Source organism: Callospermophilus lateralis, chromosome 2, assembly GCF_048772815.1.
Source record: "Callospermophilus lateralis isolate mCalLat2 chromosome 2, mCalLat2.hap1, whole genome shotgun sequence".
In the NCBI taxonomy this organism is placed as follows: Eukaryota; Metazoa; Chordata; class Mammalia; order Rodentia; family Sciuridae; genus Callospermophilus; species Callospermophilus lateralis.
Genome location: NC_135306.1, coordinates 181612517 through 181684605, shown reverse-complemented (window position 1 = coordinate 181684605; position 72089 = coordinate 181612517). Strand labels below are relative to the sequence as shown.

Genomic DNA, 72089 nt, shown 5'->3' with positions numbered 1-72089 from the left:
ATTTTAAGGAGAGCCTCAGTTTCCACCTCTGTGAAACAGCCCCATCTCACCTACTTGGTAGGGTTATTGGGAGAATTTGAGAGGCTTGAGATGGTGTCACCAAGGACATGTGGCACCTTTGTGACATGCAGTGGGTGCGGTGCGTGGTGAGCAGTAGCCCCTGGAAGGTCAGGGAGACCATTCCCTCACTGGTTCAGAAGTGCCACAGCTGTGTTGGGGCCAATGGCAGTGGATGTAGGATTGAAAGTGGAAACGCAGTAGCACTAATTTGCTGTGGAGTCTAACTCAGGGGACCCTTCCTGTCATCCACACAGCCTGAACCAGCCACCTCCCCTGTCGTCTGCTCTCTGCCTTCCCCCGTAGCCATCTCCTGCTCTCTAGCTCTGTCTGCCTCTCTTCCCATTGTCTGTCTCTTCTCTGTGCCCACCCTCTGAGGACCAGTATGATTGGATGGGGGTGGGGCAGGGAGTGACTTCCAAGTTCAGACTGGGATTCAGATCCCAGCTTTGCCACACGCTGCCCAGGGTATCTTATAACATTTCTCATTGACCCTGAAGTTCCTCATCTGTGGCCTCCTAGGAGACAGGGATAAACCTGCCTTAGCTACCACGTATTCCTAACACAGATTTTGTTGCATCACATAAAGTAGGGGCACAATGATAAAGTTAAGAATAGTATCGAAATTATCCAGACTCTGTCCTAAGTACTTTTAAGTATATTAACCCATCCAATCTGCAAAACAACCCTATAATATCGGTGCTATAATTATCCCATTACACCAATGAAGAAACTGAAGCTGTCATTTATTGAATGGATGAATGGGTAGATGGATGGATGATGGATGGATGGATGGATGGATGGATAATACCATAAGATTACAGGAATTATTTACATCAAAGTTAGACCTAATATCTGATACCTCACCTCTTACCCCTGTCTGCCACTCTCCATTTTTCATTGGGACACTAGGACAAGGATGCTGAATTTCTAGTTTCTGCCCTTGTGCCAGGTACTGCCATTTCCCAGTCTCCCAGACAAGATGGCACCCACAATTGCCTGGGTGTATATGCAGCTTATTTGGAGAGTGAGGGGCTCTGATCTCAGAATAGAAAATTCTCAAAACACCACCAAAAAACACAAGAACATCAACAACAAATTCTCCATGTCCTGCTTCCTCTAGAGACACTAGCTATCATGATCCAAGCTCTGTTAGACTCTAGGCAATGTCTAAACATCCCAAGCCCTTGGCAGGAGATGGCCAGAGACTGTACCAGCAGGTAGCCGTCATGGACTGCCAGTCCATGAGAATTGAAAGAATCAATCCAGCTTCAATGGATTGATGTGTTCAAATGTTCAAATGTGTCTGGCACACAGTAGGTGTTTAACAACTGTTGGATTGATTGGTCATGGTCTCTGCACCAGTCTACATACATTAATCTCAAACACCATTACTGTCCTGTGAGTCAATCATCTCGTCCTCATTTTACAGAGAAGGAGACAGAAACTTAAATGGCTACAGACTTTGCCCAAGTGAAAAGCAGCCAAATCAGGATCTGAACCCAGGCCTCTCGGGCTCCTGATCTTGCCCTCTTGATACCGCGTTGTGTGAAACCAAATAGCTGAGGAGCATTTTGGTTTTCCTCCTTCATTGGATCCCTCTTTCTAAATACCAGAATGAGGTCTGGTTATCTTCCTTCTCTGGCCCTAAAGTCCATCTGCAGGACTCAGTGCCTCTGGTTTTCTCTGCAAAGTAGGAGGTGGCCTGGGACCCTGCAGGACACCACAAGGCTGGAAGACCTTTCAACCCACTGAGTGAGGGATGGGGATGTTACAACTGGGGGCCTTGGAGATCCTTGTCCCTCACTTCTCTCTCCTCTGGTGCAGCCTGTGACTCTTACTGGACATCAGTCCCCCCTGAATACTGGACTAAGCGCCACGTCTGGGAATGGCTCCAGTTCTGCTGTGACCAGTACAAGTTGGATGCCAACTGCATCTCCTTCTGCCACTTCAACATCAGCGGCCTGCAGCTGTGCAGCATGACACAGGAGGAGTTTGTGGAGGCCGCTGGCATCTGTGGGGAGTACCTGTACTTCATCCTGCAGAACATCCGCACACAAGGTCAGGTCAGGGTCAGAGTGCTTGGGGTGGGGCCAGATGCCCTCTAGGGTCCTTCCCTCCCATGGGCCTTGCAATGCAAAAGTTAGCTGGAACTCTCAGACAAAACCTCTCAATAACTAGAAGCTCCGTTTGGGAATTTTAAGTAAAAGGGAGTAAGTTATAAGAAAGCAAGTCGAGCACATTTTTAGAAAGAAAAGCTAAAAACGCATTGCAGGATTGCCCAGGAATCAGACCAATGTTCATGAAGATGTAAAACTACTTGGGGTAGACAAAAAAAAGATATTTCTGCTTTACCTCACATTAGTCCTAAGGGGAAAATATCAAATAGACCCTTTTCTGTTTGAAGAGGAATCCAAATATTTGGCATTTCATTTTTATCACCTTTCTGATGGTCATGCACTGAATGGCCAGAAGGTGGCGCCATTAACACTATTTGACTTGAACACCCTCTGAGAGCAGGATGTTGCTGAGAACTTTTTTTCCAAACGTGAAAGGTTTTTTGAAAACATCTAATTCTGTGTAGCAATGTCACAGGTAATGGAACTGTTGTCCCGAGTAGTTAAGTGACCTCCCTAAAGTCGCACAGCAAACATGGCTGATTCACTGCACAGCCTTGATCTCCAGTCTCTTTACACACCTCCCGGGCTTCCTGCGAGGACTTAGTGAAATACCACCTGGCACAGCACACCAGGAAGCCAATGCAGGAGATGGAGCTATCTTCACCATCTTTCATATCACCAAGAGGCAGACATTTTAACAGCAAAGGAAGACCATCTCAGCTCAGTTTTAACAAAGCTCCTTCTATGAGTTGGCACCTTCTCTTGGAAAGGCTACATGGGGAGGTACAGGAGGAAGGAAGGTCCCGTCTCTGGGGATAATTAAACCGTCAAGCCCCTGTTGAAGGAGGTGCTCTGTCGAGGATTCCTATTTCCACAGAAAGACCACAGCAGACCTTCCAGCTCGGATTCTTTGATCTTTATTTGCTCCTCTCCAGTGCAAGGGCAAGAGGGCAGGAAAGCCAAGGAGGGCCCACTGGACCCTTGTGAGCCTGTGCCCTGAGCCGGGACAGTGGCCTGTATTAGAGTGTGCCTTCCCTGACTGGGGACGAGCATCTCTGGGAGAAGTTGTCCAGGGCTCCACTCAGGATCTCCTGAGGGAACCGCCTTCCATGAGAATCCCAGGACCATGGAGAGAGCATACTTCATCCTGGGAGAAGCAGCAGCCTGGCACTACCAGTTTGGTCAAATGCCAAGTGTGTCCAGGCCCCAAACAGTCCCTGGGCTGGGGCCACCTATCATTAACACCTCCAATCTCTGGCAATTGTTACATCCAAAAATACCTATTCCTGGTCCCATTAGCTCAGGGATCTGGGCGAGATGGATGAACTAAAAGTTGATTGCTTTTAATAAGTCATTGGTGGCTTATTTTTTTCTAAGGGACCTATGGTGACGTGTAAGGCATTCTCCAGGCCAGGGGGGCTTCTCATGGAGCAGTAGAAATCTATTCCACCAAGCTGCTCTTTTCTAAAGTCCTTCCTCCAGTGTTTTTCCAGAAGGTCTGTGTACATATGTATTGTGACCAAAGTTTACACAGTCCCAATTTTCCCAGGACATTGTTCTCATCTGTTGTCCTGAAATAATTATTATTAGTGATGCCTTTCATTCTCAAAAGCATTTCCATTTGGACAATAAATCCGAGGTCATTATTTAGTTTATGCCTTGTGTTACCACCATAAATTAGGGAATAGAACAGATGAGGGAGTTTGGGACAGGAGAGGAGCTAGAAGCGGGTCTAGGGCCCAGAGAACCACAGTAGGATTTAAGGACCCAGAACCATGAGGGTGTGGTCACTGGAAGGAGAGGTCAATGGGAAAGATGGAAGGCAAGAAAGCAAGTTGAGCATATTTTTAGAAAGAAAAGAAAAGCTTGAAAACACATTGCAAGGACTGCCCAGGAACCAGACCAATAACAACCAAATAATGCAGGATGTTCATGAAGACGTGTGGGAGAGAATGAGTCCTGTCCATTCCCCATCCTATTCTGGTCTGTGCTTTGGGTGGAGTCTTCTGAGGGGCCATGGCTAACCAAAACAAATGAGGACACAGCACCAGGAAAGAACAACCACACATGTGCCCTGTTCCCATCTCCTTCCTGAATAGAAATCAGTCTCTGGTTCAGACACAGGGTCAGGAAACAGTCAGTCCTCGTGTTGGGCACCAACTTGAAAACGTGATCTGAAACTCCCAACTCAAGCCCAGTCCACCCCAGGCTGCAGAGTAGGGAAGCAAGGCCCTGGTCTTCCAAATCCTGGGTAAACTTGGCTCTCAGGTAGGGTTTTATGCCTCTTTTGGCCTCTTTTTCCCATGCTCCCCTTTGATCACCACTTAACGCACATTTTAAACTCAGGGGATTATCATACCGCATCAGAGATCACAGACACAGAACCCAAGGGGAGCTGAGTGGGTGCTTTGTTTCAGGTGACCACTGACAACAACCAGTGATCCCAGACGCCACCTGACTGGCAAAGCCACACGGGGTTCAGTGGTCCAGACCCACTCAGAGCCCAGCCCTCTGAGTCCCCAGCCCCGGCTCCCTCCCAGTGCCCACTCAGAAGACCCACAGAGCCTGCTGGGACGCCTGGCTCTAGCTGCTCCTTCCAAGTGACCCTTGAGAAGGAGATTGTTACCTCTGAGAGGTGGCTTCAGGGTGTTCTATAAGGACCAGATGGCCCCAGAGCTTCCCTCTGAAATAAATCACTGTTTATAAATCAGCTGTTGCTCCCCTCCCCGCCACCGGTCCTCTCCTGCCAACCCAGATTGAAAGGTATGGTTTCCGTGTTTCTTTCCCTTTCCCAGGTTACTCCTTTTTCAACGACACTGAAGAGACCAAGGCCACCATCAAAGACTGTAAGTAATCAAGCTCAAGCTGCCCAGGGCTATGCCGTGGCTGTGTGGGGGCGCGGGGGCTTGATGGGGCTTTCACCACCACGCTAGAAGGTCGGTGACTGAAGCAAGACCTGGAGGAGACAGTGGGAAGGGGCGTGGCGGGGAGAGCGAGGACGTGGCTCTTGGGGCCACGGCTCAGGTCTGTGGAGGATCCATCCTCCCGGAGACTTTGTCTCCCTGTCTCAGGACGTCAGGACCCTGTGGGGCTGTGGTGAGTTCGACAAAAGTGGCTGGTGTGTGCCAGCAGTGTGGATGCTCCGAAAACTGGTGCCCACTAGCTGTCATTAGAGGCCCCGTGTCAACCCCATTTCAGAACACCCTGAGCTCACCGAGTAGGTTGAACTCCTGATTTATGAGATAATGAAGGATCTCAGGTGGGCTCACTCTCCCCGTTTCACTTTTTCAGATGGAGAAGGTTCTGGAAAGGGCACTTTTGGAGCTTCCATATTTTAAAGATGATGATGGTGATCATTGCTATGAGTTATTAAGTCTCACACACAAAGGCTCTGGCCCAGGGACCTGGAGGAGAGGTGGTTCTGGGGAGACCTCTCCCCGTGGACTCCAGCTCAGTCACCTGCAAAGAGGGCCAAACACCTGTGACTTCCAAGGCCCCTGAGAGGTGTGAGCCAGCAGGGCAACACACAGGGACCATTTCTTATGATTTATTTCTTCTTTCTCTAAGGTGCCTATCAGTTTGTTTAACTCCTGGTTAACAAAAATTTAGGGTGATTTTGTTGGTTAGTTCTTGGACCTTTAGTGCAAGAATAGCCACATCCAGGAGCTGTGCTGTGGCTTCAGCAGCCCTCCCCCTCCTCACTCTGCTCCACAGAACCTGCTCCCCTCCCAGGAGAGAGAAAAGAAAAGGTTACCGGGAATAAATGGCCAGTGCAGAGGCCCAGGGATAGGAAGAATCTTGATCCCTGAGAAACAACCCAAGAAGACCAGAGGTCTCGCATTAACTTGTCCAGTCTGGTAGTCACTCACCACATGTGGCTATTTAAATTAATTAAAACTAAATAATACCAAAATCCAATACCAAAATACTGCTACCAAGCTCCTTGGTAGCAGTAGCCATATTGTAAGTGCTCAGTAGCCACAGGTGGCCGCCATATTGGATTGCTCAGATTTCACCATCACCGGGTTCTCTCAGACAGTGTTGGTAGAGCATTGAGCCTCACCAGCACCAGCAGCAGGAAGGAAAAGACCTGGGGTGGAGAGTAGGGCAGGACACATTTATGGGAAGCAGAGTTTGGATTTCAATCTGAGCAGGTGGCCAAGCTGCTGAAGGGTTGTAAGCATGGAAATGGTAAGATCCCACCTGCATTTTAAGATCCCTCAGCTACTATGTCTGGGGCAGAAAGGAGTGTGACCAGGAGGCCTCAGTCCAGGACATAAACGGTGATGGCCCAGACCGGTGATGGGGAAGAGATGGAGAGAGGTTTCTGAAGGTAGAAGTGGTCGGCCGAGGGCTGGTGGTCAGCATCTCTAGAGCGCACACTCCTGGAGACAAGTCCTCCTCTCCTGGCGGCTGCCTTCAGCTCCGCCTAGTCTTTGGCCCAGACACCAAAGCCTTCCCAGGGACCTCTGAGGCCTAGGTCTGCACTTCCGCAGCCCTGACGACCATGCTCCCACAAAACAGAAGCCCCAAGGTATAGTTTGAAGGGTACAAGATAAGTATAAAGGCATCACTCTGGTAGCTTATACAGTGAGCCCATTCCAGAAATCCAGGGCATACGGCCACAGAACCTCTAGCCCAGGTGGCACTTCATGGTCTCCCACACCCCAGAAGTGAGAGGCTGCCTTTCAATGTTGATGTGCCAACCAGAGACCAACTCAGTACCCACCCAAGGTGCAACGGCCCAGCTGGCTCTCCCGCCACAGCTGGCTCTGCACCCACTGCTCCCTATGAAACCATCAGGACTGGCCAAAGCGAAGCCCCCAGCCCCTCTTGGCTTTGTCTTTTCTCTCCACCTGCCCCCACCCACCCATGCTGCCAAAACACCCCCGGGGGCTCCAGGCACCCAGGAGTAAGTCCTGCAGTCCCGGGTCCCCTGCTGGTACCTCCTTGCTCCTGATCCTCAGAGCGTCCCCACGTCATCCCAGCATGCAGTTCAGACTTCATGGCTAGACTGCTAGTACCATAGCATGGGATGGGCTTGATCTGGAAACCCCACCCCACGCCTCAGGACCCCAGCCCAGCTCCTGGAGAACACTTGACTGTGGTTTTAGTCAACAAATGAGAGGAAACCCTTCAGCCACATTTTACGTTTCCAGTCTCAAGGTCTCTCCAACTCACAGACAGCTGAGAGCCCGGGCCACGCCTCCACTCACCCCACACCAGGGACACAGCTGAGATTAACCAGCTGCGAGGCAGAGAGACCCGCACCCCCAAACACCACTGGCATTTGCAGAAAAATCTAGAGGGTTCGGGTGCCACTGAAGACGCACCAGCAGGGCTCGATGTGAGAACCTACCTCAATGCTGACACCACAGTAATGACGTCAGCCCCTCTGCCCCTGCCACCACCACCACTGTCACCATCAGCCAATTGAGGCCTGAATCTAGTCCACCCATGAGTAACTTCAGAGCCACCACCAAATCAGACAGAACAGGATGGCCTGGCCAGTCCAGCCACCCCATGACCCCCACCACCGGTCCCATCCCACTTCACCGAGACCGACATTGTCTTTATGCCATCAGGGCCGAATGCCCTTCTTCCAAAACACCAGGCGAAAGTTAGAAGGGTGACTTTTTCCCTCTCTTCTTGCCATTCTGGGTCTCAGTGAACGCTTGTTTTCTACTCATGATTAGTGATTCACCTTTGCCTATTGTTACGGGTCCATTTGTTTTCTTTCTCTCTAAAAGTTGAAGTCAAAACAAAAGTTGGGAATAGACAGGCATCGCCAGGGTCTCTGAGATGGAGTGAGAGTCAGGCAATCGCCCACGCTCAACAAATCCTAGCGGATAATTTGTCATTCGATTCTACTGAACCCCTACCATGAAAGGTGTGATAAAGGAGGAGTTGTGAGCACCAGCTCTGGAACTCTCTGGGTTTGCGTCTTGGCTTCACCATCTGGAGAAGATTCTTAAGACTCTGGGTTTCCAATGCCTTCTCAATAAAATGAAAATCACAATAATATTGCGCAGGGTTGTTGCCGGACCCAGTGAGATGCCATTTGGGAAGCACTTAACTGGACTTAGCATTGAGTACATGATCCCTACGTATCAGCCGTTAGAGGAGACAGGAGGAGATGGGTTTTTATAGTGGCGTGGAACCATTGCGGGATGCCAGGGGACTCACAGGTGCTGAGGACTCAGGCAGGATCTAACCCTGAGGGTAAGTTCGGGGAAGGCTTCCTGAAGAGCTGGGAACTTAATTCAGCTGGGTAAAGGTGCAGAGTAAGGAGCCCATGCAAAGGCCCTGAGGCAGAAGAAAGCCACACCCCGTTGGGACCATCTGTCCCAAGAGAAGGGAAAAATTGGGGGAGAAGAAAGAGATAAGTTTGAAGACTTGAGTGGTATCAGCTTATGAGAGGTCTTTGTGACGGCCTTCATCCTGGGGACAACAAGGAACCCCTGCAGGCCATTGCATTAGTGAGTGACATGACTCAGTGTCCCTGAGACAAGTCACCCTGGGCAACAGCGTGTGCACAGACGCCACGCTTCCCTTCTTCCTCCTTCAGTGCAGCATATTACTGGACCACAGTAGGCACAGTTAGGAGGGTGGAGCATAGAGGCTGCTCAGTGACACACAGCAGTGTGCCAGGTGCTGATGGGGTACATCTGGAAAGACGAATCTCTGCCCCCCAGTGGGCACAGACAGACAGTGACCTCCATAAATAAATGAACCAAATAATATACTCGGGTGGTTAATAAAGGGAAGCAGTTATGGAACACTGCCTGGGGTACCTGCATGTGACTGCAACATGGGGAGTCAGAGAAGGGCCCATGGGAAGGTGATTTTGAGCCAAGATTGTGTGAACCTACAGATATCCAAGGAAAGAGCACTCCAGGCATGGGGAAGAGCAAGTGCAAAGGCCCTGGGGTGGAATGTGTTTGCAGGTTTGAGAAGGAGTCAGTGGTGAGAGTGAGTAGAGCAAAGAGAGCTGGAGAAGCAGCAGAGGATATGGGACAGGAGAGACCAGATCTGGTGCTGCCATACACTACGGTGGGATGGTGTGTGTCCAGGTGTCTCCAACTGTCACTCACAGCATAGCTTATAGATCATGTAACCCAATGTCGACACCTCGCTTCCTCCCTTCATAAGCGCCGGTCTCTTTGCTTCAATGTGCCCCTCCCAATGTGTCCTCCACAGAGAGCCAGAGAGGTCTCCTTAAAATGTGAACCTTCGCTCTCCACTTTGGTATCAAATCCCAAACCTCCCTGTGGCCTCCAAGCAAGTCCCCCGCATGGCCTGCTGGCCACCCGCTCCCCCGCACCGTCGCTCCCGCCCTCCCCTGGCACAGGGCACCCTGCTCCTGCTCATTAGCATAAATTTAGTCTCCTTCTCAGGACGTGGGTGCGCCCCCGTCCTCGCCTCTCACCTCCTTCACTACATTTAAAGCATCAGGCAATCCGTCTGCTTTGCCTGGCCACGGAGTCCTTCCGTCCACACGTCCACATGAGTGGGGGCCCTCCCTGCTCTGCTCACTCTTGTATTCCAGCACTGAGCCCAGAACCCCCAGTGTGGCAGGTCCCCAGGATCCAGTGCAAACACTGTTCAAAGGCATCTGCTTTGCATTTGGCCCCTTTGTCCCTTACCTGGGCTGAGTGCCCTCAGGCGGTCGGTGAGCATCTGCTCCTGGGTGTGATCCAAGGGCTCAGTGCTGCCTCTGTCCTCCCGCTGCTACAAAGTCCTTCTCTTTCAGATGCTGATTCCAACTGCTTGAAAACAAGTGGCATCAAAAGCCAAGACTGTCACAGTCACAGTCGAACGAGTAAGTACAAAGACCCGGGTTTTCCAAGGTCCTCAAACCATGCCGAGGCCAGGGGGTCTGCCTGGATGAGCTCTGAGACCGAACTTCTGAGTGGGCCAGTTACTCCCCAAGGCAGGCAGCGCCATGGCTGATGGCTTTCGCTCATATCAGAATCAGGGTTGTCTCTTCTCCCTTGGAAAAGCAATTTTAAGAATTGAAGCGAGGAAGCAAGGACAGTTTCTAACCAGTTCGTATCTCTGAATGAGGATTTTGTTTTCCGGGTCCACCCTCGGGCTTCTCTTGGAAGTACTCAGGGGAAGTACTCAGGGGAAGTACTCAGGGGAAGTACTCAGGGGAAGTACTCCCAGCGTAAGAGAGCCACCCAGCACCCCGGAGGCTGAGGCAGAAATCGCAATTCAGAGCCCACCTCAGCAACTCAGCAAGGAAGGCCCTGAGCAATTTAGTGAGACCCTGTCTCTAAATAAAATATAAAAAGTGCTGGGGATGTTGTGACTCAGCGGTAAAGCGCCCTTGGGTTCAATCCCTGGTACCAAAAAAAGGGGGCGGGGGCCTAGAGGGAGAGAGCCACCCATGCAGAGTCAGGCAATCATTCTGTGGGAGGTGTGGTCCCAACCACTTACCGTGAATTGAGTCATTACATCGTCTCACTCATGGATGAGACATGGATGCTCTTATTCCACTTTACAGACAAGGTAAGTAGACAGATGGCAGTTACAGAGCTTGGAAGGGGGCAGCTTCAGGACCCAAACCCAAGTACCCAGTCTCAACTGCACTACCATGGGACAAGAGAAGTGCCAACTTTTTGTGAACAACAAAATTGCAGGTTTCTGCAGGCGACAGAATCATAGCACAACCACACCGTCTACCAGAAAGGAGACCCGTGGTTTCATTCCATGAGAATAGAACATCTGTGAGCCACAGCGCTGCCGGTCAATGTAAATTTGATGTCTCTCTGTGTTTTGCTTCTGCTTAATTGGAAGACAGATGTTTCACAGTTCAGGAAGGTTTCAAATACAGCATTCATTCATTCATTGAGAAATTTCCCCAGAAAGCAGCAACTCTCCAGGGTTATTGAGAAGTTGTACAATTCTTCCTTTATTTTTTTTTTTAATCATCTTTAATTGGGCACAGCGGCTCACAACTGTAATCCTAGCAACTCAGGAGGCTGAGGCTAGAGGTTGGGAAGTTGGAGACCAGCCTCAGCAACTTATCAAAGCCCTAAGCAACTTATCAAGACCCTGCCTCAAAATGAAAAATAAAAAGGGCTAGGGATGCAGCTCAGTGGTAAAGCATCCCTGGGTGGTTCAAAAAGACAAAAACCAAAATTTTTAAGTAACTAACTTTCTTCCCCTTCCCAAAAGGCCTCCAAAGTTCTCATCTCTGGGAATTTGTGCGAGACTTGCTGCTATCTCCTGAAGAAAACTGTGGCATTCTGGAATGGGAAGACAGGGAACAAGGTATTTTTCGGGTTGTTAAATCAGAAGCCCTGGCAAAGATGTGGGGACAGAGGAAGAAAAACGACAGAATGACATACGAAAAGTTGAGCAGAGCTCTGAGGTAAGTTAATAGCATCAAATGCCACCAAGCCTTCAAAGACCAGTTATATAAAATGGTCGGCCATAGAAAATTGCCCTGTGTTTTTTTTTTTTTTTCTTTTTTTTGCAGCTTTTATTTGATAATAGAAAGGTCATGAGACAAAACTCAGGTTCTTGGTTGCAGGTGGGATTGTGGTTTGTAAATTGACCCGCTGTCCTCCTCGTTCTTGGCAGAGTTCCCCGGGGATCACTCTGAATCCAGGCCATCACACACACACACACACACACACACACACACACACACACACACAGTGTTTTGAACCAAGTGTGGTAAAGGATGTCTGGGAAAGGTTTAAGTGTAAGCTGATAACAGGGTGTGAAAATACCAGAGTAACTGAAGACCAGCCTGTCACCGGAGAGGAATGGGGAGAGCAGTGGATGTCCTGTTGTTTTCCTGGGGTACAAACCCTCTCTGAATTTCTCTTGTGCTTTCTTTCACAGATACTACTATAAAACAGGGATTTTGGAGCGGGTTGACCGAAGGTTAGTGTACAAATTTGGAAAAAATGCACACGGGTGGCAAGAAGACAAACTATGATCTGCTCTGGGCATTAAGGTCATCGGATGGATTTCTCTTTTGAAACAATCAAGATTGCAATAGACATTTGAAAGTCTTTTTTTTTTTCTTTTTTAACCTGCAAATGTGCTGATGAAATTTCTCCACACCTCAGCTTACCCACTTGGGGTGTTGGCAGGAAGGGACGATGCCCTTTGGCGGTACCTTGTTCAAACACTATTTCCCTAATCAAGTGTCACAGAACCACAATAGCTAATGTCATTGGTGCTGCTCAGAGAGAAGGATCTAATTCTGCCATTTGAGACACACCCAATACTTTCATTCCAAAGCTTCCCGTGGTCTCCAGTGGTTAACTGTAGCAGCTCACAAAGGAAAAAAAAAAGAAATCATGTTTAGTTCTTTAGCTTATAGTAGGAGAGAATGAGCTGTAAGACATACGTACTTTAGATTTTAAATCATTAAAGTCAAATTCTGCAGAAAAGTATCTGAACAAAAGAGTTAACCCATTAAGCTGGAACATAATTGGATTTAGCGTCATAAATTTAGTCATAAATTTCTTAACCAGAGATCTTCTTGACCATTCAGCAAAACTCCATGGCCCACCTTCTGAAGTGATGACACTTCAAATTAGCCACAATATTCATTGTGACTGAGATCATCCCCCCTCTCATGCTGGCCAGTGGCTGGCATCAGATATGCAAAGAGTTAGTCAACAGACACTTGCATCAATTTCTAAATCACTGCTGTTTCTTGATTCAAGTGGTCAACTCAGTAAAATCATAGCTCATTGATTCTATCTGTGGTCAAGACATTATTCAACCTTTATAGAGCTGGATATGTCCCAAAACCTGTAATGGCCAATTAAGTGGTCTCTTTTGTTTCATCTTCTTACCTGGTATGTACTCAAGTACTAAAAAAATTTCCTTGAAAAAAAAAAAAATAGCAACAGTGAATTGACACCAATAAATGTTCACGGGTTAAAATCTGCACTGACATTTTCTCATCATTCACTGGTATGTCAGTCATGACCTACAACTAAGTGGACTGCACCTAGGACTTCCGCTTCACCACAACTGGAATCATCAAGCGATGAGGCACTGATCCATGACCCAGGCTGCAGACCTCCATGCTCGGTTTAACTTCAAAAGTAACTTGTTCTAAAAAAATGTGAATTACTGTAAGATAATCTATTTTTGGATTCATGTGTTTTCCAGGTGGATATAGTTTGTAAACAATGTGAATAAAATATTTAACATATGTGACTGTCTGCATTGTTCAATTCAGCAGAGGAGGTATATACAGCGAAGTATTGTCAACACCTCCGGACACAGTGCCCTCACCTGTCATTCCAGCTGCTCTGGAGACCGAGGCAAGAGGATCACAAGTTCAAGGCCAGTCTAGGCAACTTAGCAAGACCTTGTCTCAAAGTAAAAGATAAGAAGGACTGGGGACAAAGTGCAGTGGTAGAGTGTCCCTGGGTTCAATCCCAAGCATCACCAAGGAAAAAAAAAAAAAAAAAAGGCATCGAATTGACAACCTGTTAAAAACCCTGGTGATCCATTTCCTACAAAATGGATATTTTTAAAGAGCCCCAAAAGATTCAAGAAATATATGGAATGATCTAACCAACAACTTTAATATTATAAGAGAGGCCCACACACAAATGAGCTCATGAGCTAGCAGAGCAAACAGATGCATTTTTGTGATACACAGTGTGTGTTAAGTTGTTGAAGATCTGAGGTTGTGTTTGATTTCTTATTGGTAATCGTCTTCTTTAGAAATCAGGAGATTTACATAAAAATCTAGATTTCTAGATTCTTTTCAGATATCAGATCTGGCAATACTAGTTTCTTAGTCATTTTTGGCCTGAATTTTCTGGAGCTAAGCTGAAGCTGCACCTACGGGCACAGCATCTGGTCACTTTCTACTGCCCTCCATTTATAATGTCAGCTACCTTCCAGCTCTGCTCTGCCCTGTTGGTTTTGGGCTAGGTTTAATTTTGCGCACATTCAGAATGCCTTTACATTATGAGTTCAGGACCCCCACCCCAGCCACCTGTCAAGGTAAGTGCTCTGTTAAGTGACTGGAGCAAAGCCCAGGGTGAGGTTGAGAGAAGAGATGGTCCAGGAGTTTGGAAGTGAGCTTGGAGCTTGCAAGCAAAGAGCTGGGCCAAGAGGCTCCAGGAAGGGCGGGCCCTGAGGTGGGCACAACAGGCAGAAGTGGGCAGGACCCTGGAGTAAGAGGTGGCTCCTTTCCCTCCTGCCCCAGCACATCAAGGGATCCAGAGAAAGCCTGACCCTTCTGCAACTCAAGCTTGTATTTCACAAAACTGTTAAGTCAGCATCCTCTGGATGAGCTTCATAAGGCTGCCGGAGACAAATTACGAAAGTTGGTGGCGTAAAACTAAAGCGGTGCATTCTTCACAGCTCTGAAAGCACCAAGTCTGGGATTGAGGCATTGCCAGAGCTGGGCTCCCTCCATATGCTCTAGGGGGGCTCCTTCCTCACCTCTTCCAGCTTCTGGGGGTGCCTGGTGTTACTGGCTTTGTGGCTACAAAATTCCAAGGCACCACCATCTTCACATGGTCTGCTCCTCTTCTCCCCCTTGGTCTCTCAGAGGGACACCTATCCCTGGATTTAAGGCCCACCTGGATACTCAGGATCCCCTTGAGGTCTTTCATGACATCTGCAAAGGTTCTTTTCCCAATATGGTCACATTCACGGGTTCTGGGAGCTAGGACATGGGTACATCATTGGGAGAACATCATTCAACCTGCCACACTCTTTAAAGCAAGAGTTCTACTTAAGCATGTAGCTTAATTCATTGCAGAATGGAAATATAAGGGATTGTGGAAAGTGCTGCACTTTAAACATTACTCTGTAAGAAGCCAGTCACACAAGACCACATGTAAACAGAATGTGGACCCCGTTTAAACAGAATGTGCAGAGTAGGCAAATCTGTAGAGAAGAGCTTATATTTAGATGGCCCAGTGCTAGGGCCAAAGGGCGAATAAGGAATGACTGCTAACTGGTAAAGGGTTTCTTCAGGGTGTCATGGAAATGTTTAACATTGATTGTGGTGATGATTACAGGATTCTGTAACTATATTAAGAACCTTGATTTATACACTTGAAATGGGTGAATTTTGTGGCACGTGAATTGTACCAGCCCACTGGTACTTGGCACTTGGTTGCTTCCACAGTTCAGCTACTGTGCATAATGCTGCTATGAACTTGTTTGAGTCCCTGCTTTCAGTTCTTTTGGGTACACATCTAGAAGTGGAATCACTGGATCACTGGAGTTTAGCAGCAAGGGAACCATCGGTGGCCTGATTGAATGGAGTAGGTTCAAGAGAGGGCTGAAGATAGCAGGATGGCAAATACAGGTGACTGTAGAGGGGAGAGAAATAATGATAACAACAGGAGGCTATGAGGTCAAGAGAGGGTTTGATGAGAATCTTAACAGCAGGTTTGTATGCCAGGAGGAATGATGAGGAGAGGACAGAGGGGTGGGATGGGTGCTCCCATGGGGGCCCATCTGCCGTGTGAGCAGAGCTCATCTGTCAAGGTGGAGGAAGAAGAGCACAGAGACATCAATGCCAGCAAGTCAGAGGCTTTGGCTGGAGGAAATGATAATGGAGTTATCTCACATTCTAATGAAGAACTGAGGGATGGGGTGGCTGGAGAGGCGAGAGAGACAGATTTCCAGGCAGTGCTGAGGGCCCCTTGAAGCCTGTGGTCAGATCCAAGAGCACCCAGCCAGCTGTCTTGTTCTAGCCACAGCCATCTTCTCCAGTGCCAGAGCTGAACAGGTGAGAGGTGGGTTTTACCAAGGTAGGGTTTTAAAGCAGTTATCATTATCAACTATAAAAAATCTAAACAGACAGTAAAAAGGGACGACGAGCAAAAGGAGGGTGACAAACAGTGAAAAGGTGGCTTGGTTGGTGGACTGAAGGCTCCAGGAGTGCCCCAGAAGGATGGGAGGGGAAGCCCATTGCTCAGATATCCACCCACACATCGCCTCCATGTAGGGGACACTTACTTCCTCACCCTCTGCCTTGGGGCTCAGCCATGCGACTCGCCTTGACCGATGAGATGTGAGTACACATGATCAGAACAGAGGTTTGAAAAGCACTTGTGCAGTTGGGACTGCATTTCTGCACTTCTGCCATCATGGTGAATCCCAGGAGGATGAGACATGTGACACAGGGTGACAGAGGCACACCTGCCAAACCACCCGAGCTGAGCCCAGCCTACATACCCCAATCCCTAGCCAACTGGGAACAGAGGTGATGTGCGATTGCTATTCTGAACCACTGAGTTATAAAGTGGTTCGTTACAAAGCAAAAGCTAACCAAGACAGGGTGCTCAGAAGGCCGGTTAGACAGATGTGGAGGTCAAAGTCAAATACAATGAGTGATCATCACAACCCTCGGGAAATAACAATTTTGGGCCCCCTGGAGAGATGAGGGAATGAATACTCAGAAGAGCGAAGCCATTTGCCCCAGTCCCCACAGGTAGAAAATGGCAGAGCTGGAATCTGAACCTAGGTCTACCTGGTCCTTGGTCACAGTAAGTACTGCTTCTCCCCCATTTCATCCTTCCTATAAACTCAGCCCAGAAGCTCTTGGGAGATTTCTCAACATCACTTAAGAGGAACATAATCAGAGAGTTAACCTCATCAGTACTTAACTTTGAAAATCACAATAAGAGGCTTCCAGAGCAAAATCGGGGACACTTTCAAGTGTGGGGTATTTACATACAGGGAACATGTTAGATACGTGTGGTTTTAATCACTTATTTTTAGATTACGAAAAAAATCTGAAACTAAGAGCTCTATGTCTTGATGTATATAATCAATTTTCAAATAACCTCCCTCCTATTATTGAATGATATTTATTTGTATGGGCTTAAAGAGATGACAGTAGTGAAGCTGTGCTAACAATATCCACCATTTGGTGCAAATGGATGGATTTACTTTCTACATCTAGAAATAGAACAGTATCAAAGCATACTTAAATGCAGGAGGAGTTTAGACAGGAGAGTTTGACAGGAGAGAAAGAAGTTTGTGCTAAAACCTGAGTTTGTATCTATCTACTAGTGGTACAATGTTTTTCTGAAGTCAAAATCTCAAGAAGCTCCTAAGTACAAACTGGTTTTGAAGATGAAAGGAATGGGGATTTTCAAGAAAAATGGGTTTCATTTAGTATTTAGAATTCACCTTTAAAATCTTCCATGTGATTTAGAAGCATAAGGCAAATGTGAGTTTAAAGAAAAGGATAATTAAGAGTTCTGTGCCCCTATTTTTTAAACCTATAAAAAGTAAGTGAGCTAACAAAAGCAAGAGATCTAAGTATGATTGCAAAAGTCAGAATGTTTGCTATTTTCTTAGTGTCCCCGAAGGTTGCTTTAAGACTATGAATTTTTAAAAATAACACAGTGTCCTCAAGATATAGGTACTTTCATTTTTAAGGGTAAGCATCTGAAGATATATGATGTTCAAATTGTCTGGTGTCATTTTTCAAGTTATATATATAGTCAAAAGAAATCAAGGCGGGCATGGTGCTGCATTGCCTGTAACCCCAGCAGCTCAGGAGGCTGAGGCAGGAGGATAGAGAATTCAAAGACAGCCTCAGTAATAGTGAGGTACTTAGCAACTCAGTGAGACCCTGCTCTAAATTAAATACAAAATAGGGCTGGGGATGCAGCTTAGTGCGAGTTCAATCTCCAGTATCTCCCCCAAAAAAGAAAAAGAAATCAAATACCATTTCTTCTATTCTTAGAGATTATTTTATTGTAAAAATGTAAGCAATTACAAATCAGCTTGTTGCAAAATCAACGCTATATCAGCATAAACACAATCCAAGTGAAAACTGGAATCTGGTCAATTACAGGCATCACACATCAAGCTGCAATGGCACCACTATTCTCTGAAGACACTGATGCAGTAAGAGTAGTTTTCCTATGAGAACCTTAGAAAAATAAAAATTTGAGTGGATCATCTTTATATTTTCTTTTTATATAATTATAGCCCCGTTTTTATTAATAGGCCATAGGTGATATGTAAACATACTTATTTCACCAAGATTTTTCTTATCAAATAAAATCATATTTCTACCTAGAAATTTTCTTCTAGTCATTTTAAATGAATAATCCAACCAACTGTCGAATGCAAATACATGTTTCTTTTACGTGATTATTAAGCCTTAACTTTATTCTCTCCTAAGGAAGCAGCATTAAAAGTCACTGTTACATTATTTGCTATAGAAACCTGGATTTTCATTTTAAAGACATTAACTTTCATTCACACATTAGCACAGGAGAATCTTCACCCAGCGATGAGTGGGTTGCAGACGTGAACATCATGCTTCACTTCACAGATGCAGAGTTCCTTGCAGAAGGAGGAGGCCCTAAGTCTCACAGGTTAGCTTTCTCCCTTGCAGCCAAGTGAGACCCGGCCTGCACAAAGGTGTGGATCGCGTTCTGCTTTAAAAGAACAAGTGCATCAGGTTAATTAACACACAGGCAGCTACTGGTATCTTCTTTCACTTGTACCCGAATGAAAATAGTACTCCAGAATTCATTCATTTTAAACTTCCATTGTCTAGAGCTAAAAATGAAGAGTATGGTTTTGCAGGTAACTGCTTTATTTCTCAATTGAATTTCTGAAAAGCTGCTTGAGAAATCTATTAGTTGCAAGAAACAGGCCCTGGAGGGAATAATGTTCAGTGGAAACCAAGCTGTGTCAAACTAACCCATGCTCACATCCCATGAGAGCCGGGCTGCTCGCGCTCACCTTAGGCTTCTCAGTGTTGTATTTGTCCAAAAGAGCCTGGATGCGGGCCCCGTAGTCAGGGTGGACGTCACTGAAGTTCTTGACCTGAAACCAAATGAAAATAAGTGGAAGCAGCACCTACACCCTTACTATGCCCCCTGGTGTCTCTGTTTCCCAGTGTATTTTTAGTAGAGGAGGAAGAACATTCCAGCAGGAAGCAGCACCACAACTCAGGTCTGGGAGTGGGACTTGAGGGTCCAGGAACAACTCCGCCGTATACTGACTAAGCAATCTGTGTCAGTCACTTAACGTACCTGAGCTTCAGTGTCCCCCTCCCAAAATGCACAAAATAATTTCACCTATGTAACATCATAAAAATCAAGTATTTGGTCTTTGTCCTATGATCCTGGCACAGAGCTCCTGAAACCCTTGGAACTGTCTTCTGTGTGAGACTGAGATGACTCGTGGGGGGTCCTAGAGAGCTTCAGGATGGAGCTAGTGCCAGAAAGACCAAGTGTGTGATCAGAAGATCGCACCCCGTCCCTGAGCCTCCAGGAGGGGAGAGGAGCTAGGGATTGTGTTCAGTCTCCCGGGGCCAGCAGTTTCATCCCCTGAGCCTATGTAATGAACCTCCATAAAACCCTAAATGACAGGGGTCAGGAGCTTCCGGATGGGGGGACACAGTGAGGTGTAGGAAGGTAGCACCCCCAGAGAGGCCAGGGAGCTCCAGGCCCTGCCCACACACCCTGCCCACTGCATCACCTCCACTTGGCTGTTCCTGAGTTGTAGCCTTTGTACAAATAGGTAAGTAAAGTAAAGCTCTTTCCTGAGTTCTGTGAGTCATTCTAGCAAATTACCAAACCCAAAGAAGAACCATGAGAACCCCTGGATCTGCAGTCAGAATATGCAGAAGGCGGGTAGTGGGACACTGCACTGGGCAGTCTTATGGGGCCGACCCTCTTAAGCTGTGGGTTCTGACATTTACTCAGATACTGACAGGTGCTATTAGAATTGAACTGAGTTGTGGGACACCCAGTTACTGTCAGAGAAGTAGAAAGCTGCTTATCGTTGGGAGAAAAAACACACAGAACCAACCGCACAGAATATTATAAGAAGAACACACAAGAGATGAGTGGCATTTGCTACATGTAGAGAGCTGAACTCAAAGTTCTCAACAAGTTATTAGCAACTTGTGTGAAGCACTGCCTGAGTTCACAGTGAAGTGTACGGAGACACTGGCATCCACCAGGCAAGCCCACATACTTTGGGCAGGAATTCCTGACTGCAGGCTAAGCCCAGAATGTGGAAGGAGAAGGGGGGACATCAGGACATGTGACAAAAGACTGCAAAGGATGCAAGCCCAGTTCTGCTACTTATAAGTTATCTTATCCACTCTCACCAGAAAAATGAGATAAAACCTGCTCTTCCAGGTTCCAGAGCAACCATCTGGTTCTCTGCAGGTTCCTGAACCCAAGCCTTCAACATCCCACACAGCTGCCCTACGAACAGAAAAGCAGCAGCACAAGGAAATGGTAGGACTCCTAGATTTACAAAATGCTTGTCCCTGTGACAGGCCAGGAAACCAGAAGTAAGAGAGCTTCACAGAGCTCCGTGAGCAGCCAGCAGAAAGACACTCTCCCCAAGTCTAGAGGTCAGCCTTCCTTCAGGAAGTCTCCCAGTTCTCACCCCAGAAAACAGGCAAGTGTCTAGTTTACATCTGAAGGAGGGTCAAGGTGTCATGACATCAAGCCTTTAGGCAGGTGTCAAACCACAAATATGTAAGCTGTATTTCTTATCATCCAAATCCTAAGGAAATGGTAGCAGGAGTCATACTCTGACATCAGACATTGACTTGTATTTACTACCCTGCACAGAAGTTGGTAGCAGTTAAATTAAATAGCACAGGAAAGAATTCATCCTGAACTCAACTAAAATTATTACACACTGGAAAAAAGGTTAAGGATCAGCAGATATGTCATACCAGATAAAATGAGACTAGAAAATAATCAAAGATTCATTGAGGATTATTACTTTAAAAAATAAATATTATTACTTAGGCTCAAGTTAAGTAGGAGAGACATTCTCTTTCAGTATATTAGACAAAGGGAAATGAGGGGAAGGTGGGGGGGGCAGCAAAAGGAAAGTCAGTGGAATGAATCTGACATAATTTCCCTATGTACATATATGAATACACCACAGTGAATACCGCCATTGTGTACATCCACAAGAATAGGGTCCTAATTATAATGAGATATATTCCAGGGTTTTATATTATATCAAATGCATTCTACTTCATGTATAAACTAATAAACAATTAAAAAAAGAAAAAACGATACTTCTTTTAAAAGTTCTCCCACATCGCTGCACTACCTCCATCAGCCAGAAGATGTCACCCTTCAGCTTACAAAGATTGACTCACCGCTTTCCTCTGGATGAAGAGTTGTGCGTCCTTGAGATGGCCAGCAATGTTTTCACACAGGCGTTTCCTCTCCTCTTCATTCAGCACTTTTGTATAGAATGTCCTCACCTGCTCAGCAAAAAGAAGACACAAAGAATCAAACAACCAATTTATCTCACACACAAACACACACACAAAAAAAACACACCCAAAATGCTACTTTTGAAACATACCATTTTTAAAATTTAAGGATGATATAAAATAACTGGAACTGCCATTTGTGTTTTAAGCAAGACAGGAGGAACTCATTTCCTAATAGCTCATGAGTGTTTTTTAATAATGTTCTTCATAGTCAATGCTTATGAACATTTTATAAATACAAGGCCTACAAATACACCACATTTTAATATCAATAAGTCAAAAATGTGCAAGTTGTCTCTGAATGTAAATGTAACATAATACAATCTTTGTTCAATTTTCCCAGAACCATGAGAAGAAAAAACTAATTCATTTAAATAGTATATCAGTGCTGACATTGGCAAGACAGTTATTGATAGTGATATTTTGCTTAAACTGCTGAATTTACTACTATAGCAAATGCTGATAGATTAAAATCTATGAATTCTAGTAATCTCTGCTTGATCCTGAAATCAACATTTCTAGGTTATAGCTATGATTTTATGCTAACATTTCATTCATTCATTCATTCAATAAGTATCTGTTAAGTATGATTATTGTGACAGACTCAGCTCTGCACAATATTTTGTTAATGTTTATAAAATTCAATAATATCCAATTATGCAGTTATAAAATTCATAAAATCTTGAGATATATATCATTTTTCAAAGTAATCAAATATTTACATATACTCTTAAATTTGAGGAAAGTATGGGGCCGGGGTTATAGCTCAGGGATAGAGCATCTGCCTAGTATGTGCAAAGCCTGGCTTCAATCCTCAATACAAAAAAAAAAAAATTTTTTTTGAGGAAAATATAAATCTAATAACAAAGTTTAAAAAAATCAGTCTTCAACAAAATCTAATTAAAGTACTGCACCCTGGGAATTTCCTCAGACATAGTTCCAATTAACTAATTTTTTCTTTAACTACATCTAACATTTTTTTAAAAACATCCACTGGGATTCAATATCTGTTGAATTTTTATTTTGAAGATTATTTGTTTCTAGAAATTTCTATTTGGTTCTTTTTCAAATCTACCTGGCATTCTTTGATTTTTCTTACATTCTAATTTTCTCTTATAGATTAATCCTTGTGTCTCCTTAAATATGTGTACATGCTTATTTTAAAAGCACTTTCAGATTATCAGGTGTATGATTCTTCCATCAGCAATTTCTCGGGCCCCTGGATTTCTCTGTATGTACTGTGGTTTTCCCGTGACTCATATTCAACAGGAATCATCTTCTACGTAAGTACCAAACGTGTCCCATCTGTGAAGATGACTTCATGTGGTGATTTTCTCATCCTCTCTGCGAAGCCCAAAAGGGCTCACGGATTTACTTGTTTCTCAGTACACAGCTTCCATGTGGTTCTAGATGGGACCAGATGTAGATACCTCACTTGAGAACAGGAGAGGGCAAGAACTCCCAATTTCTCAGGATTGAAGACATTGATTCCACTTACAACTCACATGCTTCCAAGCTGCATCTTCAGTTTGAATGGTGGGGTGCTCTTTCCTGGTCTTTACCAGTTCTAGCTCCTACGACACGTGAAGCCTGAAGCCTTACTTCTAACCTTTGGTTGGTTGGTTTGTTTGTTTTTATGTAGTGCTGGGTATCAAACCCAGGCATGCTAGGTGCCCCACCACTGAGCCATAACCCCAGTCCTCACTCCTAACCCTTTGGAGGCATAAAATCTTCATAAGGGGCAAATCAGGTCTAGTTTCCTCCACGAGACTTCAATGATCACTCACTAATTCCATTTTCATTTCTGGGCCTTAAAGATAGTGTACAGGTAATATGTCTTAATTATAATAATTAGCTGAGCTGCATTATTCTTTTAAAAAAATTTGACCTAGCATTTCTGTGTGAGAAGAAAAATAAAACTCTCCTGTGTCACCTCTATCTACCATCTTGGACTAAGAAAGGAATTAGTTACTACATTTTCAGTGGTGCACTACAGCCAGCTTGTCATAAAAGTACATTATCATGATTTCAGGAATTCTTTAAATAAGTTATTAAATATGCTTTTGTAAAATTTAAATTCTATCAGTTTAAAACTGAAATAATAGTAAAGATGAAAGAAATACTCAAAACACATCACTTTATAATTAAGATATATTACCTGTGGTTTTAAGATTGCTTATATCTGTACTATCTCTCTGGTGGAAACAGTATGTAACAGTGATATTAAGCATCACTTCCCAAAGGATATCATTTGGACAGCTTAAAATCTGCCTTTCTGGAGTTGTAGCTCAGTAGAGCGATACCTCCCATGTGTAAGGCACTGGGTTCGATCCTCAGTACCACATAAAAATGAGTAAATAAAAATAATGATATTGTGTTCATCTACAGCTAAAAATTAAAAAAAAAAAAAAAAACATCTGCCTTGGGGAATAGCCCCACCCTGAAAATTGATGAACATTACAAACCACAACTTTCTACCCCAGGCAGTCAAGAGTTAAGTATTTGTCAACACATGACTAAATAAAACCCCCACAAAATATTTATTCTTCTAGAGATTTGATCAATCTCCAGTTTTAAGAAGCAAATAAAAAAGTACCCACATGTGTGTACAAAGATAAACAGCACACCTATTTCACATGTGGCCTAACTAGACTACATCACAAATAGCATGAACAGGAAATCTCTTCACCCAACCCTAGCTTCTGTCTTCACTACTGTTCAAATAAAGGCAGTTAACTTTGAAGAAGTTCAACTGGAGGACTCTCCTGTGCTGACTTGCATGTTCTCAAGTCTGGCTAACAACCACTACCCTACAACTCAGGTGCTCACTGCAGAGAGGCATGGACTGTTCTATCATCAATAAATAAAGGATTTGAAACCACTCCATCAGCTCTACATGTTAACCATTGACCCTTAGTGGCAGGACCAAATTCCTTTTTTTATTTAAAAAAAAAAAAAGTGTCATAGTTACCAGTCAATGCAAAGTAAGAGGATTTTTTTCTTTAATAACCTTTTTAATTTAAGTGGAACATACGTGGCAGTAAAGAGCATCAATCATAAGTGTAAAGTTCAATGTTTCAGTGAACACAATTGTGCAGCGACCAACCAAAATGAAGATGAAATAATACCCACATCTCAGAAATCCCCTTTCTCCTACCTAAAGGCAATTCATTTTTACTTCTAATAGTATAAATGTGTTCAGAATTTGTTTTTTGAAATGTAATCATCCAGCCTATATTCTTTTATCTGGTCTTTTTGCTCAAAGTCATGTTTGTACAAATTCAACTGTATTATTGGTTTATTGCAATAGTTTATAAATTTCCATTACTATACATTGTGAGAATATACTGTTGTTTACTTTTTCATTCTTTCATTAAATGAACATTTGAATAGCATGAACAGTCTTATAAATGTCTTCAAATGATCATATATATAGCTTTCTATTGGGTATCAACTGAAGAGTGGGTCTGCTGGGTCAAAAGGTAAGCATATGTTCAGCTTCAACAGATATTATCAAACAACCTTCCAAAACAGCTGAACTAGGCTAAACTCACGTCAGAGTTATTCTTGTTCTCACAACACTTGATAGGGCAATCTTTTTAATTCTAGCTATTTTGGTACAAGTGTAGCAGTGTTTCTTAGTTGGCATTTTAGTGATGATTACTGAAGTAAATCACCTTTTTTCAACCATTTGGATATCTACCTGGTGATGTGCCTATTGGACTGCTCATTTTTCTATCCAGTGGTCTTTTTCAGATTGCTCTGTAGGAGTTCCTCATATATTCTGTATATAACTCATTTGTTAGATGAATTGCAAATATATTTTCCCCATTCTGTAATTTTTCTTTTCAATTTGTAACTGATGTCTCATAGAGCTGGGGATATGGCTCACTGGTAGAGTGCTTGCCTAGCATGCATGAGCCCCTGGGTTCAATCCCCAGGACTGTGTGTGTGTGTGTGTGTGTGTGTGTGTGTGTGTATGTAGTCTCATGATAAAGAGTTTTCTCTCCTCATGAGCTAGTCTTATTATCTACTGCCCTGCCTTCCAATTCACTAATCTTCTCTTCAGCTGTGTTAATCTCCTTTTAAATTCATCTACTATGTTATTATTTTAAGTTGTTGCAATTTCTAGTTCAGAATGTCTATTTAATTTTTTATAGATTAAAGTTATAATATTCCCCTTATTGTCATCTATTTTCTTGAAAACATTAAACATGGTTATTCTAAAACCTGCATCTTACAATTCCATTATCTGCATCTCCAGTATGTTTGTTTGTACTTCAGTTTTTGTTTTTTTTTCTTCATATCATCTTGATTTTTCAGTCATAAAGTTTTATATGTTAGGTGTACCTTATTATTACTGAATTGACATTTATACGTGAAAAGATCTAGATATAATCTGAGGTTATCTTATCTGGTTCTCTTATCTGAAGATTTATGTCTGCTTTGGGGAAGCATTAGAATGGAGAAGATCACCTGTGATATTACAGCATGTACATTTGGTTTAGGGCCATGGTTCCTGGCTCAGAACTTCCTCCCCAAAGTAGGCCATAGAAAATAGTATTTTTCTTCCCTGAGCAGGTCATATTTTCCCGTCTCTCTGTGTTGGAGTTGCCATAAAGAAATTCTCTATTCTTGTCTGACAGTAGATCATAACACACTCCTCATTCCAGAAAGTCCCATAAACAGAAAGGAGAATTTCTGCACAGAGGCCAAGCAGAAACTGAACAGATCTTGCTGGGTTTCCCTACTCAGTCTAGTAGCAGTAGCATTAGATATGCAATAAAATAAAATAAAATAAACAGGGTTCCCAGGCCTTCCAGATAGCTGAACATGAGGTTCTTCTTGGAGGGTGTACTGTCAGAGAGGGCATAGAAGCACTGTGCCCTTCTCCCATACCCTGCCCTATGCAGCTCTTCATCTGTACATTCTGTAATATCCTTAATAATAGAGCTGTAAACATATTTCCCCAAGTCCTGTGAACCACTCAAGCAAAGTAACTGAACCAAACCTGAGGAGAAGGTAGTGGGAACCCTAATTTATATCTCTATAGTGAGAAGCACAGGCAAAAAAAATACCTTGAGGCTTGAGATGAGCATTAGGGATGAGGGAGAGCAGTCTCAGGGACAGAGCCTCAACCTGTGGGATCTGACACTCTCTCTAGGTAACGTGAGAAATGAATTAGATCAGGAGACACTCAGTGTTATGTATGGCTTGGTTATGAAGTCCCCCCCACCCCCGCACAAGGAAATTCATATGTTGAAGGCTTGTTCCCCAATGCAGCAACATTCAGAGGTGGGATTTGGAATAGTGATTGGCCTCTCACCTCATCAAGGATTAATCTACTGATGGATTAATAATATGATGGCATTATGGAGTTGGTAGATATTTTAGAAGTCAGGGCCTAGTTGGAGGAAGTTGATCATTTAGTAGTGTCCTGCTTTGTTTTGTTTTCCTCTTCTTCCTCTTCCTCCCCTTCCCCCATCCCTCCCCTCCCCCTCTCCCTCCCCCTCTCCCTCCCCCTTTCCCTCTCCTTCCTGGCCTCCAGGAGCTGAGCAGCTCTTCTCTGCCATGTCATTCTATACCTCAGGACCAAAGCAATGAAGCTGCTGACCATGGACCGAAATCTTTGAAACCGTGAGCTAAAATAAATCTTTTCTCCTCTAAGTCGTTTTTCTCAGGGTATTTTTCACAGCATTGAAAATCTGACTAACACACCCAGCTAGTGTCCACTATAGACTGGTGGCAAGAAATCCCCACGCCTTTCATGGTCACAGAAGTCTATGTCGATTGTGGTGGCGTTCCAACATGTCCTGTCTGAGACTGAGCTGATGCACAGCTGCGTTTCAGCTCTTGGGAGAACAAGTTTATTTCAGGTTTGCCCTTCTTCCTAGGCATGGCCTTTCAGGGTTCCAGCTGGAGCCTGGGGTTGTAACCAGAGGTTCTCCTTCTCAGCAGACCCTGGGATGCAGGCCCATGAAACTGCTATGAACTCCAACGGCATTCTGACCCATGCGAGCAAGACATTAATAAATGCTTTATGAGGAGAGGACAAGAAACTTCAGGCTTGCCTGGCACCTTCTTTTTCCTGCACTTCCTTCTCTCTGACATCTTAATCCCTTAAATCCTTGCTCCATTAGCTCTCCAAAACTTCAAACCACATGCTTTCCCTAGCATTCCAATGTTCTCCATAAGTGGATAGGTCTGCCAGAACCAGAGTAGGAGTCCACGTGAATCATTTTTAACAGAATAAATCTGAACCTTCTTTATTTCCCACATGACATATCATTATATAATCATGTTATAAATCTATAACAACAGTAGCAGGACTGCTTAGAAATGTGCATACTATATGGTCATAAGAAGATCTCTCAATATACCAAGGATCACATGGTAAATTTTAAGGTGCAAACAGTAGCCTCATTATTAATTTGTTCAAGAGTTGTATGATGCATATTGTACCTATATTGACCCGGCACAGGCAAATTTCTTTGCAAGACAGGGAGTATGCAGCAATATACTTAGTAACACTGCATCACTAAAAATATAAAAGTTTTATAGGAGCTATTTTAAATTAAACATGGTTTATATCTTAAAATAATGTTTCCACATACACACACACATACACACACACACACACACACACACACACTCACACACATGCAAATGTCTTTCAAATATATCCTCCCAGTGAATTAATTCGTATATTTAAGTATATCTTACTTGGAATCCACATTCTCATATTGAGAAACTAGAAATAGGTTCCAACCCAATTTAAATACTAAGTTTAACATAAATGACTTGTATAGAACTCTAGAACAACTACATTTTTTAACTTTATTCTTGTGAGTGTGGTGTAAATTGCACTGAATACATGACTGGCATGGAGCTGCCCATGCATGAGCCCCTCACAGCAGCTACTGAAAGTCCCCTTAGGGTAGCCATAGGTGATTGGAAACAGGATGAGCACCTGACCTGCGGCAGTCAACTACAGGCTGACCAGAGACCAATGACACAGAAGCCAGGGTGAAAAGATTAGCTGAGTCCATCTGATTCTCTCTCTCTAGAATCTGATACAAAAGTATTAAGAGGAGTAGAAGGTGCTCCCCCACACTCACACACACACATACACACACACAAAGGGCAAAGAAAAGAATAAAAAAAGATAATAGCTACATGTAACATTTGAAAGGCTCTGAGAAGGGCCTGGCAGTGGGAAGGGGTTATTTAACAGATTATGGATCTGAAACTCACAACATTAAGAAACAGAGCTTTTGTGACAATATTGAGGATCACACCATTGCAAACCTTGGAGTTGTGGCACACTGCCTTCCTATGCTCACCAATAGTCACAGGAAGAACAACAACATACCTCTCACTTGATTGCTATGTAGACTTGTTGCTTCTAGTAACATCATTTCTTAAAAACTAATTTGAAGAATATGCAATAGTTGGTTTAAACTGGCTTCAAGCAGTATAAAAAGATATTGGTCAGGATTATCACCCAAAATAGAAATGATAAATGGTAGAAATATTCATATTTTAAAACAACAATTAAGTCAATCGAAGGAACAGGAAAAACATCTAAGTAGATTTGATGGTGCTTAAGCTGTACTTGCTCATTTCTTAGATTTCTGTGAAAACACATTTCCCCAGCAGCCCCGGCTATATCCCTTCAATAAGACTTAGGGGAACTGAGATGAATCTCCATAGCTTGAATGGAAAGAGCACAGTAATACAACTATTCAACCCCTTCCAATAAGGATCATAGTTTCCTATTAGAGATAAGTCTTCTCTGAATTCAATTTAAGATGTTAGACACTTTAAGAGAGGGGGGAAATAGGCAGACATCAACAGGGAGAACTGGGGCTGGGGATGTGGCTCAAGTGGTAGCACGCTCGCCTGGCATGTGTGCGGCCCGGGTTCGATCCTCAGGACCACATACCAACAAAGATGTTGTGTCCGCCGAGAACTAAAAAATAAATATTAAAAAAAAAAAACAAAAAAAAAACAGGGAGAACTGTGAGCAAGTGACCCTCACAACAGACAAGGAACCATTACCTGAGTGACATTGTCCTCATTGGCACTATTGAAGCGCTTCACATCTGCAGAGGCCTGTGAGCCATGCTCCAGGGCTGAGGGCTGCTGTTCCGGAGCACTAAAGCTGTTGGGATAGTAATTTGGAGCACCACCTTTAAAGGAAAACGAGACTCATTAGCAATATGAAGACTGAAACCAGCAGGCAAGCAATTAATATTCAAGGAAAAAATTCAAGTGGTAATCAAATACACATATACACACACGTGCAATTTTTCACTTCTCAGACTTGGCTACAGGCAGTGCTAAGAGTCTTAGGGAAGGCTTCATCTTCTCAGTGCTCACATGGGCTGCCTCAGCCTGAGTGAACAGAGATCTCCAAGTCCATTTCAACCCCCAACAGTTCTCAGCTATGCAGTCTCCTGATGCTCACCCGCACAAGCATAAGTTTTCAAAGATTTGATGTGGTCACTACTGAGACTAAACTCATAACACATTTCAAATCGAAGAGTTTTATTTGGACTTGGGTTCCACTTGAACACTGAATCGCAGAACTCTTAGGAATAACTTGAAAGTTCTAGCCTTGTTCCTTCCATCCACAGACCAGTTATGGAACTCTGAGATGCTAAGGGACTGTGCAGGTCACCCAGGAATGAGTCAGCAGGAGATGTGGGCGAGAGCTCTGGGCTTCTCATCCCTTCCAGCACAGCCTATTTATTATATCTGGCCATTCCCGAACTCTATTCCACTGCTCCTTAAATGTTTTTAAAATTCTCACATTATCTCTCTTTTACTATGATGTCTTTGATTCTAGCTTTACTTTCACATTCCTCCATAGACTAGTAAAAAAGATATTTTTTAAAATTTTATATTTGTAGTGTGTCAGCATTCATTTATCTGGACTTTATAGAAAGAAATAGTGATAGATATAATCACAATATTTTCTATGACACAGGCTTTTTTTTCCCATTCTGGCATACTTGGTTTCCAAATGACACTCTGCCTCAGCTGAGACCTGTGGAAGCTGACTTAATTGGGCCCACACTGCCTAAATAGAAACTTCAGTGGTTTGCGCAAACCAGCCTGTGGTTGGAATTTTACCTAGCTCACTGCCAGAGCACATTATCCACAGTGGATAATTAAGAGATGCCTATGTATGATACCAATCAGGGCACCAAATATCAACAGAGAGAATAAGCAAGTCACCTCCACGGCAGAGAAGGAACCATTACCTAAGTGACACATATCACTATTATGAAGCTCAATTACTAGCTCAAGAAATTTGTCAGCTATGTCTCCAAGGAAAGCAAAATGCTCCAACAATCAGCTACCAGTGTTTTCTGCACTAAGAATTTGATCTTTAACATGATCTTTTAGTAATTTCAAAATTCCATTTCAAAGTGGGAGTTGTCTTTAAAGCACTGACTGTTGGGAACAATTAAACTCTTTCATGGAGCTTTTCAAGCACAGCCCACATGCTCTACTTCTAGAATCAGGCAGCGTGTCAAATACAACCATACACAGTTTTTTCCTTAAGAATGCCACTGTAATGGTAAACAAAAATGGTAAACATGAAGCAGTTGTTTATGAGTAAAGTTCAAAAGATACATTGATCTCCGATTGACAGTTTCAACAAAAAAAAAGGACTGAAGAAAGTGAAAAACAACGAACAGAAGAATGAAAACACAGAAGACTACTTGCGGCAATGACACAATTCATGCCTCTGAGTAAATTAGGGAACAAAAATACTGCAGCCACCTACTAGAATTAGTTAGGAAGTGTGTAAACTTGTTCCATACGTGGAAAAGGATTAATAGCAATGGTAATGAGCAAAGCACAAAGTTACATATACAAAATAATCTAAAGTATAAAAAATATTAATAGAAAAGAACAGCAAGAAACACAGTAAAATGCCCGGTCGTGGCCTTGGGATTCTGGGACCATGAACAGATTTTCTTCTCTTCTTCTCTTCTGTATTTTCCAAATTTCCTTTAAGGCACATTTGTTTTTATCATAGAAAAATAAATTTTGTTTTTATATAGGCATCTATGACTATAAATATCGATCATCAGCAAAATTTCTGAAGAGATCAATAAAAGCAACCTGGTACTGAAACACATGTGTCCCAGGTAGGAATTATAACACTAATATCTATACTAAACTGTGGGACAGTGAAAGAAAAACACTAATCAGGCATTCTGCTTGGCTAACTAGAATAAGTAATTAACAATCAAAGACTGTACATAGCACCCAAAAAGGAATTAAAAGAAAAAAGTCATAAATTTGGTAAATGAGCTCCAAAAAACCAAAATGCAGTGGGTTGTCGTCTCGCCAGTTGATCTCACTCCTGTCTAAACAAGGAGTGGCCTAGAAGCACCCAGTGGTTTCCACAAACCAGCCTGTGGTCGGAATTCTACTAGCTCACTGCCGGATCCATTTACATGAATTCAACCACATTCCCTCGGCACAGGGAATCCCCTGACCTCTTCTGCCTTCCTTTCTCCCTCTCACTAGCCCATCCTATCCCTTCTAGACCCTAGATGAACCTGCTCCTCACGGCCTCAACAGAACCATAAAAAAAGGCAGAAGACATCATGTCTTGGTTTTGCATTGCCAAGGATCTAAGTCCTAGTGATTTGAGGAACCGTCCATTTTGTAACTCCCATATAAGCTTCACTCTAGTACAGCCAAATGGCAAGATCTTTCTCCCTGCCCTCAACTATCAGATGGCCAGCAAAGTAAAATCTGAGGCAGGAACTCTTGACAAAATACATCCAAGAGATACAAGGCGGGAGAGTCCTGGGGAAGTCTGAACCAATAGTGCTGGGTAAGAAATACTTGGTCATGGCAGCACCTGCGGAGACTGTCACAGCAAAGGAGGTCCTGTGGGGATGGTTTGAAAGCCACTGGTGTCCTGCCCTCTGTGCCCGCTGCCCTGGCAGGGGAGCCAAGGCCTACCCTGATTGTCATGCATGCACATGGGGCCATCACGCTGGTAGTTGGCCACTCGAGCACGGTAGGGGCAGTTCACAGGAATCTGAAGATAGTTGGGTCCCAGGCGGTGACGGTGAGTGTCAGGATAGGCAAAAAGGCGGCCCTAGGGTAACAAACGTGACAGAGATAGTTACTTGTGAAACAGGAAGTGGCTATAAATGTCATTGTAACATTCAATGTGAAAAGGACTCTGTTCATGGTCACCACAAAACTCTGCCTATCACCTCTCCAAAGAGCCAGGGTCTTCTCATTTATGAAGTGAGTTCTCCCTAACTGAACCACCATGTGACCTTCAGGCCACATGGCCACCCATAAACTTCATGTCTGTCCTAAAATAATGCCTCTTTTTCCTCCCAAATGAAAAGAAAGTATCCTGTCTTATATTATTTCCCATTTCTAAGGAAGTTTTAAGTTGTAAAATAAATTTGCTAGAATCTAACTAACCAGAATCCTGAATTAACTCCAAACCTTCTCATTCCCCAACTCCAGGGAAGAAATCAACTTGCTCTTAAAAAGCAGCACATTTCTACAAATCCAACTACATGGGAATTCTTCAGAGAAGCACCTTCCATATTGCATTCTGAATCATCTCAGATATGCTGGGAGTTCTGAAACCTTTTAGGTCTAAACAAAGTACTACACAAAGAAAATTGGTTCAAAATCGTCACTCTACAATGTCAAAGGTTACAAATCGAAGACTGATAAATGCTTTTTAACCAACGCAGATAAGCATTTTGACATTTCTTTCAGTTAAAACTTTATGATCAGTCTTAATATCCAATTTCAATATTGAATTATTCTCATTATTAAAAATTCTACTCTATGAGCAATTTTTCTTTCATTGACTTGATCACTGATCTTGAATCTTAATTAGTATTCTTAACCCTAATTTAACAAGACTAAATAAAAGCCAAGTTGAATATTCTATACCAAATCATCCCTACTGGCATTCGGTACCTAGTCCCACAGTTCTGTCCACAATGTGTTCTTGATTGAAAACTCCACTCCCATTGTCATCTTAGATAGTCTAAGATAATACTCAGATGGCTGGTCATGCAGCCATGACTAAAACCCAGCTATAGTTGAGAAGCTGGTTGCCTCTTTTGGCTCAAGAAGTTGTGCTCCAACTCTTATCAGCAGGGTACAAGATACAATCTAGCTATGAGCAACTCCTGAATATAGCCTCTATCACATGGGTTCTGGTTTTCCATCAACTTACCCCGTCTACGGGTGGAGATCCACAAAGGTTATGAAATGGGCACAGTGAGGCCATACCTGACACTAACTTGAATCTAGGTCTTACTCAAGGCCCTGCCCCTGCGCGCCCTTGCTGAGCCTGGAGGAAAAAGCAGAACAGTCCCTTTGCATGCAAGCAACTGGCCCACTTCTCCAACTCCAGCTGGAAAATTGAAGAGTGTGGGAGTAAAGAGGCTGCACCTGAATTGTCAGGTACTCTGGGAACAGTCTCTCTGGGACTCACATTACACTATTTTGTTCATTTCACAGTGGTCTGGTTTATCATTTTGGATAAAGTCTTAAAATTTGTTAGCAAGGCCTGTGAAAGGTAAATCAGAACACTGTGCATTAACACCCCAACTTCCACTGCCCAAGCTGCAGCCCTCTCTGGCTCTCACCAGGAACAATTTCAAAGTCCTCCTAACTAGTTCTCCATTTCCAGTCCCTCCTCAAACAATACACTCTACCAAAAGAATCTTCCTAAAGCCCACTCAGTTTATATCACTAACCTATTCAAACACCTTAAACTTGTTACCAAATGGCTAAATGAGTACAACAGTCCTTTCCCAACTGCACAGCTCCTAAAGTATTTTGTGGAATAAGAATTCACAGCTAACTGACCTGAGAAGTTATGGGAAAAGCTAGGATAGGATGGACAGTCTGATAAAACTTTCAAATACTTTCAAATACTTTGAAAAACTCATCAGGGAAAACTAAAGTACACTTAACTTAAAACATATATACTTGTCAGAACTAAAATGTGGAAATGACATGATTGATTTCCACTTGTCATCCTTTTTCATGCTTTTTTCCCCATAATTTCAACAGATGCCTTATACACGCATTTGCTTTTGTTGTAGAGAATAGGTATTCACTCCTGATCTTTTTCCCTGGGCCTAGAATTCCATTTATATCTTCAATGTTCCACTGATCATGTGACTCAGTGTGCCTGACTCCAGGTCCCACTATGATCCCAGGGACCAGTGGTGACTTAGATTCTTGTGAGGAGACTCTGGGTGACCTTTTGTTCCTCAATACTACAGTTAGGCAGTCTTAGCTTGGCTATGACAATTTCACACCATGGTGAACCCCATTAGCCCCTCCATCAGTGAGTTCAGCACTCCTCCAAACCCAGGCAGGAAAGCTTTAGGGCCCAGGGTCACCCTGCCTTAGCTTCCTCAATTCCTCAGTTTCAATGCAAGCACTTCTGCTCTGCACTGTAGTCTGCTCAAATTTCCCTCATTATTCCCAGTGCCAGCTCCCTCATTCTCTATTTATCACCAAGAGGAGTGATTCTACTTATTATCTACAAGACCACATTGCTCAAAACCAAAGAAACTTTTGTTTTCCTAGAAGGAACAACTGTCTAAATTTCCACTCAAATCTCCTCTGACATACACTCAATGAACCAGTCCAAACTCAATTCTTCTCATTCAAGAAGGAATGACAATGTAGCTGAAATATAACCAACATATTCTACCTGTCCTGTCCCAATTACCTGTTGAAAATAAAAATCCTGGCCATTCTTCAAAACCCATCTCCAATGATACCTCATTCCTAAAACTCTGTCACAGACCTCTGATCAGACATTTCAGCTTTGGATTCATCATGGCTCTCTGCCTTATGTTGTGGTCATCTTGTATTTTTATATCTGTCATAGAATCTAGGACAGGGCTATCACCCACAATAGAAAGGTACTCAATTTATGTTAGTTAAAAGGAACCAAAAACTAAAACAAAACATACTTTCTATAAAAGCCCTAGATATCCCTACTGTCATAGCAAAAATCAATATTTAAAAAAACTAAAAAACAGGAATCCTAATTTGTACTCCATGGAGACTGACACCCGCCCTGGAATCAGAACTTACATAAGCAGCAACCTTCAGTCACTGTGGTCTGAGCTAGGGTATGATCTTTAACCTCTGTTTTGTTCTCAAAGTCCAAAAACACACACACACACACAAAAAAAAAAAATTATTTACATGTTAATTATTAAGCCAATTATTTTCCTACTGATTTGTGGTCCAAAGTAGAATCTCCATTCTTTGTACTCTTGGAAGAGCATATTGGTAAGTGAAAACGGGGCCTGAACGCCTAGCAACTACTGCAAGACATATCACTGAATTAATCTGCCTTTAATCACTGGCACTTTAATTCATAAAAATTGTCTCCAGATCTGCCTTTATGGATGAAAAATGCAAACATCACCGTGGAATAGGAAATGGATGAACTTATGCTGACTAAGGTGTTCTAATCAATTAATTATTATTCCCTCCTGGCCATCTCAGGCCAAAACCATGCTTTACCCTACAAATACCTAAGATACTTCTATTATGTTTTTTATTTTTAATTAAGAGACTAAATGTTCACATCTTCACCTACGTAGGAACTTTACTAGAGAACTTGGTTTAAAACTGGTTTATTTAGGAATGCCCATCTAAGGATGTTTCAGCCCAATGAGTTCCACAAGAAACTAAGCACTCAGGTTAAAGTTTAAGTAAATGTTCTAATTAATTCCTGGTATAAAGATCATGCCAAATCACACATTGTATGTGTGAGAGTGTGTGTGTGTGTGTGTGTGTGCGCGCGCGGGCACGCACGCGCGTGCCTGCGCATGTGTGTGTGTTCACAAAGAGGACACCTGACTGAGAACATCTAAAACCAGCAAGCTTACCTGAAGCATTTTGTCAGGACTGGCTTCAATGCCAGGTGGCATATTGCTCGGGTCAAAGGCTATCTGTTCAACCTCAGCGAAGTAATTAACTGGATTTCGGTTTAAGACCAGTTTGCCAACAGGGATGAGAGGGTAGTCTTTGTGAGGCCAAACCTGAAAAGGATGTCATGTTCACAATTACCAGACAACCAACTGAAGAGCATTAAAGGTGCCTATGAATATATCAACTTTCAAATATAATCAAGTTGGTGAAAATAATTTTTGACCCAAAAAAACATGGTAAGAATTTAAGGTGAGAATGTAACTAAAATCTTTTACAACAGTAAGTAGCAAGTATTGGCCCTTTCCCAGGGCAAAAGTACATCAGATTTCCAAAATTCATTCCCTGCTAATAACAATAAATGAAGCCCCTATAGAAACTCCATGAACTTATCCAACAGAAGTATGGAACTGGGATGCTGGGGGCCTCACCCACAGCAACAAGACCTGAAGTGCTGCCACCACATGTTGTCTATGATGTCCCTGCTACTGTGAACACGCCATTGGGATTTGTGTTGTTTTCTTAATTAGGTAAGAAGAGACTTTAAAAAGAAACAACATAATTGTTGCTGACTTACCTTGGTGAGATCAAATGGATTAAATGGGAAAGTTTCTGCCTCTCTGAATGTCATGACCTGGATGTAGAAAGTCCAGGAGGGGTAGTTGCCTTTGGCAATGGCATTGAAAAGGTCCCGGAGGCCATAGTCAGGGTCTTCCTGGGAAAGTCTTGCAGCCTCCTCAACAGGAAGGTTTTTGATGCCCTGGTCAGTCTACAGAAAGGAAAGAACGAGGTCAAACTCTAACTTACTGGTCAAGCTATCAAAACTTAATCAGAATTCATTGAACAACTGTGAGAAACCCTACTCAAAGATAAGCTTTCTTTACAATAGTTTTATTTTTTAGTCTAATACTAGTGAATTTATCAACAAGAAATTCTACTTGATTATCTTGATTCTTTTAAATATCAAGTAAATCCATCTATATATTTTAAATTTAACATTATTTCTGTATTGCTCTTTAATTCTATATTATTTGAATTTTTCTATTCATGTTACTTTTCTAACCATAAAAAACAAAATATATTTTAAAATAAGCAAAAGATTAATAAAATTAAAGGACTTCCTTTTTTTTACATCTAGTAATTTTTTAAATTCCATATTATAACAGCTCAAATAAATTACTGAGATTGTGCTTAGCTAGTATCTCTCTAATCCCCACATTCTTCCTGATTTGTTTTGTTTTTAAGGAAATCACAGAATAATAGTTCACAGAGCTGAAAAGAACAGCTGCTCTGAACTGGTTCTCTAATTATGAATAGGCAAAAGTAGTATTCTGACTCTCCAAACAAACCAAAAAAAATCAAGGAAGTTAAGCCACTTTCACAAGTGCTCTTATTATCATACCACACTGCCCCTACACTGCTCACCAGGATCCTTATTCTAAAAGACTCCCAGCAAGCCAAGTGTCCTGGAAAGACTTCCTGAGCAAAAAGCAACTCTGGAAGGCTGCTCTATCTCTATCACAGAAATTTCAACTCTATCTAGTAAATGGCAAAGTTTGAACTCTTCTTACTATTGGTCCAAAAGCCAGGCCACCTTCAGGATTAAAACACGAAGCTCACCATGTGCAGACTACCCAAAGAGCTAATACATTAAACCGTGCAATAATACTGAAATACTCTTATAGCCTCTACTGAATCCCTTGAGTTTAGAAAGGAATCCTCATAGGTCAGAAGAATACAGACTGATGACTCCATGAACACCTCAGCTACCTGAGGATATCTTGATGAGCAGACATGTAAGCAATTCAGCAGTATTATCCCAACTTTACAGTGAAAAGAACTGGCGCACAGAGAACTTTTAGTAACATGCCCAAGGTCTCAGTTATACAGAAAAGTAAAGATTTGAATTCAGGTTAGCCTAACTCCAAAGCTACCAACTAGGCTGGCTGCCCACCACACACTCCTTTAGTCTTGCTCTAAGTGACTCCTTTTGGCAATTACAAGCCAATGCTTCTTGAAACTGTCCCAAGTCATAAAAGCAAGGAGAGATGAATGTTTCCGTGTATGATATACGCACACAATTTGTTTAGATAAAAACTAAGACAAGATAGAAGAGAAGAGGACTTTTGGATGTCACTAAAAGGGATACTTCATTGATCAGGAAGCCACTTCCTTCTGCCTATTTTAGCAGTAGTATTTAGAAACAGAAGTTTTTAGACTTCTAGTTTTAACTAGCTCTCTAGAGTTCACTGGTAATATCACCTATTGTAATAAATGCCAAGATCATACCAAGAGAGTGCTCTTTAAGTTATTTCAGTTGATTAAAAAGCTTCTCCAGAAGTAAGTAATTTGATCTAAGTATATGAAAGCAAATTAAAAAAAGAAAAGTATTATTTTGTCTTCTGACATTTGTAACTGATTTTAATTTTTTGCCTTGCTCAAAAATACAACCTCAATAAATGCTAAATAAATCAATGGGTCACCTAAAAAATTAGGAGAAATGTTTTTGAGACAATAGTATGAGATACTAGAAGTGATGAACCCTAAAAGGCATCCATGCTTAGGGCAATGACCCTGGGCCTGGAAAGGCAGAGCCCCACAACATTTCACATTTGCTAGGGCTTGATTCCAAACTCCAACAAAGAACTCTCAAGAAGCTGGGATAACCTAGGTAGAAATCTCCTTCTGCCTAGCCTGGAAGCCTTAATCATCTCCCTACCTTTGAGTTCAACCCAAAACCTTCTGTCTTCCCACTCCAGAGGAAAATCTGGTGCATGTTACATGCACCAGAAACACTAACCCAGAGAGTCAGTACAAAATGAGCATTGAAAAAGAAATATTTATATATATACATATAATTATATTTTTTTATTTATTTATATTTGTGACAGAACTTACAGGGTCCAAAAGGGGGGCAAAAAAAGCTTGAACTGTTGACAGTAGCTATGTGCTACCTCTGGCCGTGAATAAAGCAGAGATCAAAGAGAGACTACACACAGCTCTAACTGAGCAGCATGAATTTACTCACTGGGGTGGGGGTCAACACAATATTCACAGTGCTGATCAACTAGACCAATACTTTCCATCCTAGGCAGTAGAAGAAAGGGAGAAGAGGGAGAAGCCCAAATTCCTGCTCAGACTTCAGAAGGAATAAGAAGAGGTGAATAGTAGGAGCCTCTGCCTCAAAGGCAACATGTACCTTATAATGGAATTTACAATAAACTGCCTCTCCATTTGCGTTAACCAGCTTGAAAGTATGCGATCCATATCCATTCATGTGCCGATGTCCATCTGGAATCCCACGATCACTGAACAAGAAAGAAACCTAAGGAAGAGAAGTTAAAGCCTCAAATCTCTCAGTTTAAATCAAAACATTCTAGGTTTTTAAGACATTCCTAAGTTTCCAGAAAATCCCTTAATGACACAGAACATACCAACCAATATCCCATGGGAAGTTACTGGTATTATTTCATTTATAGAAAATAACAAAGAGAAAAGTTTCAAAGCAGGATGATAAACGAATCATTAATGTCATGACTCAAAATTCCATGGGGGGGAGCTAAAACAAATCTGAAAACTAGCTTAAGCCATTATTCAAAATTCATTTTAATAGCAAAATAGTTTGGTACTATTTTCCCCTTTTTTCCTAAAGTAGAGCTTCATCTCAGACTAGAGACTTTAATCCTTAGTATTGCTAAGTGTCGATTTTAATGTTTCCAGTTATCTAGCATCAACATTAAAGGCCTATGAATGATGAGAAATAAAATCAGTGACCATAAAACTCTTCATGATCAAGAAATTCGAAGAAGCATCCTAGAAAAAAGTCAGAAGACAATTCCTATAAAGCAGCCCCATCTGGGAATCATGAGGCCTAATTAACAGTTTCACCCCAGTGATATATTATAATTCAATGAAAAAATAAGGTTCCCACCTGATGCAGAGACTCAGGACGTAGGCTCCAGAAGTCCCAGACCATGTCTGGGTCCTTCAGGTGTGTCTGAGGATTTCTCTTTTGGCTGTGGATAAAGGATGGAAACTAAATGGGGAAAAAAGAAAAAATTCCAAAAACTAAGTTTATAGGAATTATGGTGTCTTACAATATACATTGCCTACTGCTCAGTTATGGATCATAATTCTAAACAATACTAGAATTTAAACTGTCAAACACTAAAATGAAATTTACTCAGCACATACAAGTAGTACCTAAGATACCTAAAGTATTTCAAATATACAAAGCTAAAGTATCTCCTCAAAGAAAAATAAGTACGTATGTATACACACACACACACACACACACACACACACACACACACACACACAATCAAGGTCTACATGCACCTCCACCAGAGCATGCAGAGACACCCTTTACATATTTTAGGGCAAAGCCCCTCCTTTGACTAATCTTCAATGTTCTGCAAGGAAAACTATACTCTTCCCATTTAAGGCAATGAATCTTGAAATGCCAAAACCAAGACTAACAGTAATTATTGTCATTTGATCTTATAAAAAGATATTAAATGTAAAAAATATATTTAAAAGGACAATCCAGATAACCCAAATTCTCTTCTTTTTGCCTTTCCTGAGGCTTCTCCTCACATGCCAACCTACACAGAATAGTTGAAATCAATTTAAAGCAACATTTGTGGAACATAAAATATGCTATCACCTACCAATAAGGCATCCCTGATGAAGAAAATGGGGGTGTTATTTCCAACAAGATCCCAGTTACCATCCTCAGTGTAAAATTTCACTGCAAACCCACGAGGGTCACGAACAGTGTCAGCTGAGCCTGATTCTCCAGCTGAGAGAGTCAAATGGGAAAATTAAGCATAAGTCATAGTATTCTGCCTCCAAGAAACCAAAAGTCATAAAAGAAACCTTAGGATCTGTAGTTTCAAATCCATTTCCCAGAAGTAAAGTAGGTGTTTACATGCCTGGGGTAGTAGGCATTTACATGCCTGGGGTAGATCTAATTACCACCCACCAGCTAATTAGATCTACAAATCAAACAAAACAATTAATTGAGAGTAATAAGAGAGCATATATAATAACAGCTCAAAAGATTATCCATTTAATATAACTTGGTTTAAACAGGTCATTAAATTTTAAATTAATATAAGGGAAGAAAATAATTACAAAGATAAAGTGAATGAGATGTCAAAACTATGAGGTTAACATTAAGAAAATCAGTTAATCAAGAACTATGTAATGTTTTGAACAACCTACAATAAAAATTAATTAAAAAAAAAAAAGAAAAAGAAAATCAGTTAAAATATAAGTTTATTTTGTAATCTGATTTATTTTTGCATTCTATAATATTTTTAAATGCACAAAGCCTAACATAGAAGCCAAATTAATCATGTATTGTGATGTGTAAGAGTTACAGTATGATATTGAGAAAAATCACTTAACCTTCTGAAATGGAATAACACTATTCTGCAAAGCAGACCTGAGCATTAATGTCTGTAAAGCACCTAACCATGGTCGGTACAGACTTAATTCTCAATAAAGGACAGCTATTAGCATTACTATTAAATAAGAGCCTTACTCCATGCTTCCCTTTGAGGCAACCACTTATGGAAAGCTCTTCCCAAATGTCACAAAACTGCAGAGGTAACCTCTGTTATAAGAGTGATTTTCCAAGACTTTAACAAACAGAAATATGAATAATTTCTTACATGTCTCCAAATATTTTTTCTACTGTAAAACTTGCTAAGTTTTGGAGAAGTGCTTGTTTCCTATTTCCTAATAAGTTTTCTTGAAATTTTTAAGTTATAAATATCCCAAATAAAGTACAGGCAGAATTGCACAATACCAGTCATGCAAACAGACTGACTTACCAACAGTAGAGAATCGAACTGCAATCGGAGTTCTCTTTCCAATATGCTCAAACACCTTTGCCTTCGAGTATCTGGTGATGTCATGTGTGACCTCAAAGTAGCCAAAGGCACCTAATGAGAAAGATACAAAAATGACCCACCATGAGACCATCACTCAGACTATCAGCCTCTCAAACAGGCACCTGGTGTTGAGAGGTAACTGGTGGTGTAGCACCAGCCTTTTAGGAGCTTCCAATATGATGGGAGGAAGAGGAGCTGTCCAAACACAAAATAGTGAGATTAAATGCAAAGCTCAATTATCATTCATGTTCAAGTAAATGCCACACAGCTGGAGCCAAGAGGAAGAAATGAGTGGGGCTAGAAGTAATTGGTCAAAGTCAACCCAAGGACACAAGATCTCAGAGGGCCTTGATACAAGTAGGGTCTAGGAGAGAAAGAAAAGAAAAAGAGAAGAAAAGGGGCTGGGGTTATGGCTCAGTGGTAGAGCGCTTGCCTATCATGCATGAGGCGCCACATAAAAATGAATAAAATAAAGGTATTGTGTCCCTCTACAATCAAAAAAAAAAAATTAAGAGAAGAAAATACAGGGAAAAAAATAGTTCTAACAGTTATCAAGGATGCCTCAGAACCAAACAACAAATTGGTTAGCATATTAAGTCATGATAGAAAAGACACATGCAGAAAAGACAGAAGAAATCTATCTAGGAGGAAGAACTGAAGAAATTAGGACATCTTAACTGGAAGTCCAAGGGTGCAGGCCAAGAGAATGTTTCATTTCTTTCTCTGGGGCTCTTTTTCCTGTTGAGTTTTTAGCTTTCTTTTAAACCCCATTCCCATCTTTTGTTTCCATCATAAAAGCAAGTTCAAACTTTTACATAAGTTTTAGACAATAAGGAAGGAAAAATTACGCAAACCTACCACTCTAACACAACTATGCTCAATATTGCAGTTCATTTCAGTATGTAGTAAGAGCACCATTTAACCCAAGCTGTAATTACAGCGCATGTGTCTGTATCTGTATTTCTATATTTTTATTCCTTCATTGACAGTATGATAGAAGAAATGGAAGATCGCTGTTTTAAAATAAAACATTTTATATATACTGTTCAATCCAAGGAATCGACCACTACGTAATTACTAATTCCCCTTTTAGTAGACATTTTTTCTTTCTCTAATGAAAAGGCATTTGGCACTTCTATCCAAGGTCCTCCAACACTTTGGGAAGGAATTTTGACCCAGGTATTCTGAACTAATCTTTTTTTATACCAAACAAACAGAGCTCTCACCTGCTCCTTTAGCATGCACAACTCTCTCGGGAATTCTCTCTCGGTCAAAGTGAGCCATTTCATCAGTAAAAACCACATCCTGAACAAGAAGGGGCCCACGGGGCCCTACGGTCATAACATTAAGTTTGTCTCCTACGGGATTCCCAGCTCCGGTGGTCAGGACATCGGGTTTCTACATGAACACGAAAGGAAAAAAAGTGTAAGGGAGTCAGAACAATCCAACTCGGAACACACTGACACAGGATACATCACTATGCAATTTTTTTATTACTTGCTGCTCTTTTTTTAAATTCCCTGTGTCCAAAGTACTAAATACTTCAAAAACTGCCTGAAATTTAGAGTCAAGTCTCAGAAATCCCGACAAGTCTCAATCCCAGTCTGCTGAGATGCTTGCTCTGAAGAGCAGAAAGACAGCTAAATAGCCTGCCAGCTGGCTCAGTACCTGCTCTACAGTGAGCCACAGGGTTCCACAAGGAAAGTCCCCAGACAAGGAGCCCCTAAAAAGGATCACTTGTGCATAATACTGAATGTCCAAACTGATCGTGAGAAAATGGCTAGCACTTCACACAGGGATAACCAACACTCTGTTACAGGATGGATGTTCAAGGGTGCCATCCTGTACAGGGCACTCATTTCTCTCAAGACGATATGCCAGCTACTTGTGACATCTCTTTTGATTAAAAAAAAAAAGTGACTTTTATTGTCACTGAAAATATCTTACTTCTCATAAGATAGATTATAGTATTAATGTCCGAAAAATGTCAAATGTCTCTGAAACGAAACAGGATATTTTACTGTAATAAAGAACTAGTTTTGACCACCCATTTCTTCAATTTCAGTGACATCAGAAGCCTCCAAGCTGTCCCTCCTCTCAGGACATGTCTCTCCCGAGGCATTCTTTAAGCCTCAAATAGTACCTCACAGCTCTTAGCTTCATCCTAATCCATGGTCAAGGGGGTTTTTTTTGACCATAGGTAACTGCCTCTCCAGTGTCTTTCCTGCCCACTGGGAAATCAAGGGAGATGTAGAAGAAGCCAAGCTTTGGTTTCTTTCTCCTGGGAGAACAACTGAACAGGCTCTAAGGAGGAAAGTCAACAGACCGATCCCACATACCAGAAAAGCGTTCTGAGTACTTCCACATCTGGAGTGGATCTATAACATTCATTCCCTATGCACAGCTGTCCTACATATTAAAATAAAGTTAATCCTGAATCTTCTCTACAAGGTGATCTGGTGGGGAACTTAAACTATAAAAGTCCTGTGAGCTATTTGAGAAAAGACACTGAATAAGAGATCATGAAATATGCAAAATTAATGAACAAGATCTCACACATACTCATAAATTCCCCTAGCCTGCTAGAATTGTTTTCACATCAAAATGGGCAAAAACCAAGAGGGCACCATGTCTTAAGAAAGCATGAGTGCTGGATTAGAGCTGGGGCCCAACTTCCAGCTCCGTCAATCAATCACCAATTATGTAGCTCCTGGTTAAGTTACTTACTTTTGAGTCTCAATTTTTCATTGGAAAAATGGACAGAATAACTGCACCCTTGAGTTCATACAAGAGTTAAAAGAGCTAAATATATACAAAACACAGACCACACACTAGGCACACATACAGCACTTAACCCTGCTGTGAGAAAGTGACCTGATAGCAGAAGCAGCAGAGCATTTGAGATTTTTCTAGTAACCATGACAGATGTATACCACTCTCTTTTTGAAAATACACATTTACCCAGTAGGTGTGAACTTGTATAATTTTATTTTTCATTTAAAGTAGAAAATGAATCCAAAAAAAAGAGCAAAAGTGCACAACTTTCCCTTTAGTTTAATCCTAAAGCCCTAGTTGGGTACAGTGGCAAGTGCCTGGAATCCCAGCAGCTCGGGAAGCTGAGGTAAGAGGATCATGAATTCAAAGCCAGCCTCAGCAACTTAGTGAGGCCCTAAACAACTTAGTGTGACTCTATCTCAAAATAAAAAATAAAAAGGGCTGGGGATGTGGCTCAGTGGTTAAGCCCACTGGGAAATCCACTGGAAAGTGGTTAAACCTCTGGGTTCAATCTCTGGTACCAAAAACCAAAAACAAACAAAACCCCTAAAGCCTTGGTCTTCAGCCTTTTGATAAGGGCCTTGCACACAGGAACCAGCCAGGGGGCTTTTTAAGGCATCCCAATGCCTGAGTAACCCCCCAGAGACTGATGACATAGCAGTTTGGGTGAGGCCCAGGATATTTTTAAAACCCCACGTGATTTCAAAGTGAAGACAGATTGAGAACCACTGACAAGAGCCTTGGGATGACACAGACATAATAAATGAACTGGGGCAAAATAAACCTGTCTGCTCTTTAAATACTTTTTTTTTAACCATATAAAAAAGGCACTAAAGAAAGCCTAAAAAACATAAAGGGAACTTCCCAAAAGAATAATGCCAAGAGGATCCCAAGCAGCACAGTAAAATAAAAGCTAAACATCCTACTACATATACGAAAATTCACAACAATCCTTCAAGGTAAGGAAAACTATTATCCCATTCTCAATATGGGAAAACAAAGGATAAGAAAGTAACCTGCCCAAGGGGCAAAGCCACAACTTGAATCCTGTCTGATTCTAATGACGACTCTTCATTTATTGCCTAGTTTACACTAAGCCACATGTACGCTATTTATAATCACCACAAAGAAGATAGAAACTCAAGACACAAATCAACCAATGCAAGGAGTGAACTTCATTGGGATCTGGATTTGAACAGTTTTAACAGAGAGGAGACAGACTATGTCAAGGGCCCCCAAGAGCACCCCAGGTTCACTGATTCTCTAGGACTCCCAGGACTCAGCATCCAGTCATTGTTATGGCTACAATTCACTACAGCAAAAGGACACAAAGCAAAATCTCAAAGACAAAAGGTTCATGGAGCAAAGTGTGAAGCAAACCAGGAGCCAGCTTGCAAGAGCCCTCCAGTTTCTTCAGCAAAGATTAGGGCCACACATGTGAAACCGTGTTCAGCAGGGAAGCTCTTCAGACTCAATGGCCAAGTTTTAAATCAAGGGCCAGTCACGTGGCCCCTCTCGGCCTTCCAGAGGGGCAGCAGTTGTATAGTGTAAACCCTGTCATTTGCACGGTTTAAATACAGCTATCAGGATAGTGGGAACACACCCAAAGCCCAACTCGCAGACACCAGCAAGGACCAACCTTGCAAGCAGGTCTCTCTAGGGACAGCAGTCTCCTACCTGCTGTTGTTACTGCTTTTCTTCACCATCAGGGAAACCAAACACACGACTGGAAAATTGTTCATTTTTCTAGATGTGACCATGAAATTTCCAAGGAGCCCCTATCTTTTGGAGATAAATACTAAAATATTTATAGATGAAGTGATACCACGTCTGCAATTTGCTTCAGAAAATGAAGGTGACGCAGGTGGAATAATAATGAAACAAGATCACTATGGGGGCTGAGGGGCATGGACTACACTAGGTATGACACTGACCTGTCCTTCAGGACTGGTCTGAAATTTATCATGATATAGAATTTTGATTTTTTTTAATGAAGAATCAAAGAAAAATGTTTAATGCAAGATATATGGCAGAGGGCTGGGGATGTGGCTCAAGCGGTAGCGCGCTCGCCTGGCATGCGTGTGGCCCAGGTTCGATCCTCAGCACCACATACAAACAAAGATATGTCTGCCGAAAACTAAAAAAAAAAATAAATATTAAAATTCTCTCTCTCTCTCTCTCTCTCTCTCTCTCTCTCGAAAAAAAAAAAAAAAAAAAAAGATATATGGCAGAAGCTGAAGCAAAGGAAGGAAAAATGGAGGGCTGCTTCAGTGCTGCTAACACATGAGTGTGGACTCCACCAGACTCTGTTCTGCTTTCCTGTATTTACATGCTTAATCAAGACAAGACCACCCATAAAATAAATACACACTGGGCATTGGACCTGCTGATTAATACTCCTCCTGCCCAGAGGGCTTATCATCACTAGGGAATGTGAAAGTTTAATTTCCAGGTAGGCCACTCAGTGATAAATTGTGCATTCAGTCTCATGTGTCTTCTTTTTTTTTTTTTTTTTTTTAATCTTAAACACTCTAGGGGGTAGTTCTCAAGCACAAAATAAATCAATGAATTCACAACACCAGATGCACCCAAATATCTAGTAAACTCATCCTGGTTAAGCCAACAGGTGGTTATCAGTTAATATGAATTAGTCTATACTCAAAAGGCAAAAAAAGAGTTTTTATTCTTTTCTATTTGTTGCCTGAATTATCCTATACACTGTACTTAAGGGATTCAATAAAAAGATACTCAATAAATATGTATCCAATAAGATATTAAATAATATATCATCATGCTAGGGATGTCGCTCAGTGGTAGAGCACTTGTCCAGCATATGCAAGGTCCTGGGTTCAATTCTCAGTACCTCAAAAAATTATAATAATGTATCACAGAACAAGTGAGCTCTAGTAAGATTAAGAAAAAAACAAACTATGGTCTTGATAAAGAACATAAACTGCTGGATCTGAAAGTGTACCTGAAACTGTCTTCACAACACCCTAACTGCTATCAAATGTGCGACCTTTACAGCCTGTCAACCTAAATACAGATGACTCTCTGAAGAATACTGATATGTTTCTTGGGAACAAGTGAGGAGCACTGCAGTGTGGAACATGCATCTCGTGGAAACCCCAGGCATATTCTAAGAGGAAAGGGAAGCTTTTAAAGATAAAAGAGGAAGAATTCATAAATTGTTTTGAAACAATAAACCTTGGTCACAAGATTAATAGGAAGGGTGTTCAAAGATCAATAACCAGGTGGCACCAGCCCAAAGTTGAACAGACAGTTGCTACACAGATGCCCTTGCACAAGCATGTTCTGTTTAAGGATGAAGTGGCCTTTGTGCACAGTCACGGCTCTGCAGCCTTTGGTGACTAATTCTTGTTACCAGGACTAGGAGCTTTAGCACTGGTGGTGGTGGTGGCTTGACACAAGCAACTCCATTTTGATTCTGACAACTTTCACAAGCCTTAGGCTAACATTCAGGGCAAGGCAGAACATTAAGGTTTCTAGAATGCAAAGCAAAGAATTGCATATCCTTGGTGTGTAACCTCATGGGGACAGGGGGAGCAAAAAAGAAAATATACAATAGCTCCAAGGATCCCTGGGAAGAGAACTGAAAGGTAGTTTTAATTCCAGAAAAAAAAAGAAGAATGACAGTATTTTATTATTATTATTATTATTATTATTATTATTATTATTCTATAACACCTTTTACAAGAAAGAACAAATATCAGACTTCATACTGATAGTGCTGGCCTCCAAGAACAGAGTAACTGAATACAGCTCCTCCTTTATGCGAGTGAGAAATGTTTTGTTTTTCAAACAAGGCTCGGTCATACTATTTTGATAAGACTAAACCCGTTACAATAGTTTCTAATTTTCCCTTCTTTCCTCTCGGCAAATTGCCAAGTCACTTACTCGACTACTACAATGTTTTCAGCCAGAAATGGTCAAAACATTGCTACTGGTTTTCGAGAATTAGAAACAGAATAATTGTGTAGAAAAATAAAACTTTTAAGATACACAGAAAATTACTATTGCAAAAGAAATTTTTTCTTTCTTGGAACTGTCTTAAGTAAATCTGGTAACACTGAGATCAGGGCTAAGCCTCAAACTTTCCAGAAAAGGTAGAGTTTTGGATAAGGAAAGGGAGAGTTTGGAGACATCAGCTCAAAAAATAAAGCTCAACAAAGGAAAGATTCCTTTACTCTTTGTATTAGAAGCAGCAGTAGTCACTGAATTTAGGAAATTAAAAATAAAAAGGGGAAAATAAACACAAATTAATATTTATTTATTTTACATTTTGCAATCATCCTCTCCTTTCTTACTTGAAGAAAAACTGTGGAATGGTCTAGATATTGGTGAGGAAGTAGAAGTGAAAACTTAGAAATTTTGATTCCATGTCTCCTGTTTTCCCTGCTGACATACTGTGACTCAGCAATTCCACTTCTAAACATTTCCCAAAAGAAGTAACACATGAATCAAGGATGTGTGTCAATGTGGAGCACTTGCCTAGCACGTGCAAGGCCCTGGATTCAATCTCCAGTTCCAGAAAGAGAGGGAGAGAGAGAAGAAAATGAAAGCTCATGTACATAAAGGGTTAAATCACTCAGTCACTCCCTCTCCAACCCATTCATTGGCAGTGCAACATCAACACTTACTATCCAGGTTACCTAAAAATTATAGACCCTCCTGGGCTATATACATAACTCACTGACAGAAATGGATGGGCTAAGACCCATCCTTTCTCCCAGGTAACAAGGCACTGTATAAAAAGGTAAGGCTTAAAATGTTCAGATTCTCCAGCCTGATCCGATGGGATTAAAACTTACTCATTAAACCTAAGCATCGTGAAGAAAGAGCCCTTGCATTCTAGGCAGTGAACAAAAATACCCACTTAAGTTCCATTCAGAGAGGCTAAGGATAACTATAGAATGGCCTTCCTCTGACCAATGTATTTTGGGAGTAAGAGGCAAAGACTTTTAAGTGGATCCAAGTCACGCCTGTGAAGACACTTGATTGAATGCTCCATTATTAAAGTTTACAAAGCTCCCAATTCACTTGTCAGCAACAACATCTGACCACAAGGAGACACGCCCAATAAATTGCTTTCACATTGGCTGACTCTGGTTCCCAAGGAGGATCTACCCAATTTGGCATCCTCTAGCTGGTTCTTGAGGGAGGAGACAACAGAGTGCCCTCCCATAGTAGGTCCAAAATCTAAAGCTCCCACAGTTCAGTAAAAGATTAAAACTAATTGGGGAACAGAAGACAGAACTGATACAGAACTTCCCACTTACATCAAGCATTTAGCAAGCATGGGGACATGTTTTTTTGTTTGTTTGACATCATATATTACCAGCATATTTTTCTAACAAAAGAAGTATTTTAATGTCAGAAAATTAAAAAGAGATCATGTCTATTAGTCTATTACCATATCACAAGAAAATAGCTAGATAGGTTTTCACTAAATATAGAATGTATATTTTAGACAATATAATAGCTTCCAAGACACAGAGGTAGACTGCATTTTGCAGCCTCCCTTACAATTGTGTGTCCTATAACAGAGTTCTAGCCAAAGGAATGTAAATGGAAGTGACTCTAGTCCCTAAATCTACCAACGTCCTCCTCTGTGGCTAACCCTTCTGTGGCTGAACAGCAATGGCCTTCAGCACCTTAAAAGCCATGTGCTGACCAAGAAGGAGCCTCCTTCAGCCTGGAGCCGTCAATAATTGTGAGGAGCAGAGCACCTGCCCACTCCCTTCAACCTCAAACCACTTTAGATCATCTTATAGGTGAGAAAAAAATTTCTAATATATTTACATCACTATACATGTTGGGATCTATTATTATAGCATTTAACCCACCCAGGATTAAACTTAAAGCATGGGCTATGAATCAACAATAAAAACATAAACCAATTTTTCACAGGACAAAAAATTTGCTAACAGACACTGCAAGGAAACATAAAAATGAACCATAGCACCTGAAAAGATGCTCAGCATCATTAATCATCTGAGAAATACAAATTAAAATCACAGAGATAAGAGCTCAGAACCACAGGAATGACTAAAATTAAAAGACCAACAAAACCAAGAGACAGTAGGATGTGGATTGACTGGAACTCTCGTACACCTCTGATGGAGGAGTAAAACAGTACAACCAGTTTGGGAAAAGTCTGAGCAGTTTCCCATAAAACATTCACTTACCCTATGACCCAGTAAATCCACTCCTAGGTATTTTCTAAGAAAAATTAATGCATGAGTGCACATAAAGACTATAATATAAGAATTTTCATAGAAACTTTATTCATAATAGCCAAAAACTAGAAATAAGTAACAAGAAGGAACTTTTCAGGGTGATGACAATCTCCTCCTATACCTTCATAAGGGTTTTAGATTCATTGGTGTATATATTTATTGAAACTTGTGGAACAGTAGACAATATTTATGCATTTCACTGTATGTAAATAACACCTTAAAAGCATATACACACATTGAACTGTTAATTCACATGATCCGTGTTTAGGAATAAAGCATATTGATGTCTTCTTACTCTGAGGTGCACTAAATAAATAGACTACTGGATGTATAAAAGGATGGACAGATGGAATAACCTGTTATAAAAGACATGCAGCAAAACATTAATTGCAGGATCTATATATGAGAATATGCAAAATTCCTTCAACTTTTCTGAATGTTTTTTTCACAATAAAGCATTTGAAAATTACATAAGCTAGGTGGCTTGGGCAAAATTCCTTCTGGAGGGTTAAAAATAAGCAATCTTCACTCAGTAGCAAAAACTGAGAAATATCAATGTAACTATCAATCAGGAGGATGTATACAATATGCTGAGATGCCATGAGTAAAAGAGACAGCAGTACTTCAATGGAGGTACCCAATTACAGATGTGCTTTGTGGCCCAGCTGTTTCTCATATGGGCAACTATGCCTGGGAAATCAACAGCAGGGACTTAAGGATTCAACAAAAGTAAATGAGTCTCCCAAAGAAATAGCAAGCTAGTCTCAGAATAAAAGAGAGTCTTTAGAAATGAATATATTTGGTTTATAAAAATCTCACTATTTCATCCGTAATATTCTTGAACTAGCCAATCATTTATGAAAACTTCAGTGTGAACCAGGAATCAGCAGTCACTGGGTATGCAACAAGTTCTGGTCTCAAGAAGCTCAGTTCTAATCTTGACTCTACCACCAACTAACTGCATATCCTTGATTAAGATTCTTACATCTTGGGCTGGGGATGTGGCTCAGAGGTAGAGTGTTTATCTAGAATGCATGAGGCCCTGGATTCCATCCCCAGTACTGGGGGGAAAAAAATAAGTCTCTCTGGCATGAAAAAATGAGCTATTTTAGTGGTATATAACAAAGAATGGGATTAGGAGCTTAGAGAAGAATGGCAGCCTTCTCACAAACAGGAAACCATTAACACAATTCATGATGAGCACTTGGCATCAATGCCCCAGTTTATGAACATTTTAGCACAGTTTTGAGAAAGAGCACTGAGCTGGATAGGGAAAAATGTAGAATTAGCCCTCTCTGCCATGTTAACCAGAAGCCCTAGGAACTTGGCATGACACTCTGGTCCAACCAGCCAGAAAACTCAACCAAGTGCAGTCTCATCTAATCCAGTCTTCTCAAAGATGCCCTTTAAGACTCTGCACCTCTGGGCACAGGCCTGGAATGCCTCCCCCACCACCACTGGATTGGATCCCTCTCATTTTAAAAGATTCTGTTCAGATGTCACCTGCTTTGGGGAGTCTCACGGTCAACTTGTTCATTCCCTTTACCAGTCTTCAGGTACTTATATTAGACCCTTCACCACACTGGTGATTTATCTTGTCTCCCAGACTAGACTCTGAACTTCTCAAGGATGTGGTTCTTGCCTCATTGGAATTTGTACACCTTGGCCCAGCACAGTGCAAATGAAATAATAAATTTTTAAAAATATATTTTATTTAGTGGTTTAATGCTGTACGTACTACACATGTCACCATGATTGCTGCTGAAGACATCCACCTAAAACACAGTTCTTATATCCCACAAACATGAAAGCGTGCAGATATTGTTTCGGGAAGGTTAAAGCTAATGCCTGCTCCCACTCCACTCTGACTTCCTTTCTTGAAGCTGCAGCTCTCTGCCTCTTTCTCCATGCTTTTTCCTTCCGCCCTCAAGCTGTGACCTCTGTCCCAGTTGGCAATAGTGCAAAATTAGAGCCAACCACCCGGGTCCAGTGGCCAACGACAAATCCTGCAGACAGGCAGTCAACCCCGCGCCCCAGAAGCCGCTCTCCTGTCCCCCATGAATGTAACAGTCCACCTCCACCCAAAGACAGCCCCCCGCCGCCTGTGGCCGATGGTTCAGCCCGGCTCAACGCAGCCGCGGAAAAGCAGGGGCCGTTACTCGCCAGCGCCCCGCTTTTGGCGGGGACCCGCCGGCCGGCTCTGAGCGCACAGGGTGTACCTGCGCCGCCCGCTGCTCCTTCCACTGCTTCATCTGGTCGCTAGCTGGATCGCGGCTGTCCGCCATGGTGTTGAGTTGGCGTTGCAGAACGTGCCAGTCAGCCTGGGCTCGCGCCTCTCCGCCCTCAGCAGATGATCCGGTCTGCTGCTCAGCGGCAGAGGTCGGAGACTTCAGGCTCCGCCAATCAGCGCCGCCCCCCTCCTGCCGCCTCCTGATTGGCCGCGAGAGCTCTAGGCGGAATGGGATTGGAAGCCCAGCGGGACTTGGAGCGGGGGCTCCCGGAGCCAGGAGGGCCCGGACCCTGCGGAGAGACTGGTGCTGGGGAGAAAAGGGGAGAGCTCTGGGGGCGCGACAGGTGGAGTAGTGCAACTGTGGCTCGCTCAGCCCTGAAGAGTCAGAAGTCCTGGGTTGAATTCCTTTATGCAAAACAAAGTTGTGCCATACCCTGATATAAGTATTGTTTGCTACTGAAGGATGGGTGGATCCTTTTTTCTTGCATACTCTTTATCTTATTCATGGATTATCACTTACCAGGCTAGAATACTAATAATACTATGAACCAATATTATCCATACTATTACCAATAATATTGTTTAGATTACCAGTATTATCCTCATTTTACACAGTAGGAAACTGACGTATAAAGAAATTAAAAAATAACTTTCCCAAAGTTACACAGTTATTAAGATTCTAGCCCCATCTCCAGAACCCGTGGCTTGTTGCAAAAGTGAATGTTGAAAAGAACCAGTCAAGTCATTTTCTTCCTCAGGATAAATATCAACAAAGTTTAAAAAAAAAAAAATTGATCTCGAGTCTAGTCAGTCACATGTTAACCTTTGTTCTTTATGTGAACATTGCCCTTTTGGAGTTCTATTATTTGTTATTATTATGCTGTTTTCTGTTTCTATTATTGTTGGTTTGAATTCCTAAGAAATTATTTCCATAGAAAGAGAAATGCAGAAACAAGACCAATTTCTGATCTGGTAATATCTTGTTTTAAATAAGGTGTTTGCTAGGCAGGGATGTAGCTCAGTTGACAAAGAGTTTTCCTTGCATTTGCAAAGCCCTGGGTTGACCCCCAGTTCCAAAAAAGACAAAAAAAAAAAGGACCCCATTTCCCCCCCAAAAAAAAATCATACTGGGTACATAGGTAGAATTTCTATTTATTGGCTTTTTATTATAATTTAATTTTAGTTTAAGTGAAAACACCTCTAAAACTCAGCCCTACTTTGAAAATACTGGAAATCCAATCTCTTTTACTCCTAAAAGTAATTCTAAGTGATAAACAGATTTGGACCCAGGTTTTAATATTTTATTCATATGAACACATGAGTATTAGGTTGGTATTGTCATTTAGCAAATGCTGCTTTCCAATTGTTCCAAACCTGATGAAATAAAATATACTGGCATAAAACATAATGTTATTAATCCTGATACCACCAAATCTAAAACCAAATTTAAATATTCAAGAGAAAATGTTGGGCAGTCCACTGATAAGCTTTATAAATTTTCTTTAATCAGTATTAAAAGAAAAGAATGGAGAGAATGAACTCTATGACTTGTTAGATGACAGGTGTACCACGCAGTGGGAGCAGTAACGGCATCTAAGGTAATTATTTACTTATGTCCTGTTTCTCACACTCTGAGAGGGTAAATCTTCTACATATTTTAATTGTCTTCACTATGTCCTTATGAGGGAATTGCAGGGGTAAGCAGAGGAGAAAAACAAACAAAAAAAAGGACATAGTAAGAGATGTTTATAATTCAGAATGAGCCACTCATTTGAGGCACAAGAGTGAGCAGTGCCACCGCTCTGTGATCCTACCACCGTGGCCCATATGTCCCTTGGTGTCCGAAATGGCTGCAGTTGGAACAATCATGAGAAGAAAAAATTTCATATGCCTTTCCTCATCCCAGCCTCATGTGCCATGCTACACCCTGAGTGTCTGAGGAAAAAGAAATGCATTAGAAGATAAGCTAGAATTTATTTTTACCTTAACTTCTCTGTTTTCTGGTATTAAGAGTAATATATACTTACTAATAGACACCTGAAAATGCAGACATATATATCAAACAATCACATATTAATGCTAATAAATAGGTATCTTTCTTACCAACATTTTCTATCATATATATATACATATATATATATGTGTATATATATATATACACACACACACATATACATATACATAAAGGTATGTGTGTGAAAGAGAGAGGTTTATAATTGATTATAAAGAATATATAATCTTATGTCCTTCTTCTTTTCACTTAACATCATAGGATGAAGTTTTTCCCAAGTCATTAAATATTCTTCAAAAAATGTGAATCCCCACTCCATGGCTGCACAATTTGCAATCAAACTGTGTGTCTATACATTTTCCATTACCAGGAATGCTTAAATTTTTTTGTACTGGGACAGTAGTGATACCCCTCCTCTGCATTTGTATTTGCTTCTTTTAAGATCCGTTTTCAGAAGTTCTTTTCAGTTCAAATCATTTGAACATATTAAGGCTCTTATGACATACTGTCAGTTGCTCTCTGCAACACTTGAACCAGCTTAAACTCTTACTGGCTGTAAGAGTGTGGATTGGCATTAAAATCTTAAAGATAGGTGAGTAGCTGGATTCTATATGTTTACAAGATGCATATTTCATTAGATTCTTTTGAGTGGAGAACCCTCTCATGTTATGTTCAGCCCACTGAATGCCTGCTGTTCCTGGGCCCTCTGTCTGAGATGCTTTCAGAGCACCCCAGTGGAGGAGCAAATAGTGAGGCAAGAAAGTATACAGAGTGCCGAAAGGGGGAAGTTCAGTGGTTGTGGCAGTGTGCCTAAGAAGACAACGTAGCCTGAACTTGGGAGGCCATAAGAGGCTTCCTTGATGAAATAACAGCAAAGTGAATCTTGAAGGATGAATAGATGTTACGTACCAGGGCAGAAATAAGCATGCTATGATCTACCCTGTTACCAGAAAGCTGAAGAAATTTCTGCATTTTTCCTTGAAATTCTGACTTTATCCATGCTGGTACTGTGATGCCTCAAGTAGGATTGGGAGAGCAAGAAAATATTTACAACTGGGGTTAAGGCCTTTTCAAGTTCACCCAGGTACACTGATCTCTGTATTTGACTTTGGCTTTGACTCCTGCTGTTTACCCACTTTCCGGGGATCCTGCACGGCCTATGTAAACCAATCATGTTTGGCTACTGGGATGATATGCCCGGCTGGGAGTTATTTTCCAGTGCTGCTATCTCCGAGGTGTTTGATTACCAGTCTCCCTATGTGTGGGTGTCACATGTGTGCTCTCCCTTGGCTTAACTGTGTGTGCAGAACCAGCTGCGAATTCTTGCACCCTGACAGTCCCCAAAATGACAAAAAAACAACAATAACAACAAAACTCACAGGCAAACCAACACATTCAATGTTGACTGAACCTGAGGTGTCTATGGAGAAATGTGGTTATGAAATGTATGTATTTTGAGGGGAACCACTGGCAACAGCTGGGGATGGTAGTCTAGGTGGAGTGGGACAGGTGTCTTTCTCCTCTCTTTTTTTCCTCATAAGCCCAGATCACACCCAACAGGACTTCAAGAGGCAAAACAGCATGGTACATAGTTAAAAGTCCCAACACTAGCATCAGGGCCCTTGAGGTTGACAAACTATGTGACCTCAGGTAAGCCACAATCTTTCTAAGCTTCCATTTCTCATTTGTAAAATGGAAATAGTAACTGCTTCTGTTTTACTTATAACCTAAGCTGCTAAAACAAAATCTTGTTTAAAGATCAAAGTTTACTTCTCTCACTCAAAACATCCCATACCTAAATGGTGCAGGGCTGGTTGGGCATCCCTGCCACCTTTAATACCAGGCTTCCATTTCTGAATTCAGTGTAGCTGCTCCAGCTCATATAATCAGAGCTGCATGACAGTCAGTGGGAAGGGGGACAAAGGAGCACGTGGAGCACATACCCATTTCTTTTTAGTATCCAACCTAGAAATGACACTCATCATTTCTACTCTGATTCCATTACCCCAAATTTAGTCACATGGCCATGCCTAGCTCTTCCGGAAACTGAGAAATGTAGTCACTGACTGGGTAACCATGTGCTTGGCAAAACTCAGGCATTCTATTATAAAAGAAAGGGCATGTGCCATGTGCCACACTGACCTCCTGGGGTTGTTGGATTCAGGGGATGTCGTGCACGTAGATATCAGTATTCCCCAGTTATGAGAATGACCATTGCTCTTGAGCCCCCTGTGACTTTTATGGGCTGATTCAGCTGCTGAGAAAATGCAACAGACTTTGTGCTCACACATTATGTTCCTCCCACCCCTCTAGGGTGTGCTGTAGTGAAGAGACTGCCTCTTGCCACTTCACATATGGCTGCAAGGTCACATTGTGATGAACAACCAGAATTGTAAACCAAACCTTCCCATCCTGTATAACCATCCTCTCAAAACTTATATTAGCAAAAGCTTACATTGCTCCTGCTATGCCCGGGCTCCACACTAAGGATTTTTGCAACACCTATCTACAATCCCATAAGGCATCACCCCTTATTATCTTCACTCTACCTACAGGAAATTGAGGAACACAAATGTTAAGTAACCTCCCAAAGTCACATAACTAGTTAGTGACTTTGGATTCAGACCAAGCAGTGGCTCTAGAGAGCACGTCAACTCCTAAGTTGTTTTGCCTGCAACAGAGTGCACAGGAAGACAGGAAGATGGGGGCGAGTGCTCCCCATTCGTAGAATACACCCAAAGCCTTGTCCCACACCCTGCTAGGACTTGGCTCTGTGGGAAGCACACTGATGTAAACCAATTGTGAATTTCACATTTCACATTCTTGTGATTGAGAAAGACACAGGAAAATGACATTCTAGGCTTTTGAAAGAATCATGAGCGGTTATAGATTTGTGATTGCAGAGCATTACAGGCTGGAGAGCCACGTGGGGATGAGGAACAGCCAAAGGTGATAAGAGTGGCAGAGAAGAAGCTGGACACGATGCAGCTTGCTGAGAACAGGGAGCAGGGGAAGGAGGAAGATCTTTAGCCACCCCTTCTTCCTCTCAAGGAAGCACAGGCAGAGACTCGGACTTCTAAAAATATAGAATGAAGATCCCTGGGAAAATATGTCCATTCAGACAGTTTCCACCAGGCAAGAGCTTCCACTGGCCTGGATTACCTCTTACATGCAGCTCCTGCCCCAGAATAGGTGGACAGAAACAAATTCTACTCTGAGACTCTGTGACATGAAGTAATATTATTCGAATTGTGCCAAGGATCAAAAGCAATGGCCTCATGCAAACAAAGGTCGATTTGTAATTTTTTTTAAAGGCACCTTACACTCAAATGGGTCAGAAAAATTACACACATGTGCAGAATACAGGTATTAAGATATCAATAAGATGATAAACAGGGCGAGTCTGAGTAAAAGGCAAACTGGAGTTATTTGTATTATTTTTGAAAATTTCTACAATTTTAGTATAATATCAAAATAAAAATGTACCAAAGTGTGTAAGTATATTCCTAGGGGGCCAGTCATATGTAACCATCTTCTCAGGGAATACCTTAATCACAAATTGTTCAGTAGTGGACTGAAAGACAGGGTGGGCCCAGGTTAGGCTCTACATAGGGGTAAAGTAGCAAGAGCAAGGGAAAAAATAGGTGAGAAAGAAATACCACTCAAACTTCACCTGCATCGCCATTTCACCCAGGAGCCAGTGATTTGTTTTTTCTAAGAACAAGTTAAGACACAATCATGGTTTGCATCTGTAATGTCCCCCAAAACCTCACGTGTTGAAGTCTTGGTTCCCAATGCAGCAATGTGCACAGATGGAGCTTTGGGGAGGTGGTTGGATCGTGAGGGCTCTGACTTCATCAGTCACCACCTCTTCGTCAGTGGGTTCATAGCTGAATGGACTATAGGAGGTAGAGCCTCATTGGAGGAATTAGGTCATAGGACATGTCCTGGAAGGTCATATCTCTCTCTCTCTCTCTCTCTCTCTCTCTCTCTCTCTCTCTCTCTCTCTCTCTCTTCCACATTTTGTCCTCATCGAGGTAAGCAGCTTTGCTCTGCCAATATACTCCCCACCATGATGTTCTGCTTCATCCAAAATCCACAGCAATGGGGCCAAGTGACTGTGGACTGAAACCTCTGAAACCATGAGCCAAAATAAATCTTTCCTGGTTTAAGTTGTTTTTCTCTGGTATTTTGTCACAGCAATGGAAAGCTGAATAATATAGACACAAAAATCGAAGATAAAAATAAGAAGATAAGGTAAGCCACAATCTTTCTAAGTGGCCTTATAGTTTTCTTAATTCATATGTATGAGACTTAATGTGTTAATAGTTAAAAAAAAAAAAACCTTTAGTTCATCCCACAAAAAGTGCTGTAAGTTAACCCTGTATTATATCGATAAGTAATTACTTGACAATGTTTGATTCTAACTTTTTCATTACTGTATAATTAGCTATCCATTTAGTAAATATCAGCTATTATCTTGTCTAAATACGCCCTGATTTTATGGCTGCCGTTGGTTATGTTTGGAACACAATGTATCGTGCTGTAGGTTCACACTGTTAGGTTTAGAGATTATTCTGTATATTGTTCTGTTGGCAGAAACCCTGAGAATACAAGCCTTGATGTCAGAGGTTGATTACGTGCAGGAAAAGTGGTCCTGCCTAGTAACGTGCATTCCTTCGGGCTTCTGTTATCCATGTGTCTACAGTAATCATCTATCAATCATAGAATAAACTTTGAGCCAAGAGAAGTATTATAATGTTGGAAAGGGACAGGAGCACTGAAGCCCACTACAAATAAAAGTTGCCCAAAATACCAGCCACCAAGTCACATAAGTATGCCACAGTGAACCCCACAGAGAGAGTTGGGAGCATGACTCAACAGCGCTGACCACAGGCTCAGGGGACAGGGAATTCAACATAAGCACATGGTCAAAAGCACTGCTTGGGGCAGGGCAGGGGAGCTCTGTGGCTCATACCAGGAAGGGCCATGCCCTCCTTACATCATATTCCCCATGTCATTTCTTTGCTTCTCTGAAACATATCAGCATGAGAGTTCTAAGATCTGAAGACGGAAAAAAATTGTAACTCTCAGAAATATTATATAACATGAAATAGGATAGTCTAAAAATCAGACCACGAATTGTGAAACCAAAGTCAAAGTTCTATTTGTTCTGGGCCAGTGAACTTTTTTTTTTTTTTTAAGAGGCATGTTTTTAAAGGGTAGAAACTAAAAGAACAGGGAAAATATTATGAGTGCAGATATGTAGAGAGTCTTGCCTGCACCATGCCAGATGGTCCAGACACCCCACTCCCAACCATTTCAGCCACCCCTGCATCTGTGCTTTACCTAGGAAATGAAAAGCTGATGGCAGCACGGCCACTGCAGTGGACAATTGTTACAAACACTCCTTCCTCCAAAGCACTAGAAATTTGTGAATGTGGAGCCAGGAAGACTGAATCATAATTAAATGCAGATGTGAAATTACTTTACACTATTGTGGCTTTAAAAGAAAAAAAACCCAGGTGGAAGCCAGTGTACCCTGAGAGAGCCGAAAGCCACACAGTCTGGCTGAGGGACAGACTGAGCTGCGAAGGCCTGGCTGGAAAGGAAGACTTAGAAGGAAACCCAAGAGATAAGGGTGAGTGGATGGAGATGAGAGAATCTGCCCCTCATCAGGTTACAAAGGGAAAAAAGGAAAGAAAGAATTTAGGAAAAACAGGGATGTTGATCAAGACTAGATCTCAGGGCTAACACGATAAGAGAGGGAGGGAAGAATAGAATCCCAGTGGATTAGACAAAGGAGATGGGAATAGGAAAGACAGAAGAATGAATCGGACGTACTTTCCCATGTTCACATACAGTGAATACACAACCAATGAAACTCCATATCAAATACAACCACACGAATGGGAAGTTAGACTTCATGTGTGTATAATATGCCAAAATACACTCTACTGTCATATATAACTAAAAAGAACAAAAAATTTTAAAAGACTAGGTTTGGGGGGAAAAAAACTATCCAAAGTTAAAGAAGGGAATGTGCTTTTTTTTTTTTTTTTAAGATTTTTTTTTTTTTTAGTTGTTGACAGGCCTTTATTTTTATTTATTTTTACTGAGAATCGAACCCAGTGCCTCACACATGCCGGGCAAGTGTGCTTCCACTGAGCCCCAGCCCCAGCCCCAAAGAAGAGAATGTGTAGGAGCAAAGTCCAGGGAATAGTGGGTGGGCAGGGATGAACATGGCTGCAGGAAGAGCATAAGTCTCCAGGGACAGAGGAACAGAGGACGGAAGACCGAGCTATGGAGACCTTTCTGCTCTGTTGGCAAAATAGGCTATGGACTGTTGAGAGGCTTATATTTGTCAAGAGGAAATATTTCCACTTAGAACAATACCTGCCTTGCAAAGCTGAACAAGCTGTTTCACCATAAGTATTTCTAAGCAGCTGCGACTGGTTGGGACCACATACTTGGAGAGACCAGCTGATAACTCTCTTGATTGGTGAACCACAGGATTTGTTGTAACCAGCATTCAGGCCTGTGGACTCCTTGCTTTCTAGCCACAGAGCTAGTTTTCAATACTTCATTTATAGCAATTAATCCCTGATTGTTCCTCCTCAGCAAAACTACTCAGTTTCTACCCTAGGGTGTGTTCCATTGCCTGGCAAGTTAAAATCAAGCAAACAAATAAAAAAAAAAAAAGACTTGAAATCTTTAGGCTTACCTAAATCATTAGGTAATGTCTAATGTAATATGTGTAAGAGCTAACGATAACTTTACCCTCAGAAAGCCCTGTGAGACCAGGTAGAGTCGTGAAGAGACCAGCTAATGCTGGTCATCCAGTGTGTTCACCCAATAAGGAGATCAATCATCCTGTTTCTCTGGAACACAGAGGTTTCCTGGGACATGGGGCTTTCAGTGCTAAAACCAGTAGCTAACCTGGATCTCTGGTTATCCTCCCACCCTAAGTTGTCACAACTGCCACCGCCATTTGGCTCCAAGTCCCAAATCCCAAGGACAGATGGAGGATGTAGGTACACAGCCATGAGAAGAGATTTGTAATCATGAATAGAATTCCTGGAATCCCTGCCACCTCCAGCTCAACACCTTGGAATGCCTGGTTACAACACAGAGAGAAAGCTGGAAAGCCTTTGTTAGGGCTGTCAGCCTGCCTCTTCACCTGGAGCCCAGGTCCCTCTTGCCTGCAGCAATACTGTGCCCTGCCATCTTTTCTAGTAGACCATGACAACTGTCATGGTTGAACAGTTGACCCTGTCTCAAAATTTAAAAATATATAAAAAGATCTGGGGATACAGCTTGGTGGTAAAGCACCCTGGGTTCTATCCCCAGTACAAAGAAGGAAGGGAGGGAGGGAGGGAGAGCAGGGAGAGGGGAGGAGGGACGTTCTGACTTTGCGTATGGACTACCTTCATTTCATTGAGGCAGTGGCACCTTCTGAAACCATAACTCCACTGTCACCCTGACAACTGCCACCTCCTCTCACTTTGTCACCATTGCCTCCACAATCTTTTGCCACCCCAACCAGCTACCTCTCCTGGTCACTGCTGATGTGTTCATCCAATAAAGAGATCAATCATCCTGTTTCTCTGGAACACAGAGGTTTCTCGGGACATGGGGTTTTCAGTGCTAAAACCAGTAGCTAAAATCACATGGATCTCTGGTTATCCTCTGACCCTAAGTTGTGACAACTGCCACCACCACTGGCTTGTGTCTTAGAATTCAACATGGGAATTGTGGAGGACGCTTCTGACCCAAGAAAAAGTGTTGGAGTAGCTTTTTCCTTTGCCTTGAGTATCCTGTGGGGCCCCTGGAGAAACACACACCTCTGTTTCCCTGTGGAACTGTGCGACCCTGAAAGACTACACTATCTTGCCCCAGTCTGTTTTCTGTCCACCAGCTCTCCCCACAGCCGTTACCTCCAGGCCAAATCTGCCCTATCACTAACCCTCTTGTCTTTGGGGAGGACTTTCACCACACATCCTGCGTGGTAGGAACCGTACTTTAACTTTCTGCTGTGGACCAGTATATGTGCATTGATAGAGCATGCAGAATACTCACTTTGCCCCCTTAACATTTGCTGTGGTGTTATTTTAAATGCTAAAGGGTAGGAAAAGAATACTTTTAGAAAATTTTTGAAAAAGAAAAAATGAAATCTTTAGAGGAGATATTTCTTAATCTCACCAAAAGCTTTCTTTTTAAAAAAAAAATCAAAATTGAGATTAATTTTCTGGTTTTTATAAAACCCATATATGCTCACCTCAAGTGATTTAGAAAATCATATAAATTCAACCTCCAAAATTACACCTAATCCCACCATCCCATATAACTACTATTAGTATTTGTATCAATTTGATATATAGCCTTCTATTTATACCTATACTTGTACTTAGATGTAGAAGGCTTTAAATAAAAATGAGATCATCTGTAGAAATATTATGTAAGTCTACATACTATAATAGCTTGTGTTTTTTTTTTACTTCTGAATATTATGAACATCTTCCCAGTTGACAAATAATAATCTACATGACCGATTTTAACAGCTACATGGTATCCCATGTATTCCATGGTATCCTATGGATGTTTATCCCAGGTGTTGAGCTTAGGAAATTAGGAGCAGAAATTTCCCTAAGAGAAGCTTATAACAAAGCACCTTTCAGCTGTACACAGTGGCACATGCCTATAATCCCAGCAACTCAGGAGGCTGAGGAAGAAGAATTTCCAAGTTCAAAGCCAACCTGGGAAACTTAGGAAGACACTGGGGATGTAGCTTGGTGGTAAAGCAACCCCGGGTTCTATCCCCAGTACAAAGAAGGAAGAGAGGGAGGGAGGGAGAGGAAAGGAGGGAGGGAGAGCGTGGAGAGAGGAGGAGGGAAGTACTGACTTCAAGACTAGCTTCATTTCATTGTAGCAGTGGCACCTCCTGAAACCATAACTCCAATTTGCCACTGTAGTTTAGAGAGTAGTCCATAAAAGAAAATATCTAAAAGCACATCTCCATTAAATATCACCAAAAGGGGCAAATAGAAAACCCAGAGAATCTCTGGTCTAATTAAACAATGATTCATGAATCATAGGCAGGAAACCCTTCCCAAAAAGAAGAACACAAAGACAAGAAAGTAACTTCACTGCCAAATGTTGGCAGAGTAGTCCAAGTGGGTGAAAACAGTTCAAAAGAGGTGGAGAGAGAGAAAATAGCAACCAGGAAGAAAGCAGAGGTGAAATCATGAAAGAACACAGAGAAGTAGCCCTTAAGATACGAAAAAGAAGGCAAATACACCAAGGGCTCTTCAAAATGTGGAGATTATAATAAATAATAAGAAGGAGAAAAGCCTCAAAAGGAAGAAGCACACATATAAGAAATGCAGGGGGCATAGCAATATGTCAGGGTCTTCTTAAGTCAGGACAAAGTTTTAATTGGGAAATATTTCATACTTAAACTTTTGAATACGATAGAATTCATATATATGTAATGTAGGTACATGTAACAAAGAGTACCAAAATCAAACATCTGTGGGTCCACTACTTTGCCTAAAAAGTGGAACGTGACCAGTATGAGTACAGTTTTTTGTATTTCCCTTCCTCCCTCTTGCTTTTCTTTATAATTTAGCCCAACATGTATTTTTCATAAATAATGCACTTGGAGAGAGATCTTCATATTTTAAACTTTATATAACTTATGCAATGATAAAAAGAATCATTTATAGACAGGACACTTGCCTAAAAAGAGGTTTAGGATGCTCAGGCATGTGCTATGGTCTGTGTAAGTGTCCCTTAAAGGTTCATGTGTTCAAGGCTTGGTCCCCAGGTGGTGCTTCTTGGAGATGCTGTGGCCCTGTAGGAGGAAGGCCCTCGGGGGAGGTCCTTAGAGAGTCCGGGGTGCCCTGCGTGCCCAGGACAGCCTTGAGCGTTGTTTCCCCGTTTAGCTGGCAAGTCACTCTGAGGGTGCTGCAGCTGTGGTTCACGCAGGCCCTGGAGAGCTCTCACCGGCAGCAGACCTTGGCCTGGTCCACATGACATGGTTTTGCAGGCATGCAGAATGCAAGAGTGACGGGCTCACAAAGGCCTCCACCAAGAATTCAAAGGAAGGCTGGGAGGCCAAGCAGTGTGTTGCAGGGACAGAGTCCCTGCGAGCCGCTGCTACAAGTACTTTGTGGAGCTGTGGGAGTGAAGCCAAAGCTACAAGGAGACCCCAGAAGGCAGAGTTGCTGGCAGCATGTGATGCCTGCCAAGGGAGCAGCGAACAGCACGTAGAACCTGCCCAGCACTTTAGGCTTAGGATGTCCATCTGAGCCAAAACCAGCAAGGCCAGAAGAGTGAGGCTGCCCAAGCCCGTGGAGTCCACCTTCTGCCACGGTGTGCCCCGTTGGCTGGACATAGAGCTTTAAGATTTCACGTTTTCCCTGCTGGATTTTGCCTTGCTTTGGGCTGATCCCCTCCTTTCCATTTTTTATTCTTCCCTTTTTGTCTGGGAATGTTTACATTGTGCCCATCCATCACTGTAACCTGAAGTAGGCAATTTTCTTTTTTATTATGCCTCACAGTTGAGTTTGCCTTGAATCTCAGAGGAGACTTTGAACTGGGGCTTTTAAAGCAGTGCTGGCACAGTGAAGTCTCGGGGGGAACTCTTTGGGATGGACTGAATGCATTTTGCGTTGTGAGATAGACGTGAACCTTTGGGGGCCTGGAGTGAAATGCTATCGTTTGGATAAATATACCCCAAAGGTATCCTTGGGGTATATTTGGCTCCCAGTGTGGCATATTAGGAGTTGGCAGAAAGTTTAGGCGGTAAGGAATATTAAGAGATCCTTTGGTCACTGGGAGAATGTCCCCAAAGGTGATGTGGGACCTCAAAACTTTTCTTTCTCTTTTTACTTCCTGCTCAGGAGGTGAGCAGAATACCCTATCACACACTCCCGCCATGACATTCTGCCTTGCCACAGACCCAAAGCAATGGGGCCAATTGATGATGAAGTAGAGCCTCCAAAACTGTGAGCCAAAATAAAACTTTTTTCTTAATTAAGTTAATTATTTCAGTTATTTCATTATAGTGACAGAAAACTAATACAGTATTTCTGATAAAGTGATGGGACAGACCAAAGGGAAGTCTCTTTGAAGGCTAAGATGTCTCTTATTAAGAACTTACACTGAGTGTGTATTTGAGAGTCATATGCATGTGGACCTGTCTAATAAACTGGTAGCAAGGAGCAACACAAGTGTCTTTCCGGAGGCCTTGATAAACCTCTTAGGGAATAGTTTATTCTAAAAGAAAAAGAACTCAAGCATGAATCACTGAGCCTAGAAATGATGCCTTAGTTTGGAAAAAGAGTGATTCTGAGTATATCATGGGAGCTCATGCAAGCTTTGGGTGCAAGTTTAATTCCAAGGCAGAGACAGCGCTATAAAGTGAAAGATGGGAGACTTATTTTTCTATACTCTATAACACATTGGAGCCAGGCAATGCTACTATGACATGCCACCAAAAGATTGTGACATAAAGGAGAGAGAGCCATTCCTTCTCACACTGCCCCATGAGGGCTCCATGAGGATTGGGGTATATAGCAGGAGACAGAACCATATTCCCTTACTAAGACATTGAGATCATCTCCAATTTTCCCTTTTGGAAACAATGTTGCCATGAACATCTTTGCAGGTACAACTTTGGGTACTTTTGTAAGGCTTTCTATAGAACATATTTCTAGAAATTGAGTTGCAAAAGTCACTCTTTTTTATATATATGATTCCACACTGGCAAAATAGCCTTAAAAGCAGGTATCCACTGTTTCTATCCCCACTATATTAGCTTTCCTTTACTATGATGAAATACCTGAGGCAATTAACTTTATGAAGATAGAAGGTTTAGCTCACGGTTGTGGAGGTTTCAGCCCAATATCAAGCTGCCTCATCACTTTGGGCCTCTGACAAGTGAAGCACAGCATGACAGAAGTGTATGGCAGAGCCAATCACTCACCTAATAAGCCAGGGAGCAGAGGGAGACAAGACCAGGGTCCCACAATCCCCCTCACAGGCACATTCCCAGTGACCTAAGCACCTCCCATGCTGTCCAACCTGACAAAAATTCTGCCACCTCTCAGCAGTGCCACGCTGGGAACCAAGCCTTTAACCCATAGGCCTCTGTGGGATATTAAACAAGCCTTAGCATCCATCTTCCCTCCACCTCCAACTTTCATTCACATGTTGCCTCTAATCGGTTCATTAATTGCACGGGCCACTGGGTTTGTGTTCCGCAGATCTGATCTTCTTGTTCAGAAGCAAGATTTACGATCGTGAATATTAACAGATATGGTGGTCTGGGAAAGACTACTGAGAAATGGTGGACACTGAGACGAGGAGAGCAGACCGGAGGGTTCCCTAGCGTCTCCGTTAGTTCTTGGTTTTGGCTCCTTGACTCGTTGCTTCGAATGCTCAGTGCTAGAAAGAAGGAGGAATTTCTAGATGTTTTGAAAGACGAGCTGTACTCACAGATTCTTCATTAGGCAACTTCTGTCAGGCGTCCTCAGCAGGAGGAATGGATGAGAGGTGCCAGCCCTCTGCCATATGGGTTGATGGGTTCTTTTTCACGCTTTATCTCACTTAATCCTTCTGACAGTTCTGAGAGGGAGGAGATGACATAGCTGAGGCTCAGTGATGTCTAGGGGTGTGCCCCGCTATTGCACGAGGCGCAGGGTGTAAGCCAGGTCCACCTGACTCCAAAGCCCATGTTTCTCGCCCTGTTTGAGAAGCCTGTCACAGTCTTGCTCGAGACCATGTTCCCAGGTAAGTGGTTAGGCCGTATTTTGCTAATGCACCACCTCCTAGGATAAGGAAGGGATCAGAAGAGAGAAGAGTATTTTATTGGTGGATTAGACCCTTGGCCTATTTTGTATTTATTCCCTCCATTTATTTGCAGTATTTTTGAATCGTTATTTTACCCATCATATTATGTGCGGGTGACTGTCCTAACTTTCTGTCTACTCTGGTACAGTGTCAGTGAGTTTATGACCCATCTTTTAATGAGCTAATTTGAGAAATAACAATAGAAGAGGATACTGAACCTGTGAATTCTGGGTTTGGGGATTGAATCTGAAGTTTCCCTAGCACCAGGTTTCTCTAATTAGAACAGAATACCAAAATTAGCCTTAGAAAGAACCCCCTGGGTGGCTGTGGCTCCATTTCTATTGGAATTCAAAGTCCCTTTACAGTCAGATGAAAGGACAGAAGATTCAGAGGGGCTAATGTTCATGTTCTACAAAGTCAAAATTCATTCTGGCAAAAATGCAAATACTATATAGACATGAAAGATTTGGATACATTCAAGGATGACAGATCCAACAGTGAGGTATTAAGGAGATATTAAGAATGTCGGGATTGTTATACGTAAACTGAGGCCAATGACCAGAGAAACAAGCACCATGATCCCCCCATAAGTACCCCTGAGTGGCACCAGGCTGGTAATACAATTGGTCTGAGGCAGGATGGTGTTTTTTAATGGTCACATGTAAACCTTTTTCTGGCTTTGACACTGAGGTTTTCTATTCAGGCAAGCAGTACACATTTTCTGTTTTTGCAACCTCCACCTACTCTTCACTACATTTTGTAAATAATACCATAATTTTTGCTTGAAGGAGTTTTTCCCCTCTCTATTCTAACTCTCACTTATACCCCAAAAGTTTGCAATTTCAAGTTAAAGTGAAGCCTAAGCCAATGAGCATATCTCATGGTTCAGAGAGAGACGTGTACTCTAACCTAGTCACAACCAAGTGAGATTCATTTATAGGACTTTTCTCTAACTTTTTAGTAGAAAATTAATTTTCTTTTTTAATTTGGAGGACATGAGGCCAGAATAGTCGCATCCATTCTGAAAATAAAACTAGCACATGCAAACAATTGAACATTTAAATATAATGCAAAGTAAAGCCAAGAGGTAAGAAGAAAACATGAAGTGCTTATGAAATATTTTTAAGTCCTAAGTGTAGTATTATCTGATGTATCTGGGGATTCCTCTTGGATTTATTATTTATATTAGCAATATACTTTCTTCTTTGTGTAAGTCAATTTGAGTTGAGGTTTTTTTGTTTGTTTGTTTTGTTTGTTTGTTGTTATTGTTTTGGTCACTCACGATTGTAAAAGTCTTCACTGATACAGAAGTGCCCAGAGCAGGGCATTTTAATGACGGATGTGGAATTAGCTGAACTGGGTGAGTTAGAATACATAACACTCACCTAAACTTCTCAACAGTAGTGTTCTTGATAGGAAACATACAGGTTGTTAGAATCACCCAACCTTCTATGAAGTTTCACTAAGAAATACAAATTATCCTATGTGAGCTGGGCACAGTGGTGCACACCTATAATCCCAGCAGCTTGGGAGGCTGAGGCAGGAGGATCGTGAGTTCAAAACCAGCCTCAGCAAAAGCAAGGTGCTAACCAACTCAGTGAGACTCTGTCTGTAAATAAAATACAAAATAAGGCTGGGGATGTGGCTCAGTGGTCAAGTACCTCTGAGTTCAATCCCCGATTCCAAAAAAAAAAAAAAAAAGGAAAAAGAGGGCTAGGGCTAGGGCTCAGCGATAGCACACTTACCTGGCATGTGTGAGGCACTGGGTTAGATTTTCAGTACCACATATAAATAAATAAAATAAAGGTCTATCAACAACTAAAAAAAAATATTTTAAAAAGAAGAAGAAAAGAAAGAAATTGTCCCATGTGAAAGAAACTGAAGAAGACAATAATCTGCCTTGGAAAACCCTTTAACCCAAGCAGCACATGAAGGAAGAACCCAAGTTCAACAGAGAACTGGGATATGAGCAAAGAACCATCCTATTTTTATATGAGAGAAATTCTCAGTCTGGATTATAGAATTAATAACTTTCTAGATTTTGATTACTTTGCCTTAAAGTTGAAACTTTTTTTGTTTTTTGTTTTTTGTTTTTAAAGATATGTATTTCCAGAGAACTCATGCTTGGTAAACAATAAGAACCTATGATTACAAATGGTATCCAACTGGCATAACAAAGACATTTGAAACCTACAGAGAAGCGATGTCCTCACCTCCAAACACAGAACAGGATATGAAGCCCGGGATTTGACAGGGATCTGGAACAGCTATGTCGGTAAGCAGCAATCAGAGCAATTCATAGGGATTTCCCTGAAGAAACTGTAAAAGTGCCCAGGGAGAAAGATTCGTATTTAACTATCTGCCAGGTGCAGAGAACCTAAAGCAATCTTATGATAGTTCTGGTCAAGAAAGGATTTTCCAATCCCCATATCTTTCCTCCCTCCTCTTGCTTCATCATAGAAGAGCATTAGAAAGAGGAAGGCAAGAAAGAGAGAATCAGCTCACCACGTCCCTGATTCCCAGGTGACATTTTATTGTCCACGGCAGCCCTAACCGGGGGAAGAGAGAAGGCACAAATACCACAGTGAGATTAAATTTACAGCTTTAAGTGACCATACATTTTATTATCTGTGACCACTGACTGCTCAAATTTTCACCCAGGAGTAGAGAAAGGTCCACTCCCACTGAGAAGGTTTAGAGAAAGACAGAAATGAACTTGCTTTGACCGCAGCACCTGGCTGAATACACTGGTCTCAGTAATTTCAAATCCTACTAGAAGTTGGGGCCACAGATCTAAAACAGACCTGTGGGCCCAGCCCTAACTCGCAAATGTCCTCCATTTGGCAAGGAAACTGCTCAACCCTGTAAGAGGAGTATCCCTCTCCCCTTCTTGTCCCAGGTCCCTGCAAAGGGGAGGAAATCTGTCCCTCCCACAGTTCAAGATTCTTTTTCTACTCCAGGATGATCAATGGTAGCAACATTTCCTTGAGGGGAGAATTTCACCTCCATCTTCCCAGGAGGGACATAAGGGGACCCATGACTTTGATAAGAAAATGATAATAATCCAAAGTGAATTTCTCAAAATTGGTGAGTCAGTTCTGACTAGTACTCCATGGCAGAACATCCGTAGTTCAGTCCAGGTTGAGCTAGAAAGTACAACCAGATCTTTGCCATGGTATTTCCTCCAACACGAAGCGGAGACAATCAGATATATAGTCCCTTCTTATGTGTCCTCATCTCAGATCCTAATCTGGGTTTTACTTAATCTCCTATCAGCCTAGACAAGAAGTTATTAACATCTTCTAAGAAGAAGTAATTTTTAGGCATAGAGCATTCATATTCAAGATTTAGGAGGATAAAAAGAATTTTTTTTTAATAATACTTCTGACTTGCTTTTCAGGAGAGGACATTTGGAATCTGTCTCCCATGACTCTTTGTTTCCTGAAGACAGCTACTTTTGCTGTGCCACTCATTGGGTATAAGCTGCTCTCCTTGATGCAGGTCTGTGGTGTACGTGTGAAGGGGTAGTTCTCAAGGTATAAAGTGGTCCTTTACATGGGGTCAAGCTGTGCCATTGCTTTGCCACCCCCTGAGTGTCGTGGTATTTATAAAAACAGACTGATGTCTCTAATCACTGCTCCTGGCCGCTCCCT

At 42.0% G+C, this 72089-nt stretch overlaps 2 protein-coding genes across 4 annotated transcripts in view; one reads left to right on the top strand and one right to left on the bottom strand.

The window, feature by feature from the left end:
- Elf5 (E74 like ETS transcription factor 5) overlaps window positions 1-12132 on the top strand; it is an 18031-nt gene extending 5899 nt beyond the window's left edge. The window contains exons 2-6 of one of the 2 annotated variants that reach the window (XM_076844332.1): window positions 1885-2118; window positions 4973-5023; window positions 9931-9999; window positions 11361-11556; window positions 12036-12132. In XM_076844332.1, coding sequence (XP_076700447.1) covers window positions 1885-2118; window positions 4973-5023; window positions 9931-9999; window positions 11361-11556; window positions 12036-12132 — 647 coding nt within the window. The remainder of the gene's footprint in view (window positions 1-1884; window positions 2119-4972; window positions 5024-9930; window positions 10000-11360; window positions 11557-12035) is intronic. The other variant, XM_076844333.1, reaches the window with a different exon arrangement.
- A 5744-nt stretch (window positions 12133-17876) lies between these two features.
- Window positions 17877-53726, bottom strand: Cat (catalase). Of its 2 annotated transcripts, none has more exons than XM_076847040.1 (13): window positions 53560-53726; window positions 43532-43703; window positions 42246-42356; window positions 41076-41206; window positions 40337-40441; window positions 39605-39730; window positions 36983-37174; window positions 36366-36518; window positions 32419-32557; window positions 29485-29615; window positions 21304-21411; window positions 18906-18989; window positions 17877-18595 (listed from the first exon to the last, which is right to left on the bottom strand). In XM_076847040.1, exons 1-13 carry the CDS (start codon window positions 53623-53625, stop codon window positions 18527-18529), a joined length of 1587 nt encoding a protein of 528 aa, XP_076703155.1. In that variant the 5' UTR covers window positions 53626-53726; the 3' UTR covers window positions 17877-18526. The 2 variants fall into 2 exon arrangements, with proteins under 2 accessions (XP_076703155.1, XP_076703156.1); XM_076847041.1 differs by having other exon boundaries at window positions 17877-18592.
- Window positions 53727-72089: the final 18363 nt, after the last annotated feature.

Coding starts and splice junctions, on each gene's coding strand:
- Cat (XM_076847040.1), bottom strand. CDS start 53,625: ATGGCGGACAGCCGCGATCCAGCTAGCGACCAGATGAAGCAGTGGAAG. Junction 39,731..40,336: donor GTCCTGAGTCTCTGCATCAG/GTGGGAACCTTA, acceptor TCTCTTCCTTAG/GTTTCTTTCTTGTTCAGTGA. Junction 36,519..36,982: donor ATCCATTTGATCTCACCAAG/GTAAGTCAGCAA, acceptor CATCCTTTTCAG/GTTTGGCCTCACAAAGACTA.